Raw genomic sequence first — 72,089 nt, 5'->3', positions numbered from 1 at the left:
TTTGACCAAGATGGGATGTTTTTCTTTGGAATCCCGGGACGTTAGCGGTATGAGGGTACCCAGGTGGAAGGATCAGAAGGAGGAAGTCTGGCTACTTGCAGCACTACCAGAGGTGCCACCCTGGGTTTTTGATATTTGTCTCTTTTGTCCACACTATGATGCTCAGTAGACACAATTTGGGAGGTAGTGCTAACTTTTGCCACTAACTGTATCCTGCAGCCCCGCTGATGGCTGCGCAATACTGCAGGTCATGTCCAGTCGATAAGATGAGTATCAGTAACTAACCTGAGGCTCTGCTGCGGCTGCCAGCTGTCCTTCCAAAACTGAATCAATCGCACAGGGAGTTCCTTTGTGGAGATGAACAGTTCTGTATGTGTGTGGTGGTGGTTATAGGACTCTTTACGCGTGAACATTTGCATAGGGCTAACACACACACACACACACACACACACACACACACACACACTGGTGATGCCTGAATAATGTCTATAGATTGTACCAATGGTTTTGATGTTGTACTAAAGTTTTGTAAAATGCTACCACTGGGGGAAGCCTGGTAGAAGGTACACAGGACCTCTCTGTACTAATTTTGGAACTTTCTGTGAATCTATAATTATTTAAAATTAAAATAATTTTTTAAAATAAATTTATTTATTTATTTGTTTATTTTTTGGCTGTGTTGGGTCTTCGTTGCTGCAGACTTTCTCTGGTTGCGGTGAGCGGGGTCCACTGTGCGTTGTGGTACGCAGGTTTTTCATTGTGGTGGCTTCTCTTGTTGCGGAGCATGGACTCTAGGCTCATGGGCTTTAGTAGTTGTGGCTCGTGGGTTCTAGTATGCAGGCTCAGTAGTTGTGGCGCACGGGTTTAGTTGCTCCACGGCACGTGGGATCTTCCAGGACCAGGGCTCGAAACCGTGTCCCCTGCATTGGCAGGCAGATTCTTAACGACTGCGACATCAGGGAAGCCTCCAAATTAAAAGAATTTTTTAAAAAAATGGGTCAAATTCAAAATGGAGTTATTTCCCTACATGTTCCATTGTTGACGTTTAGGTAGCTGTTAGGAGAATTAACTTAGTTAATACATGTAAAAGCACCTAGAACAATGCCTGGGAGAATAAAAACAAGCCATGTTAATTACTTTTACTACCTACCAATTCACTTAACCTATTTTCTTAGATGTTTCTTTTTAACGACCACCATGGTTGTTCTTTTGAAGTCTTTGGAGGTAAGCCCTATCTCATAACGACTTATTCAGTCCTGCTCTGCCTAAGAGCAGTGTTTCTCAGTCTTTAATCATAAGAAAATCACCTAAGGATCTCATTTAAACATGTAAGTTCTATTGTGGTTGATCAGTTGGTCAATAGATAGAGTTTCTGACCCCAGGAGCTTTAGTTGACAAGAGGTAACATGAGTCTTCTCATGCAGGCCTCTCCACAAATGCTTACACAACCCAGGTAGAGAAGATGTATTTGTGTAGCCCTGTGGAAAGATGGTGGATCCCCAGGTGACTGGTGCAATCCCTGCCTTTCCAAGGGGAAGGAGTACCGGGAAGGTGGGCTCCATTGCTTCACACATGTTATCTCATTAATTCTCATTTACATACTCCATTACTGTGTACTTTCACCCCAATGCTATGCTAGCCTCTGAGAAAACAAAGAAGAATAAGATATGCCCCCTGCCCTCAAGAAACTTCAGAGGAAGGCATATAGTTACAGGTATATAATTATAATAGAGTGTCCTGTGTCCTGGGAGAGAAATGCACAGTATGCCCTGGGAGCCCCAAAAGAGAGGATTTCAGCCAGGGACGGGAAGACTTCCCAGAGAGGGTGACCCTCACACTGAACGTTACAGAAATGGTGGGAATTAGCAAGGCTGGTGGAGGATGGAGGGGGAGGGGAGACTCCTACCAAGCAGAGAAGCACTATGAACAACAGCACAAAGTTCAAGAGATGAGAATTTCTTCATGGAATTATCCAGAGTTAAGTGAGTCCAGAACAGGCCGGCTTGTTGCAGAGTGGCAGGAAATGGTTAATAAGAGTTAGTGGCCAAATTTGTTAGGAAAATTCTGGGTTAAATAAAATTGGACCAACTTTTTTGCTGCAGGACATCTCAGAGCCTTTAGTATGTTTTCCCACATGGGAAGTCTCCCAAAAGGGCTATTATATACAGCATTTCTCATCCTCATGATACAGAAACCCTCTGTTTCAAGACATCTTGTGGGGCATGGATTCTCTTGAACACACTTGGGAAATATTGGGCTACTCGGACAGATTCTGACTAAGGTTGATGTTCACCAGACAATCTAAAGATATTTTTCAGGGAATGCAGAGTGATGGGTAGCCCTGACTTTGTCTAGAGTTTCATGGCTAACTGTTGAATCATGCCATGTTAAACTAAACCAGCTCGCCCGAGTCAGCGTCTGGAAGCACGACTCCAGGGCTTAGCAGTTTGGCATTAGCACAGGGGACTCTGCCTATCTACTGGGTGGGGTTAGTGCTCAGTCTCTTCTTTGTCCACCAACTCACCTTCCCAGATTTTTGCAAAATTGCATCTTGCCCTGGGAAGGAAAATGTTGAAGTGGATAATCTTTGCGGTGATTACTCAAAGAGAATGATGAAAAGCCAAAAATTAATCAAACCTTGAAATATAACCAGGGCTGAGGAATTTGTGAAATTGTATTTTGTTTTCATAATAAGAGCAGGGCTGATGATTTTATTATATATATATTTCAAAATGCTGGAGTGGATAGAAAATAATCTGGAGTCAATTCAAGTCCTGAAAATAAGTATCAGAACAAATCATGAGCTCAGTCCTTCCCTCCTCACCCCACTCTACTCCTATACTCCCCACCCCTACAGTACTCATAAATTCTTTCAACCAAGAAAAATATTTCTCCCATGCCTTAGAGTAGAATTTACTGCCTCTGTTCTCCACCAGTCCTTCCTCAGTTATCAGCTCACTGCATATTTACAGTGGCTTTTTCAAGGTACAACTGCTCTGAGTTCAGCCCTCAGGGCCACCACACCGATGAAATGTGTGCCATTCAGGCTCACTCTTGCTTCACTGGGACCATATATGAACCATCTTTGCCCACATAGACTCCAGGCTTTACACTTTAGGGTTTTCATTCCTTCAAACAAATGATCGATACTGGTGGATTCTAACTAAAGAGAAGGCAGTACCTACCTAGAATACGAAAAAAGGCAGGATACTCATCTGAAAACACAGAACATGTTTTGAGGGATAATCTCAGGTGGCAGATTTAAAGAATTGTTAGATGAGAATTAGAAAAGCATGTTTACCAACAAGATGAGTAAAGCAAGGAAGAGCCACCCCTAAAACTGATCTGGCTGAGAGTAGATTGTACCCTCAGATTTCCTTAGCCTGACAATTAAAATAATTTCTGCCCTCTACTCCCTCATAAATTGGGCATTCAGTTGATATGTTGAATACTGACCATCTTTGAAGAATTTGGGGTGTGGGAAAAATAATGGGACACCAGGATGTGATCCTAAAGTTCAGGTCTAAAAACCTTTTCCATGGTCAAGAGAGCAGAAGTGTCCAGGGCCTCGACACCAAGCATCCTCTCTTGATGATCTGAGAGGAGTCCCTACACTGTAGTCCCTACCCTTCATCTCCTTCAGTCAGTACAGCTAAATAGGCACAATCTGAATTATCTTGAGGGCCACTAGACAGAACCAGACAAGGTTATCTTTCTGTGCTCTGAAAACCCTAGCCTTTCCTTTCACAATTTCAGAATAAGTTTCATGGCAGTGGCAGGAGAAAAAGGACACATATATATACTGCTGCTAAGCCTGTTCTTTTCATAGGCTGTAGCACATCTGCTCACTGTAAATCTGCAGAAACCTAAAACCTGAAATGTTGATGGAAACAGATATGTTTTATTCCATGTACTAAAAGAAAAATTAATGAGGCAAATATTGTTTCTATAGCCAACGCAGGATGGAGAATGTGACAAGATCCATCTATATCATTGCAATTGTGAGGCAAGAAATGAGACAGGAGAACAAAGACATCTAATTTTAAATTCCTTTGAGAGGAAAATGGCAGTTCTATTTAGGAAGCAGCTCTTCTGAGGGCTGTGGGAAAGGATTCCAGAAATAAATACGATTGCTCCATGGATGAATGTGAGTATAGGTGCTCACCTGAGGTCCAGCCCCTCCCCAGGGTCTGTCCCTAAGTCCTGGATCAGTCAGCAGTGACACAAGGCACCAGGGAGAGGGTTGGGCCAGGAGACCTGCAGCAAAGTTGTCAGGTTTGTTAGTTTGTAGCCAGGGCAGGAAAAAGTTGGGCTGATGTCCAGATAGGAGCTTGGTAGGATTCAAGTTCCTCTCTTTGCCTGGGATGGCAGTGAACTACAGCCTGGGAATCAGAAGGTTACACAATAGTGTGAAGCTGTGGAGTTTCCTCACACCATGGAAACTTGGCCTTTGACCTCTGACATACAGACTAAGCCCAGAGATTTGTGACAGGAGAGAGGAAAAACTGAATGGCCTGCAAACCATGGGGTCACAGCAGAAAAGGTAAGACAGTGCAGGTCTTTGTGGACGAAGCACTCAGGGGCTTGACTCCAGGTCAGAGGAGCAAGATCAAAATGCAGCTGAGCAGCCAGGACAGGGCTTCCATTCCTGCCTACCTAAGCCCACTGCGGTGTTTGTGTGGCTCACAGAGAACACTGGAACTGGGAGGAAATGGCAGTGGGGGCAACAGTGCTTGGCTGTGGATGTGAGCAGGGAGGGCTGGGCTCGGGTGACTGCACAGTGCCTGTTGGGCCACCAGGGGGATGCTGAGGGTGACGGTGTGGGCACTGGAGACAAATTTAACAGGCTTCAGTATTTTGCATGAGAACACCATGGGCGGGAAGGGGGTCATTTGGTGGAGTTTTTCCTTCATTTATTAACCACGCGCTGTGTCACGGGCGCTGCAAACCCAGACCATAGACTCTCTGGAGTGTGCTTCTCTGCCCTCCCCAGCAAGGACTGCCCCTGTCCCCAGAGACACCCTGGGGGTTGGAAACTCTCCCCCAACACTTTCAAACAACAGAGGGGGCTATGGGGCTTTGTCTGAGGACTGGAATACTCCCACCAAGCAAGCCAGAGGCTCTTCTCCTGCAGCGAGGGAACATCTGTCCCCCTGCGACAAAGGCCAGAACTGAACCGATTAATTTACTAATCCTTTAAAATCAGCTCCAGCTGTCAGAGTGAGAAACCAAAAAATAACAAATTGTTTCTTTTTTTTAAATTTTTAATGGAAACATGAAGAGAAAAAATAAATGCCCTGAGCACACTACATTTGATCTTCATCTTACTGGGGGCCCTTCACTTCTTGTATAAACTTCCTCAAATGCTTTGGTACACTTTTGAATTCCACCTGCTCTAAACCTGGGGATCACCTAACTGGCTCATCACTCCTCTGAACACCCACTGGGAGATGACCCAGCGGGTTTAAAAATCCTCCCTGTGCCCAAGTCAAAGCCTACATCTGGTTAGAGACTTGTCGATGACACCGTGAGCCCCTGTGATATCCACATGCCAATGGCTGCAGTGCCAGGCTCTGCAGGATGTGCTGGGTTATTACAGCGTTTTCCCCAAGAATAGCCTAATTAAGTAAGAAAGAACCAAATCTATAAAATGCAAAATAGTTCAGTGCAAAATTGCTGCCACCACAGGGAGCTGGAGAGAGTACAACTCCAGGGACAATTTTATAGGGTCTCCTGGCATTGTGGAGATTATTAAAATCATAGATCATAGAGCTGGGGTCTGGAGGGAATTTCAGCCATCCTGCCATTATTCTCCCTACCCCCCTAAGTAAGAACGTCACTTTAATCTTTCTGTAAAAGACAAAATGGTAAGAGAAGAGGTTGCACGGTCCACATGACACAGCCATTCTGTGCTCTTCCATACCGTTCCTATCCACAGGCCCCCAGGCTTCCAAGTGAGTTTATTTGATGGTTTTTCTGTTCTCACTGAGAGTTCCTGTGCTTTATCAAAACCCTCTGCATATCAGAAAAGCTGCATTAAGTCTTATGCCTCATTCTTCCCTTTTCCACCACCTCTCTCCCCTTCTGGAGGAAAGACAATTCCATTCCCTACACGACTTTCCCAAGACTCCCAGTCTGCTAATATTGCATCACTCCCACCCTGAGCTCAGAATCAGACAGCAGAGGTTAAAACCTGCCTCCACCCTCTACTCGCTCTCTCACCTTGAGCAAATTCCCACTGATCCCTCATCAGTGTGCTTTCAGGGCCTGGGAAGAGCAGTCTCACTCTCATAACAGAGGGAGAGTTGTCCTGAGAATCATGAAGTCTGTGTTCTAGATTAACAGGCTTTGTAGGCTTGGGAAAATCTCTAAATTCTGCTAACATTCACCTTCCTCCCTTTTAAGTTGAAATAAATTATACCCATTTCACAGGGTGGTTCGGAGGGTTAAAAATGTTGATGGAAATGCTTCGCTTCTGTAAAGCACTAAAGTCATGCAAGGCATTAGCTTTGTTGTCATTCTACCCTATTGTTGAGGGTAGATTGTCCCTGTACTAGGCAATGCCCACACATAACTTCCTTCTCTAAGGACTGCTCTCCTTCACAAGGTGGGCCTGTGGAATAATATTTCTCTTGCACAATCCTTCCCTTCTAGTCAAAAATTATCAGAAAGGTGCAGCTACCTCATCTAAACAGGTGAATCGTGTTCACTCTCCAGAGTTTAGAGTTAGGATTCAGAGACCCTGGTTAATATCTGGCTCTCACTTGAATTGAAGATATATACATTTGAAAGATGAGGAGTAATTCTATTTGGTCTGTACACAAAGAAGCAGAAAGAGAGAAAAGTACGAAACAGCCACTGGCATTCACCTCTTTCCCCATCCAATGGGCTGTAGAACTAGGAATGCTGCAGCAGGAGATTGACAAGTGGGTCCTTCCTGTGCCACAATGGGTCAAATGCAAGCACAAAACCCCTTGCCTGACACTCACATCTAGGCTTTGGTGTTCTCCTGACACAAAAATAATTTCAAAAATAATTTCACAGAATGTCAGCATCAGACAAGGCCACTCTGTGACCAGGATGGATCAAGACAAAACAAGACTGCTCCCTAAACATGTCTGAACACAGCTAAAACATGAACATTGTCCAGCCAACAGAAATGACCAAATATCCCCCCATCCTGGCCAACGTGGGTGACTGCTGCTTCCTCACCAACCACAGTCTCAGCCAGGGTCTTGTCTTCCTCTCTTTTAAGATAAGATAATCCCATGTATTTCAAGCAGCCTTTAAAATTGTGACAACCTCTCCCCACAGGTGACTCTGGGCACTTTCTAGAATGCCACTGCAAAGGATTTGAATGGTTCAGAGGGAGACAAAAGAGTCCATTCATTTGCCTTGATGCTTCTAAGTGAACCAACAAGGGGAGCCCTGATGCCCTGTTTCTCATCACAAGAGAACAGGGTTTCATTTCTCATATTTAAGAAGGCCCAAATACCAGGAAAGAAACAACATTCTTCTCACTGTTATAATATATTCTTTTTTGTATCTCCATAAAAAAAGGTTGTGTATAAAAATCAATATTGAACTCTTTTCTGCATATCCAAACTTCCCTTGGCAAAAGAAAGAAAAATCAATATTAAAACAAAGGTAAAATTCAACAGTTGATGTCTTTGAATTTTTCAAATTCGGAAGAATTATCTAGATTCAGAAACTTCTTATTTGAAATCTCACTTCTGTTCAAGTTGTCATTAATCAATTTTGATGATAATAAATGCTTTTTATTTTAGATGAAAGCAAAACTTCTCTGATCCCTCGAGCAAAATAGTGAAACACTCATTTTCAGATTATGGGACATTGATATTTTTACTGAAAAAGAAAAGGTTGCAATTTAAGAAGCAGAAGTTGTTCCTTGCAGGTTGCCTCTTCTCTGTTGGATTCCTAGGGATGGAGCTTCCAACTACAACCAAAAACCATATTTCTTTATGTTTTACTTTTTGGGCTTTTGAGTAAGATTTCTTTGTTTAAAAGGTCCTTTCTTGTCAGTAACAATGAGCATACCCAGTCCTTGGATCTCAGATTTTAAATATCATTTTCCACTAACAGGAATCAGAGCTCATTAAAAAAAAAAAGACTGATTCAAGGGCTGGGGACGTGAAAGCACAAGCTGACCTGGGAGTGTGTGAAATCTACTTGTACCAGAGAGCAAAAAAGTGCTCACAGAGTAATGGGTTCATGCCAAAGAGATACAGAAACCAGCTTGAAGGGACTCATATTGGCCAAATCAAAGTCTTTTTAAAAATCCATGTGTCCGTAGTAATATTCAAAACAAAGGAAAAGAGAGAAAGAGGGTCATGGGATGGGAAGAAAGCCCTCCTTTACAGAAGAATGCCAGTTAAGAAAAGTGGAATGAATGATAGTTAGAAAATTACTATTTTACAACACTCAATATGATTATTGTTTCAGGCAAAGAACATGGACATTAAAATCATGGCATAGAAGATTGTTGGACAGCAGAATATTTGGCCATTAACAAAGTATCAACCCAATTTCAATTACTAATTACAAAAAGGAAAATAGGCCTTTACAATGGAATGATCTGGTAGCCACTACCTTAACCAAGGGAACAAGCATGGCATACTTTACAGTAGGCAGCCTGGCAGCACGTGCCCACTGATGGTAGCCACTGATGGTATGCAATGAGGAATATAAAACAGCACCTATGAGGCATTCTTGTCAAAAATGGTTGTTCTGAATCTAATCAAGCCTCCAGAAAATGTTCTCATTATAGGAAACATAGGAGATACAAGAAAAGGTTAAATGACACATAGGAAGCATTCAGAAAAGTCCAGAGCATGGGACATTCTGTAAGAAAACTGTGCTGACTCTTCAAACACTCAATGTCAATAAAAAATTAAAAAATTTTAGATTAAAAGAGACTAGAAACTCATAAAGGCCAAACACAGTTTATGAACTTTGATTGAATCCTGGTTCGAAAATAAACAGCTATAAAACATATTTTTGGACAACTGGGAAAATATGAATAATACTGGATATTAGAAAATTATTGTTAATTTCCTTAGGTATGATAATGGCGTTATGATTTTTGAGGAAAATGTTCTTATTCTTAGGAAATAAATGGCCAAGTATTTAGGCGTGAAGTGTCATGCTTTTTGTAATTTACTTTTAAAATGGTTCATCAAGAGAGGAAGAGGAGAAGGAAGGAGATTGAGAGAGAGGAAGCAACAACTTGGGCGAAATTTTAAGAATTGTTGAATATAAGTGTAGGGCCTGTGAGATTTTATTGTATTGTTCTTTCAACTTTTCTATTGCTGCCAGTTGCATTCTCCAGGAAGCTGACTGAGGTGGTGATTAGCATGCAGGAAGCTTCTTGGGGAATGCTCTCAGGATCAATCCTGCGAGGGAGGGGCAAGGAGCAGGACAGAGCAGAGGAAGATGTTGGACTGTGTTGCACATGCAAGGACTCAGCTGAGCTGATCCTCTGGGAGTTTGGAGCTGTAATGGCCCTTGCCAGGGGTCCCTGTTAGAGTGAAGGGGCAGGGCCATATTCCCTTTGCTCCCAACCCTGGGTGTCAAACAGTCATTGGGTGTGGGCTGCCTTGCGAAGGGGGCCTGGCCTTGGCCAAGGTAGTGGTGACAACACCTGGCAGCTGGGAGAATAAACCTTTTAGCTCTGAATGGGGGATCTGGGTGATGCAGCACTACACTCATAAACTTGAGATTTTTGTATTAAAAACTTGGGGCTGGAAGATGTAAAAAAGAGGTTGCCTGGCCCTAAAAACATTTGATAACTACCAGCCTACACTCATTTCATCCTCATAAAACACTTTAAGTAAAACAATTTATATCTTCATTTTAGAGATGAGGAGATTGGGGCAGAGTTAAGGCAAGTAACCCACCCAAGGTAAGTGGTAGGGCTGGAATTCAGAGCCAGGCTGTCTGACAACAGAAGTGTTGCTTTCAACCACTGAACTACACAGCCCTCTACACCGCTTTCTTCAGGGTCCCCCTATTCCTGCCTGATCTACCTGTCTAATTGCTCCCGGCACATGAGAAGGAGTGGTTCTCATCCAGTGCTCCATTTACAGTGATTTCACATCTTCCCCCACAGAAATAATTTTCTTCCCCATTCCAAGCCTGTTCCACCTCATTTAATGAGGAAGGAACCAAACTGGGCTATTTTAGCCACCATGTGTCCTTCATTTCAGAAAGGCCCTTTGCTTAGACCAAGGAGGGAAGGAGTGAGTGGCCAAAAGATGTGTTTTTAAACACTGAGTGTCTCTGACACATAACAGGACTTGAGACATATTTATCAGACGACTGAATACATGAAGCTTTACTTGGATGCAGTTGAGACTCTTGTATTGTAAAGGAGCCCTACAGTGAAAGGTTTTGCTGGTCTCTGCTGGACATCAATGCTCTCACCTTATGGTTCTATGACAGCTCAGTCTTGTGTGTGTGTGCATTTGTGTGTGTGTTCTCTATGTGAAGTGAGAAGTAGAAGGCTCTCTCCCTCTGTTACAAAAAATTAAGTGGGCTCCAAAGCATGGTCACTTGAGCCTTGATGTGTTATGAATTTAGTAGGGCAGCTTGTTCTGTCCACACACATCTTTTTCTCTCTGTGTGCCCACGTCTCCAAAATAACCAGACTGGGACACATTCCCAGGCAGCCGCCTGGAACCACCATTCAGTCCCCTCTGACCTTTAGGGTTATCACAGAGTCTGGTTGGTCATGCCCGGCTCTTTTCCTTCTGGTGACCCCTCTCTCCAGGATCCTATTATTGCTCTGAAATTTAACTTCACAGAAAATCCACCATGTGTGTGGTTTTCCAGACAATCTGTGTCTGAACCCCAGTTGTAGATATACTTGAGGTTTTTATTTTTATTTCTCCCCCAAAGGACTCTATTTCTCATAAGTATTAGTGCATGCAGCAGGGGTGAAGAAAAGGGCATCATCCTCACATACGTTGTGTGTGTATGTATATGTGTATATGTATGCATATTCATACACCTTTACACATACACATATATATGTCATTCCAGGCATATAAAATGATATGGGTAGCTCTTATGCCACCTTTATGAAGTCTGCCAATTACCCAGGCAGACTGAACAGCTCTTCCTTATAGGTTCCCTCGGAGCATAGTTACATTTCTACCATAACTCAAAATTTTAGTGCAATTTATCTGTATTTAGTCTGAGAGCTTTTACAGGCAAGCAGCCTGATGGCATCTTACTCTTTGTATTTCCAGTGTCTGGTACATATTAGGTATACAAAGCTGTTGTGTGCATTAATAAAGAAATCAATGTCAGTCAATCAACTGTATTATGAAGGATGGCTCAACCCAGCAGGACATATGAGTGTGGTAAAGGTCTCTTATGTATTCCTACCTCCTACCCAGAAAAGCCTAGCCTGTATTTGTCCTTCCCGAAGTCTTTTTGTACTTTTTAAGATGGAAATTCTTAAAATTAAAAAAAAAGTCTCTCATCTGTACTACACAGAGACCAGTGGTGCTAAGAACTTCCTAATTGTTTCATGTGAATCAGCAATTTTATTCATGGCCTAATTTTTTATTCTTTTTTCATGGCCTAATTTTTAAAAATTGCTTTCTTTTATTATCCTTTAGATGTATCTGTGTGTATCTTTTTATACAATACTTCTAGTTTGTAAGCTCTTCAGAGAAAGAACTGGTCAATCTTTATAACATATTTGTATAATTCCACCATATGGCCATATTCAATCAACACTAAATTATAAGTGCCTGTAGCTGTCAGCTTAGAAAACTGCTTAGGGAACAGCCATTAGCCAATGATCAGCCACATGACATTATCTATGGCTGTGTCTCTGAACACCCTGCCTTGAAATTATTTGGTGGTGTTGGTCTTTGTAGAAGTAAAAGAGCTCAGTGGTTGGTTCTAAAGTTGTTTCATCTGATAGCTTTTAATTTCAGCAATATGCACAAGGATTTTTGTTACACATACAGCCCTTTCCCCCTACCCCCCTCCTCCAGGGCTCTGTCACCTTCCCCTAGTATCTTTCTTTCTGGCTGGGGTGCCGTGGTCTCTTGTGGGCTTCTCTCTGTACCTTGCTCCATCGTGGAGCAGGGAGAAGAAGGTGGGGCAGCTTCAACCTTAGAGAAGATGGGGATCAAAGGAAGCTTACTCCTAAATAGTGATTGGAGGAAGAGCTAGGGCCACGGGGAGGAGATCAATAAATGGCACTAATACTGTTGAGGGCTTATCATGTGCCAGGTATGATGTCAGGCATTACATACTTTGTTTCATTGAATCCCCTGAATAACCTTAATATTGCCTTCAGCTTCCAGAAAAGAAGATCATGTTTCAATTTCCAGGGTCCCACAACTAGGTCACGGCAGAACCCAAGCCAGTCATCTCTAATGCTAAGTCCATACTTTTTCCATGATACCAGGCTGGGAGCCCTGATTCTTCTGATGGCCTAGTTCCCACTAGAGGTGCTTCCTCAAATAGGTTCACTAAATGGAACATTGTGAGATTTTTACTTTTTCAACCTCATTTATTGCAAACAGATAATCACTAATCTTCTCCTAACATTCTGTATTAATAAATAACACAATCTATATCTCTTTCTACACTGGAAGGAAGCAGGTTATCACATCTTCCAGTAAGATAGCTTTGACAGCATTCTTTTAGCTTCAATTTGGTGGGGAGGAATATTTACCCTTAATACCATTCCTGGCCCAAGTCTCAGTTAGGCATCACTTGTTTGCAAGTTAAAAAAAAAAAATCACTATCACTCAAACTTGCTCAGACAGAAGGAACTTATTAGAAGAAAGCAGAGGTGTCTTATGGAACCCAAGGGCAGAAAGTGCAATCAGTCCTCATAAGGGATGGGAGCCAGGAACTGAAGAGTCAGTGGGAAGTAAAGAAGGACTCTGTTCTCTCTCTCTCTCTTCCCCTCACTCTATTGACACATCTGCTTCATCTTTGCCCCCTCCGTGCATTTGACCTTCTCTGTTTTGGCAAGTACTTGGCTCATATATGACCCCCTATCTCAGCTGTACATCACTTCTCAGTTTAAGCATCTCACCATGTCTCTAGGTCCCAGTTCTAAATTCTCAGAGAACAGAATCTCACTGGCCCAGCTTGAATCACATGTTCACTACAATTCAATCAGTGGTGACCATTGAGACAAGTGACTTGCCTCATTGATCTCTGCTTTCTGAGAAAGAGGTATGGGCAGAGGCCGAACAGGGTGTGGGAAATAGGAAGTCATCACTGAAAGAGGAAAGGATTGAATCTCTGGTGTAGCATGAAATACAGCAAGTGAGTACCATCGTCAGTGATAACTGAAGAGCCCAGAAACCAGAGGGGAAAAAGAAGAGAATTAGCTGTGCTAAAAACAAAGCTGCTAACAATGGAAGGACTACGGACAGAAATGATTGGGCCCAAAGTTATGTTTCTTGTGTCTTTGACTCTTTGATGCCATCTCTTCCTGTCAAAATTCAACATTGTATAAATAACAAAATCCTGGAAACAACCTGAATGTCTATCACTCTGGCAATGGTAGGTGAAATTCTGGAACAGTGATTCTACAGAACACTGTGCATCTATTAAAATGGAATGAATTGGATCATTATGCATTAGCTGAGAAAATATTCAGGATTTTATTAAATTAAAAATGTTGCAAATAATATATCTATGTATTATTCTGTTTTGTAAAAAAAATAATAATAAAAAGCAAGGTTTTAGACAGCTGTCTATCTACGTTTAGATATGTGTAGGTAAGTAAGGGTATACCCAACTGTTAACATTGATTACACTGATTACTTTGGGAGCAGAGGAAGTGGGATTTGGGAGGGGAAAGTGTAGACAGTATTTTCTTTACATACCTCTGAATGACTTAACTTCTTAGAAAACCCACACATTTTTGTAATTTTTTAGGTTTGCAAATAGAAAGATTTAAAAAATTCTACATTTTAAAGGCCATCTCAAACTCTACCATTTCTTGCCTTTCCTGATCTCCACATACAGAAAGACTCCCTCTGCAAACTCCCATAGTACATCTACCTCTCTTATGATTCTGACGTTCTCCCTGGGATGACAGACGTTGACCATTTTTCCCATCCTTACCTTTACAACTCCATAAAGGAGTCAATTTGGGACCCTCTCTCCAACCCCTACAGCATCTAAAATGGTGCCATATGCAGAAGAGGCATCTGTTAAATCTTTATTGAATGGGACTAACTCAGTACTCAGCAATTCTTCCAATATGTCCTGTATGTTGTCAAGAAGGTTGATCCTCTCTAGGAATTTGCCTTGGCTTGTACATGCAGCAATCTTTAATGATTTTATTCTTCTAATACAATGGCGTATTATTTTCTAGCTATTTCAAGGTAATTTATATTTTGGTTCATAATTTGAGGGGAAATAAAATAAATAACTCTTTAAATATTATGAGCTGATAACTTAGTGAACTCCAAGCAGCCGTATGTCTTTAAAATTAATTTGGGGCCCCCAGTTGACCTTGGCAGGCACAGTCCAGCAAGCCCAGAGCTTGAAAAACCAGAGTAGTGATTAACCCTGTCAGAGATGAAATGGCTGATGTCAAACTCTTCCAAATTACACCCGTGCTTGACCTGCTATTCTCCTTCTGAATGCGCCTCTATTACTGGGAAACCATCATTCAAGGGGCATAAACTTAAACATTTAATAAATCTGTGATCAGAATCCAGGAGCATAATTAAACCCTTGATGAAAGTAAAAGAGAATGGGAGCAGAACCAAGGTAGGACACAGAGAACAAAGGGAAGGGCAAGGTGGGGAAGATGTTTGTGTCTTAAGTCTGTGGTCAGAAATTCTGAGCCTCTCAGTTGTCCTTTAGAATGTGATTTCACTTGGATCTGGTGACAGCAAATTTACAAGGAACTAAAGACCAATCTCCATGGACATTTAAGAAGGTTCCAACGAGTTAAACACTTTCAATATGCTGGCAATTGAAGCTGACCTTGAACTCGCCCACTGCCATAGAGAAAGAATAATTTGTCTCAGTGCAATATAGACCTAATAAATAAAACACCATACCTCTAAAATTTACTAGAATAGAAAAGACTTGGGAGACTGGGAATTGGATAATGTATACAAATCAGGATGAATAGCTGGTTAACACAGTGAGGGGCAGCAAAATATGAGAAAATGATGGAACAGGAGTCAAGAGACCTGTTTCTTGTTCTGTCTCTGCCACTAAAATCCCCATGTAACCTTGAACATATCGTTTCACCTCTTGAAAATCTCAGGTTCCTCATTTTAAAAATCATGGGAATGCCATTTTTTTCTCAAGCTACAGTGTGCAAAAGAATCACCTGGGGATCTTGTTAAAATGCAGATTCTGATTTAGTAGATCTGGAATAAAGCTGGAGATTTTGCATCTCACAAGTGCCTGAGCGATCCACATACCACACTTTGAAAAGCAAGGAATTAGATGATCTCCAAAATTCCCTTCCAGCTCTAAACTTCCAATTCCTAAATCAGAATCTCTACTTTCTCATATAAAATCCTCTGAGTCCCCCATAACCCCTACCTCTCTGGCCTAGGCTGGCTTCTGATTTACGAGAGTCAGTAGGTCTTCCTTCCCAGTTTAACAATGGAGTAATCCCTGTGATCACTTGGGATTCTCATCCTATATCAAGTGAAGGAGAATGGAAATTGAACAACCTGTCCTTCCCCACCTTCTAAGCTTAGAGGTGAACATGTAAGCCCTTTTCCCTTTAAGAGATTTCACTGCTCATCACTTGGAAAACAGATAAGGGGAAGTTACAAAAGCTTCAGCAAACTTGTTAATATTCTAGATATTTTCTTCCAGTGCTTTTTCATATATATATATATATATATATATATATATATACACACACACACACACACACAGAGATACATATTTTATCAAAATGAGCATTGCAGTGAATATATAGCTTTGTGCTCAATACAAAATTATATTTGTTCATTTCATACAAATTCTTTGAAATTGTGATTTTAATGACTTCATAATACTCCATCATAGAATGTCCATTATCTATATAGCTATTGTTGGACATTTAAAATGTTGCAACTGTAAACAATACTAGGATAAACATCCTTATTGTTTTCATGGCTACTATTTGTTAAGCATTTACTATATGCCAGATGCTATGCTAAATGCTTTATACGCATCAACTCATTTAATCCTCACACTCACATTTCAAGCTGAGTGTTATTATGATTTCCATTCTATTGAGAGGGAAACTGAGAAAGAAAAGTCGAATGACTTATTTAGGATCACACACCTGGTCAACAATAAAGGTGGAGCCACACTTGGGTCTGTCTGACTCCAAAACCAAGCTCATCATCACTGTGTGACAACATCTCCTTGTACATAAATCCCCAGGTGTCCTTCTAATTATTTCATTAGGATAACTTTTTTGTTTGTGTGTTCATGTAAAAATTTTTATTTAGTTATAAAAGTAATGCAGGTTATTGAAACAATTCAAATAATACATGAAAGTAAAACAAAATCTTTATTCTTTTCCCTCCCTTCTACGATTTTTTGAGGTATATTTCCTTTCCATGTGTTTTCTATGCTAAAATAGCATACAGAAAGGCAGGAGGAATCATGTGTTTTTCACCATTATATATCTCCAGTGCCTAGCACGAAGCCAGCTAGGCCTTAAAAATCAGTTGTTGAAAAATAAATAAATAGGTGAATATGGTTTTATTTTAATAAAATGGAGTCTTAACCATACATGCTTCTCTGAACTTGTTATTTATTTTCCCTTAATAAATCTCAAGCAACTTTCCAGATGAAAACATACAGGTCTAATTATTTTTTAAATAACTGTATAGATGTCCATTCTAGGTGCAATTGGCAATAAGTGTCTTCTTATATACTTTATCTATTAAAATTCTGTCATTCATTTGAAGTATAAATATACAATTATTGTTGCAATAATAAATTACTGCAAAAATTTTTAAAAATATAAAATAACTGTGTAAATTCCATAATATTTATATACCATAATTTATTAAGCCATTTCCCACAAACAAACGTGTATGTTTATAGATTTGGGGAGTTGTTATTGATACTGGGCCAATTCACAAACAAGCAGTAAGTAAATGGCTACTTTTACTTACTACTTGTTTGTAAACTGGAGTGGCCATATCCCCACAAGTTCACCACCTGATCAAACTTTTACACTTTTACCAATCTGGTGGGTAAAAATATCTTGGTATTTTGATTTACGTTTTCTTTATTCCTCATGAAGTTGAATGCCTTTTTAAATTTCTTCCTTTCTTTTTTTTTTTTTTTTTTTTTTTCTGTGAATTGCAGGAAACTTGCTCTAAGCAAAGTTTCTGGGTTAAAAGATGTGAACATCTTACAGGTGCTGGACACTTAGCCAAATCGCCTTCCAGAAGTGATGGAACAACTTACCCTCCTTCAAGCAGCACATAAAACCTCCTGTCTCACCAAACTAGGTATTGTAATTCTGAAAGGAAAGGAAAGGAATTTGCCAACCTAAGAGCCTCTGTTGATTTCCTTGGCATTTCTCACCTTTCCTTCAGAAAGCCAGGTGGCTTTTCTTCCCCTTCAGAAGCTCCTGGTGAGGAGCTCCATCCCTTCAGGGAAAGCCAAGTTGGAGGGAAGGGCCTCCAGCACACAGAATTTGAAAGGGTAGCCAGGAGCTACAGTGGGAGGTTAAAGGCATTTCTAAGAACACAGTGGAACAGAAGAATGAGCTCTAGTCTGTGTCCAGGAGAACTTCAAGAGCTAGTTCAAAGGGTGAGGGCAAGTTTACACTGGTGTTTGCAGCAGGCCATGCCAGGATGCTGCGGAGGTGCAGGGAAGGAGGGATGGATGCTGCTTTATGGAATGACCTTGATTTCCCCTGCTACGTTCTAGGAGGAGTTGGTCACAAAGGGGCATAATCCAATTGAATAGAATTTAATTCAAATGAACAAATACTGCTGAACATTTGCTGTAAGCAAAGCCCTGACCTAGGGAAAAGATTCCTGCTCTGTGAACTGTGCCATTCAATGGAGTCTATATAGGTGCTATTCCTAAAAATCCTAAAGCAGAGTAAGGTGTGAACTGTTTGAGAGGCAGTTCAAGCTCTGGTGAGTTGAAACAGAGAGAGTTTACATCCAGGTAATAGGGTCAAGGAAGGCTTTCTGGACAGAGGTCAGGAGTTCAGAGAGGGGCCTCAGTCCTAAAGAAGGTATTGTGCTCTCCCACACACGTCCCCATGCAAAGCTACAGGCAGCAATCTGGAAGCCCTCACCAACCTACATGAGGCCCTCAGAGATCTCACGGGTGAGTGCTCTTTTATGGTGCTCATGAGAAGCTGACCACCATGGCCGGAAGCTTCTTACATAAATAACGATGGTGAAATATTTTTAAAAATTCTTTTGCTGGAAAACAATTAACTAACATCTTGATTCTAAACTGATGCTGGTAATAATAATTGGGAAATATATTCATTAAAAAGAGCTTATACTTCCTTCCTTTTAAAATGTCCCACCCAACTTGGCTACATAAAGTCCCACCTTTATCAAAATGTCCTGTCCACCTTTTTGGGTGGCCTGAATCAGGCAAACATGGCCTTTACAATCTTCTTGCTTGTCCTTCGCAGCTCTGGCTCTGGAATGCTACCCCTCCCCTCCTATGCATCTATCTGCTATCCTCCTGCACCGGGAGACAGGCTTCTCTCTGGTCTCTGTTACTCTCCTTTCTACCCCTTCATCCTTCATTAGGCTCGCTCAGTGCTGCTAGGTCTAGGAGGTCCTGAGGAGGCTCTTCCTGACTTGTTCTGGATGACCACCATCTGGACGGGATCTTTTTCTTATCTCTAGGGAGAATGCCCTACCAGCATGTCTCCTGAAGAAAAGTCCAAGCCCAACCATCATAGGCCTCCCCACCTCCATAGAGGAAGTGCTCTCTTGTTATCCCTGCCTACCTCCACCATCTTGGCTTCCTGTCCCAGGACTGACCTTGACCTCATCCAAGAAAACATGTCAGCTGTGATGCTCCTTCCCCTCAGGGAAAACTCTACCCCCAATCACAGGGGTGTGGTCTTATTTCCTGGTGTCCATCAAGACAAATTAAATAAGAACACAGCAGTTCAGCCTCAGTACATCCAGGTTAATCAGTCTAAAGAAAGAGCAAGGGTTTGTCTTCAAACAGGACACCATACTATAGGAGCTAAAATGTGCAATAATGTGATTTTTATAAACATTATTTTGAATCCTGCTAACAGGACTGCAAGGTAGGTAGCATTAACCTCATTTTACATATGAGGAAAATGAGGTCCAAAAAGGTGAAGTAACAAGCCCTAGTTTCCTCAGCTGCAAAGTGGAGTCAGAATTTGAACTCAACTCTTTCTACTTCTAAAGCCTCTGTTCTTTTCACATGGCTAAGGGCAATGCCAGATGTGATTCAAAATAGTCATTGTCTCTCTCTACTAGTTATCTGCCAGATGCTCCGCTGTGTGAGTCCTTTTGCTGTGGATTCTACATTAACACCTCTCTCTTAGCAATATCTATCTTCCCTCCCTAACTTGAATTCTCAGAGTCAGAATTCTCCTTCTCTTCTCTCCACCCCCACCTTTGCTCCCTCTTAATCCTCCTTCTCTCTCCTCTACCTTGTGCTCCTTCATCTCCTAAATTTAGAACAATGGTTGTGTTTTCCTCACCAATTGCAAACCTTACTTATGAGAAGTGGCTGGCAGTATGATTAAGGGGTGAGTCCCTTGTCTTTTCCTAAAGGCACTTTTGCTTTCCAAGGAGACCAGTGTGGCTGTCACTGATCCCAGATTTCTGGCACAGCTTAATTTCTTTTAAAAATGTCAGAGTTCAAGGGCTGTATCCATATAAATCCTGAAACTGTGAGCACAAGTTACAGGTCCTTGGGGAAGAAAAGTTGCCTAATTGGGTGGCCAGCTTCCAAAATTCCTCCTGGTAATCCTTCCTCATGACTGTTTCTCTTTTACAAAATAGTTTCCAGAAGAGTTTGGAAATGGCCTTCTGAGGTGTCAGAGAACAGCTATCATGAAACACACTCCACTAGCAAAATTATCTGAAACAAATTATTTCTGGAAGCATTGAGTGTAGGGCTTGTATCCAAATGTTGAGAATGTGCTTACTAATGGTGGCCCTGTATAGCAGTGCAGGAGAATAATAGGTTTATGCATCTATTAGAGGTGTTTTTGTTTTTGTTTTTTTTAAAAATCAGCTAAAGGACTACTTGTACAAGCAAAGAACTGAAATAAATAGTCTGAATAATGCAGGCAAAAAACCTACTATGGAAATAGAAAAGGAACACCACAGCCTCCACTAGACCAACTCTCAGTATAGATCAAATTCCAATACGACAGTTCAGATCTCCCCTATCCCGTTAAACTGAGCAAATCACTTAACACTTCTGTGTCCTCCATAACTCTTCCCTTTACTCCTCCTATATAGACACCATTTATAACTCAGTGGTTCAAAGAGTGCTTGATAAATTTCCTGAATAAAAAGCCCCCATTTCCTCCTAGGGTTTGCAAGTCCCAGTGCTTCTTTCTTTGACATCCTGGGAAGAGATGGAAGAGAGAGGGTTTCCATCTTGCTTTCAAGTGTATTCACACTGATTTTGGCCCATTGTTGACTTGGCTTCTTTTACTTCAAGTGTGGCCTTGAAAGTTGTAGAAATGAGGAAGCAAGGAATGTCATACTCAGATAAAGTAAGGGAGTTCAGTGGTTTGTAGAAATTATTACCATTGTTCTCTGAGTATTAGCTCTGGATCAGTGTGTGACTTTGGGTTTTATACACAAATATTTCTATATTCCTTGGCCATAAAGAAACTGTAATCCATTTGCCCAGATACCCTCCAGTCTTCCTTCTGGATTTTTATATCTGCAGAGAGCAGTGTTAGTTGCAACAATGTATGCCTTAGGAGAAAAAAAAAAAAAAAAGCCTGGATTATAAAACATTCCCACCATAAAGGCAAGTAGAACTAAACCTAATTGAAGTTGGTAGAAATGAAAATCTACCTCTAAAAACTCACCCCTAATTAATTAGAGAGATCAACAAGGTTGCCAGATATAAGATCAACACACAAAAAATCAATAGCATTTCTCTATAGCAGCAAACTGACTCAAAATACAATCAGAAATCAAATAAGAGTTATAAAATATATAGTACTTAGCAAAGAATGTCTAAAACTATATTTGTTAAAGGATTGAAAAAATTCTGATTAAAAGGAGAGATATTTCATTCTCTTGGACAGGATAACTTAGTTTTGTAAAAAGTGGTCAATTCTTGCCAAAATTAATCTATAAATTTGATACAAATTTAACGCAATACCTATTAAAATTCCAGCTAGATTGTTTCTGATGAATGTAATAAAGTTATTTTCCAATGCATGTGGAGTGATGTCAGAGATGACAGATTAGGAGGTCCCAACATTTGTCCTCCCTACAAAAACAATGTAACAACTATCCACCAATGAAAATTGCTCTGGGAGGGCTCCAGATTACAATTGAGAAGCTGCAGCAACACAATGGAGTTCAAAAATTGAAGATGACCACATAGAAAAGTGTTGAAAGCATTTTACCTGTTTCATTTCATCCCCCAACCTGGCACAGCTCTGCAAAAGAGGAATCCCCTCAAGAATCCCCTACCACTTTGAGGGAAAAGGAGAGAAGGAGGACATCAGCAGCCCTTGGCATCACCAGGCACACCTCTGATGAGGTGTCTGATGCTGAGTCCAGCTAACAGAGCTGCTCCGAGCTCATGCCTCTGCACCTCCTGGAGTAGGAGCCCCACCACCACTCACACACATGCAGCAAGGATGCCCACTCTCATCCCTTCAATTCAACATAGTACTGCAAGTCCTAGCCAGAGCAATTAGACAAGAAAAATAGATAAAAGGCATCCAGGTTGGAAAGGAAGAGGTAAAATTATCTCTATTTGAAGATGGCATGCTATTATATATAAAGTCCCCTAAAGACTCCACCAAAGAAACTATTAGAACTAGTAAATAAATTTAGTAAAGTTTCAGGATATAAAATCAACATACAGAAGTTAGTTGCATATCTATATATGAACGATGAACTGTTTGAAAAGGAAATTAAGAAAATTCCATTCACAACAGCACTAGAAAGAATAAAATAAGTAGGAATAAATTTAATCAAAGAGGTGAAAGACTTTTACAATGAAAATTATAAAACATTGGTGAAGGAAATTAAAGAAGACAAAGATAAATGGAAAAACATTTTGTGTCCATGGACTGGAAGAATTAATATTGTGAAAATGTCCATACTACCCAAAGTGATCTACAGATACAATGCAATCCTTATCAAATTTCCAATGATATTTTTTTTCAGAAATAGGGGAAAATATCCTAAAATTTATATGGAACCACAAAATACCCCAAATAGTCAAAGTAATCTTGATCGAAAAGAGCAAAGCTGGAGGCATCACAGTTCCTGATTTCAAATTTTCAAAGCTATAGTAATCAAAACAATATGGTACTGACATAAAAACAGACATATAGACCAACAGAGAACCCAGAAATAAATCCACAAATCTACAGTTAACTGATCTTTGACAAGGGTGCCAAAAACGCACAATGGGGAAATGATAGTCTCTTCAGTATATGGTGCTGGGGAAAATGGCAGTCCACATGCAGAAGAATGAAATTGGACCCTTATCTCAACTGTACACAAAAAACAACACAAAATTAATTAAAGATTTAAATGTAAGACCTGAAATCATAAAACTCCCAAAAGAAAATATAGGGAAACAGCTTCTTGACATTGGTCTGGCCAATAAATTTTAAAGTTTAAATTTTAAATATAACACTTAAAGAACAGGCAGCAGAAGTAAAATAAACAAGGGAGATTGCCTCAAATTAAAAGGCTTCTGTATAGCAAAAGGAACAGCAAAAAGAAAAGACAACCTATGGAATAGGAGAACATATTTTCAAACCATATATCTAATTACAGGTTAATATCCAAAATATATAAGGGACTCTTACAACTTAATAGCAAGAAAACAAATAACCCAATTCAAAAATGAGGAAAAGACTTGAATACATATTTATTAAAGCAAGACATACAGATGGCCAACAGGTATATGAAAAAGTGCTCAATATCACTAATCATCAGGGAAAAGTAAATCAAAACCTCAATGAGCTATCACCTCACTCCTGTTAGAATGGCTGTTATCAAATAAACCAAAGATAAGTGCTGTCAAGGATGTGGAGAAAAGGAAACCTTTGTACACTGTTAGAAGGGATGTAAACTGGTGCTGTCACTATGGAAGAGAGTATGAAGTTTCCTCCAAAAATTAAAAACAGAACCACCTTTATGATCCAGCAATCCCACTTCTGGGTATATATTTAAAGGAAATGAAATCAGTATCTCAAAGAGATAGCTACACTTCCATGTTCACTGCACCATTATTCATAATAGCAGAGATGGGAACTACCTTAACATCTATATGTCTATAGATGGGTGAATGGGTAAAGAAAATGTGATATATATATATATATATATATATATATATATATATATATATCCATCTCTTATTCAGCCATTGAAAAGAAGGAAATTCTGCCATTTTCAACATCATGGATGAACCCGGAGGACATTATGCTAAGTGAAATAAGCCACAGAAAGACAAACACAGCCTCATCTCATTTATATGTGAAATCTAAAATAGTCAAACTCAAATAGCAGAGAGTGGAATGGTGGTTACCAGGGTCTGGGGGAAGGGGGAATAGGAAGATGTTGGCCAAGAGGTATAAAGTTTCAATTACACAAGATGAATAAATTCTGGAGATCTAATGTACAGCAGTATGAATATAGTTATCAATATTGTATACTTGAAATTTCTAAGAGGGTACATCTTATGTGTTTTCACCGCACACAGAAAAATGAAAATGGTAAATATGCGAGGTAATGGATATGTTAATTAGCTTGATTGTGGCAATTATTACACAATTTATATGTATATCAAAACATCAAGTTGTACAACATAAATATATATAATTTTTATTTGTCAGTAATACCTCGGTAAAGATGGGGGGGAATGCACATGGAAGAATATATTCTTCCATAAATAAAAAAGTCAACTTAGATAAGAAATAGGATCAAAGAGAAGAAAAAGAGCTTGTCCTGTTAGCTGTGATCATACTACAAGCCCCAGTAACAGAAATAGTATGTACTGGTACAAAAACAAACAAATAGACAAATAAAGTGCTGAGTGGACTCATGAATTTGTGGGAACCTAATGAAATGATAAAGATGGTACACAAAAAAACAGATCTAACAGAAACCAATTAGGAGATGGTGATGGGAATTAGGAGGTGGTCAGTAGATAAAAACCAGTTAGGAGGTGGTCAGTGGATAAAGACCAAAGGGAAAAGGAAAAACTGAATATTATCACATTTGTGCATTTGGCCCCATATCAAATGAGGCGATTATTATTTTTAGAAAGAATGTGACGATTCTTTGAAGAGGAGAAAATGTTGAGCTGTCCTTGGTGTGTTTGTAATGGGGGGAAGCACTGTGTGGTACCACTGGCTGCTTAGGAGTGTGGATAGAGAAGAAAACACAGGTATGACCACCACATACTGCCATCCCAGTCATCTGGCTTGGTTACAAGTTAACAGAGTCTGTGTGGATCCCCCCTCCAAGGTGGGGACTTCCCAGAACAGAAAGAGTGAATTCCAAGGACAGGAGGAGGGCTGAAAGTTGGAAAGAAAGCTGGACCCTGGCTTTATAGGCATATGCTAGGTGAGTGGGTGGAGCTGGCCTAAAGGCATTGAGTGCTATGGATCCTCCCAGTTCCAACTTGGTGTTAGGCATTGCTTTTGAGATGAGCCATTTTAGCTGAATTGATTAATCAGTGTGTTTCAAATAAATGAGTGTGGGCCATCTTTGTCCTTGAGTTGACCAAACTCCCAGATGTTTTGGCCCGACCTCTGATGCCATGAATCACATTGCATAGACCCAGTCCATTCTGGCACGAAGAAAGAGGCCTTGAGCCCACCTGCCAGCAGAAGGTGTTCTCCCCAGAAGACTACTGTAACTCTGTCCCCAGTCAGGTAAAGGGCTCAGACTCCCTACTGAGGCAGACACAGCACCACTGCTTCCAATTCTTAGGACTGCCAACTTCTGTGGCACTGAAGTGTTGTTAGATTAAACATTCCTTGCAATAAGTGTGTCATCAGTTGTGAGTATTCTGGGGATAAGATACTTTTTTTTGTTAGTTGCTTTTTTTTTTTAAGGAATTTTTTTTTTTTTTTTTGGAAAGGAAAGCTTGCTTTATTTTGGATGCCGGCAACCGGGGTGCGGGTGGGGGCGGCGGACACCTGTCCAAAGGCCAACTCCTCCCCCGTCTCCCTCCTGTGACAGTCAAGGGATAAGAGCTTTTATAGGTGAAGGGAGGGGGCTACATGCAGAAACAGCACAGTCAGCTCTGACAGTCATCTTGAAATTGGTCATCAGTGGTCTGACCAGCATCATCTTGGTTGTTATAAGTACAGTTAATCTTCAGTTCCAGGGTTGGTTTATTTCCATTTCTTCTTTCTTTTCTTTTTTGAATTTTATTTTATTTATTTTTTTTAAGGAATGTATTTTTGGAACAAAATTTTCACTCATCAGGAAGGTAGTTTTTTCCTTTTCTTTTTTTGAGCTTAAATGGACTAATTTTCTTTACTTTATCAGTTTGCCAACAGAGGCCAAGGATAAGTCTTCCCAAAGTGACTGCTCTTAAAGTATTATGTTTCACATGACCCCCAAATCTCTTGGCCCTTCTGGAGGCAGTGTGATGTAATAAAAAACACATGGGCTTTGGAATCAGACGGGCTTTCAGTCCTGCCTGCCTCTGACTCTCTCCGGCTGTGATCTAGAGGGAATCATTTGACTTCTCTGTTCCTCAGTTTCCTCTTTTAAAAACTGTAGGAATAATATCTACCCCATGGTATTGTTATGAGGATTAAATGACATGAGGAAGATAAAAGTGCTTAGAGCCTGGTGTATATTAAGTGCTCAAAGATAGTTCTTGGGGTTTGTTTGTTTGTTTATTCTGTGTTATGTGGCACTGAGTAAGAGGTCAAAGTTAAATCCACTTCCATTAAGAGCCAATCAGGAGAAATTGGGCCAAATGGCCAAATCTGGAAAATTCCCCTTTATATAAAAAGCAAATATTTGCAATACAAGAATTTTTTGCTTGTGTTATAGGCTTGTCTGGCTTGGTTTATGTTTCTAAGTGAGACATGAAACTTCAGTGGGCACACTGAGTCTTGCTACCCAAACGAGATGGCCAGGTCACTCCTTGACCCTTGTACATGTGCTGGCAGGTGTATGGTTCTGGGGCTCTACTTCCGTGAGCCCTCACATCAGAGACTGGCAGGAGAATGCATGGGCTTCCCCAGCTGGAAGTTCCCCTACAGCAGCAATGGAAGCACTTAGCACCTTACTCCACTGCCCACATTTAGCAAGGAGTGACTTCACTGCCCAAAAAGGCCTGGAAAACATGTTTCCTCCCCTGACCCCCAGATACATTCTTTCCAGAAAATCAAGAGAGCTAAACTGTTCCTATTTTACTTTTTTGGATATATGAGGTTCAGACTATCTCTACTGGTTCTAAAAATATACTTTCAGTTCATTTTGATCATCTAAAAGTACTTTCAAGTGCATCTCTCTGCTGTGGGCTAGTAAATTGGTTCAAGCCAATTAGCAAGCCTCAGAACAAGCCTTAAATAGTTGTAGCAGATCTATTTACAATAACCTGGAGATGGAAACAACCTAAGTGCCCATCATCGGATGAATGGATAAAGAAGATGTGGCACATATATACAATGGAATATTACTCAGCCTTAAAAAGAAACGAAATTGAGCTATTTGTAATGAGATGGATAGAACTAGAGTCTGTCATACAGAGTGAAGTAAGTCAGAATGAAAAAGACAAATGCCGTATGCTAACACATATATATGGAATTTAAGAAAAAAAAATGTCATGAAGAACCTAGGGGTAAGACAGGAATAAAGACGCAGACCTACTGGAGAATGGACTTGAGGATGTGGGGAGGGGGAAGGGTGAGCTTTGACAGGGCGAGAGAGAGTCATGGACATATAAACACTAACAAATGTAGTAAGGTAGATAGCTAGTGGGAAGCAGCCGCATGGCACAGGGATATTAGCTCGGTGCTTTGTGACAGCCTGGAGGGGTGGGATAGGGAGAGTGGGAGGGAGGGAGATGCAAGAGGGAAGACATATGGGAACATATGTATATGTATAACTGATTCACTTTGTTATAAAGCAGAAACTAACACACCATTGTAAAGCAATTATACCCCAATAAAGATGTTAAAAAAAAAAATAGTTGTAGCAGATACTGGTCAGGGTTACCATGGCTTAGTTGGGCTGCAGAGATCTGACACATGCAGAGAGAGCCTTTGTGTCATAGTCACTTTTGACTGATTCTGCCAGGCCCCTCGAAGGGGTTTTGGCCAGCCAGACATAGCTCATGGTGGATAATTTTGTAAGTTGAGATCTTTCTTGATTCCATGCCCTAGATGGTGGGCCTTGCCCTCTATGTTAAAAGTCCTTGCCTTGTTTCCAGAACTCATTTTGCTCTCTCTCATCTCTGAGCCTTTATACATGTTCTCCCTTCTTCCTGAAATACTTTCCCCAAAGTCTCTCCTCCACATCCCTTCTCTTTGTCACCTAGTAAAATCCCATTTTTCCCTGAATGCTTAGCTTGGATGTCACATCATCTAGGAAGCCTTCCTTCTACCCTCCACCAGCAGGTCCTCTGGTTCCAGCACACCCTGACCTTCCTCTGGGTGCTCACCATGGTATGCAGTAACCACATGCTCCCGTTACTCCTTAGGGCTAAGGAGAAACTAGCCTTGAAGTCTGGGCAGTCAGAGCCATCTCCTCATGGTTCCCTGAATGCTCAGCACTTTCTCAGAGCCCAACTGATACAAGTGCATTGACATGGACCAAGTTTTGTTCACTCTGAGTACAGGTGTTCCCAGCTAATTTTCCATCTCTTCCAACCCAAAAGTTGGGCCCTTGAAAATGGATTAAAATCTTAAAATAGGGGAAGGACCAAAGGAAAAATAAAACAAAGGATACTATAGAAAGAGTTTCAGTCTACTCCACTTCTTAGTAGCTTTAGATATACAATTTATTATCCCCGGGCTACAGGAGCCTTGTTTGTTAAATGGGAATAATAATGCCTTAAAATTTCAAAGGTATGAAACTCTTTTGAGCTCCCTTAAGATAGGGGTTTGATTCCATGAAGACGTATTATGATCAGTAGGAAGGAGGCGGAATAGTTGGGAACAACCCCAACCTGGCTCTTTTGTGTCCTAGTATTTCTGATGCCTTGTAAGCATGTGAAGGATAGCAAGCAGGTAACAGTTTTAAATCAGTTCACATCTTTTTGGACTTGGACATCTCTCCTTATTGACAAGTATTTGGGGACTAGGGGAAAACTTTGTCCTGGGATTAAAAAGGCAAAAGGCATCTCAGATCCCAAGTAGTTTCTGGCATGTGATACTTTGATGATTTTAAGGTTAACAGATTAGAGAGGATTGCAATCCTCATGAATTATGTAAATTTTGAAATTAAAGGGAAAGTTCTCTAAGCAAAATGTGTTTTGCTTTGGTTTAATTAAAATTGTGCAAAGAGGCCTACCAAATGGTGATTCCGAAAGCACAGCCATTTCCCTTTGTCCCTATTTAAACTTCTCTGTCTTTTAAAAATTTCTTGGAAAGAGCATAAAGTTTGGAATGACAAAATCCTAGATATAAATGATCTAGCAAAAAATAAGCTATTGATCAAGTTACTTAACTATTGTAAACCTGGGTGTGGTCATTTTCAAAAAAACAATGATAGGCCAAAGACTTTGACAACTCACCAAAGAAGATATAGCGATGGCAAATAAGCATATGAAAAGATGTTCAATATCATATGTCATTGGGAAAATGCAAATTAAAACAACAATGAGACACCACTACACACCTATTAGAATTGCCAAAATCCAAAACACTTGACAACACCAAATGCTGACAAGGATGTGGAGCAACAGGAACTCTCAATTGCTAGTAGGAATGCAAAATGGTATAGCCACTTTGAAAGGCAGTTTGGCAATTTCTTGCAAAACTGAAGATATTCTTATCATATGATCCAGCAAACACACTCTTTGGTATTTACCCAAAGGAGTTAAAAACTTAAGTTCACACAAAAACCTGCACACAAACGTTTATAGATTTATTTATAATTGTCAAAACTTGGTCCTTCAGTAGGTGAATAGTTAAACTGTGGTACATCCACACAATGGAATATTACTCAGAGCTAAAAAGAAATGACCTATCAAGTCATGAAAAGACATGAGGGAACCTTAAGGGCACATGAAAGAGGCCAACCTGAAAAGGCTAAATACTGTATGATTCCAACTATATAGCATTCTGGAAAAGGCATAACTATGGAGACAGTAAAATGCATAGTGGTTACCAGACGTTGTGGGACGATGGAAGAAGGGATGAATAAGCAGAGCACAGAGGATTTTAGGGCAGTGAAGATACTCTGTATGATACCATAACAATAGATATATGTCATTATACCTTTGCCAAAACCCATAGAATGTGCAACATTGAGAGTGAACTGTAATGTAAACTATGGACTTTGGGTGAACATGATGTGTAACAAGATTGTAACACACGTACCACTCTAACGGAAGATATTGATAATGAGGGAAGCTACATATGGATGGGGGCAGGGAGTATATGGGGAAGCTTTGTACCTTCCCATCAATTTGCTGTGAACTTCAAATTGCTCTAAAAGAATTAAGTCTTTTAAAAAAAGACAATGACAAGGTTTACCTGCTAGGGTTATTGTGAAAATTAAATCAGTTAATATTGACACGGTACCTTAGCACAGCACCTGGAGTATATAGTAGCAGATTGGTATTATAGCATTTCTGCTAAGAAGCATTTCTTTTGTAACACAAAAAACAAACAAACAAAATGAAACAATTGATTTTTTCAAACACATACTAAATTTCAAATCAGACCGTGTTCTAGGAGCACAGGCTTCTTCGTAAACTTCTTATCCCTGCTTAAGTTCTTAATATTTTTATTGGAGTTTGCTTTAGGAAATATCAGTGACCAATAAACATGGACTAATTTGTTCATAAGAAAGCAAATAATAGCAACCAAATAGTTAAATGTAAAACATCTTGGAAAAACATGGTGGTGGTGGTGTGGTGGTAGCAGTGGTGGTGAGGACAATTCACAAAACCAAAGGAAAGCAAGAGAACCAAATCTTAACAAGGACAAAGAGCAAATCAGCTCTAACACTGTGAGCAGCAGGAACTACATGTCATTGGGAAGGAGCTTGTAGCTGATCATCCGAAAAGCTTAAAAACAAACGCTGTAGCTGAGTGTTTGCACTGTTTAGTATCACATATTAGTATTCTGATTGAATTACTTCGAGGAAGTGATTATCCTCCCATTGGATGGGAACAGCTTTGAGTAATGATTTTCACATTTTATTTCAAAAACATGATAGTCCAAAAATTGGGGGATGAAAACTGTTAGAGGAAATGCCTGTTCATAAAAGTTTAATAATCTGCACTTGGGGCTCACTTGGCTACTTTTGAGTGATTAAGAATAATGAAGTCTAAATGTTATTTGAAAATGATCACTTTTCCTAGTTACTGGCTTGGAAGATGGATTTGTTTTACTTTAAATATTATTGATTATAAACTTGTCATGGAATTTCCTAGAGGCAAAAATACTAGATGGTATTTTTAAAATTGATTCTGAATAGATGAAGGATATAATCAAATCAGCAATTTAGGGGAAAAAATCAATAAATACCAAAAATGTAGAGAGCCAATTATGTATAGTGTCACTTAGACTGCAGCCTTTGATTTCTGTCCTGTGTTATGCTTGTTAGCACCTGTCTCTGAGATATGCCGGGTGCCTGGGTGTTCTGACACTCAGACACTGTAATAGTTTCCAAGGAGATGTGATAACAAGCTCTGTCAAAGTCACATGGGAGTCAGGCTTCTTAGTAAGCAATGCTGAATCACCTCCTCTATAAGCTGTGCTGTTGCCTTAGTTTTGGGGGGAAAGGCTTGTTATAACAAACTGAATTCATTAAAAAATCGAAAAAGCTTGGTGTCTGGGCTATATTTGATTGAAGGCCTTTCACAAGATGAGGGCAGTCAGCATGTCAGAAGCCAGGCCCCTCTGTACCATCAGTGTCTTCCCACCCATTGGGAGTGTTAGTACCAAAGGCAATGTTCCCTAAGTAGAGTTGTCTTTGCCACAGCTTCAGATCTTCTGAGCCCCTCTTCTTCTTCCAGCCCTGATGTGGCAACCACTTTGTGCAGGCTTCAACCAGCTTTGTGTAGGCTCCAGCTGGCAGCACCCTTGGGCCCTCCCAACTTTGCTACCTTCCCCAGAGATTCTCTGGAAGTATGGAGAGACAGGGGATAGAAGCTAATGGACATTTGCTACTCCCTTCCATTTCTTGGGTGATTGTAGTTTCCTCAGAATGTCCCATGGCATGGAGCATAATGGTGACTGATTCAATGTCCATCTTTCTATTGACTTTTCTCCTTCCCTGTTTTGCTCCTTTGTCTCTCCTCCTGCTCCCTGGTATCCCTTCCTAAGTCAACTACCTGCACATATGCATCTGTCAGGCTTTGTTTTGGAGAGAACCCAGGCTAAGACAATCCCCAGAATTGTCATCTAAAATAAGTCTACCCATCTTTCTCAGGTCCCTAAACATGGTCAGATTTTTTTCCTCATTAGGGCTTTAAAGTTCAGGGAAAGGTTAGAATCATTTTGTTTTCTCACAGATATTCAAACATTTGCATTTACACACAAAATAATACCACTTTCCTATAAATGGCACTTTTTGCTTTCGGAGCTTATCTTATTAAGCATTTAAAGTTGAGTTCTTATTGTTCTGTAATTTTAATACAACCTTCCACTACAATCTTTGGCCCATGTGGCAGATGTCTTGGACAGTTAAGTTGGCTCATGAAACTTATGAATAAGATGGTAAAGCTAAAGTAAGTCAACAGTAACTAGCTTCTCATTACTAGGACATTGGGATCTCATGATTTAGAAGACCAAGCAGGGAGGAAGCCGTGGTTTGTGGGCCAGGATGAGGAAGAGGATCTTGTTAAAGAGATCAGGGCCCCATTTATTAGCAGATTTCACTGTTGGTACATTTTGTCTAAGACTTGCTGTCATTTACATTGCAAGGTACTAGCATTGCAAGGTACTAACTGATATACCTACTAAGTGAGTGGCACTGTGCTAGGTCCTATAGGGCAGGGGTCCCCAACCCCCAGCCCCCAACCAGGCTGCACAGCAGGAGGTGAGCGGTGGGCAAGCAAACGAAGCTTCATCTGTGTTTACAGCCGCTCCCCATCACTCGCATAACTGCCTGAGCTCTGTCTCCTACCAGATCAGCGGCAGCATTAGATTCTCATAGGAGCATGAACCCTACTGTGAACTGCACCTGCAAAGGATCTAGGTTGCATGCTCCTTATGAGAGTCTAATGCCTGATGATCTGAGGTGGAGCTGAGGTGGTGATGTTAGCACTGGGGAGCGGCTGCAAATACAGATTATCATTAGCAGAGAGATTTGACTGCACAGAGATCATAATAAATCAATTGCTTGCAAACTCATTTCAAAATCCTATCAGTGAGTGGCAAGTGAAAACAAGCTTAGGGCTCCCACTGATTCTGAATTATGGTGAGTTGTATAATTATTTCATTATATTTTACAATGTAATCATAGTAGAAATAAAGTGCACAATAAATGTAAGGCACTTGAATCATCCCGAAACCGTCCCCCACCCCCCACCCCCGGTCCGTGGAAAAATTGTCTTCCATGAAACCAGTGCCTGGTGCCAAAAAGGTTGGGGACAGCTGCTATAGGGGTAGAAACATAATGAAGGTTCTCAGAGAACTTGTGATTGAGTTGAGAAAAAGTAATTAGGAAACAAGTTTTGATAATAAACAGAATCAAATCCTACACTACTTGGTAGAGAGAATGAATTCTCTATGAATTAATAATAAGGATACAATGAGTGAGGGTAGAATTTTGCCCAGGAAAAATTTGCAGAATTATGCATTGTCAGAAAATGGCTAAGTTTTCCTGGCAGAAGGGTAAAGGAGGTTATTCTAGGCAGTGAGAAAAGCATGAACAATGATATGAAAAATCATCCATTTGGCCATTTACACTCACTTTGTGCTAAGCGCCCTACCTGGTTCTGGGAATATAATGATAAATGAGACACACTCAGTCCCCACACCCTGGAGCTTGAAGCCTTATGGGATTCATGAATAAGCTTGATCTTCAAAATGAGCGAAAGTATCATGTGGCTCTGAGGAGTCCCTTGAAAGATAGAATAAAAGGGATGTTGATAATTTTATGAGAAAAAAAATTTATAAATTTGTATTTCTTAGATATAAAATGTGTCAAAAGAGGATAAAAGTTACCTTTTATCACTAGCTTATATTTCAAACTCTGTAGTATACATTTCTTTCTCTGAAGAACTAAGAAGTTTAATTAGCAGACAGCTGTCTCTTTGATCAATATTCTTTATTTTTTTCTTTCCAGAAAAATAAATGAGGACAACATTATATTTTGATATTCAAGGTTTCTCATTTATTGCTTTCCTCATCAGGGCTTCAACAGATGCATATTTCTAGCTATTAATAAAAGCCCTTTTCAGTAAAAGCCTGGCTTTAGGTTTTAGATAAGTAGCAGTTTAGGAGATTCTCAAGTAAATTTATGCTCAAATTCTCTCAGATTACTATAATTTTTCAACATGTCTTTTCAAATTGGAGATAAAGTAAAGCAATCAGATATAAAGTGATGAAGATTACTTATAGATATCATAGATTTTTAATTTTTTTCTTTTTATGTATTGAACCAGACTTTGAACAAATACTGGAGACCTAATGGGGTATCATTGGAAATAGCATCCAAAAGCAACCTCTTCTCAGTGGAAGACTTAGTGGGAAATCCATCCTGCCTCCTAAAATGCCTGCATTGTTATTGCTCCATATTATATATTTTATATATTTCAAAGATAGGAGAGAAGCACAGAACTGACCTGGTAGTTGTTTTGTTGTGATGAATACTGTTTCTTTTTGAAGAACAGAGAGAAGTAATTCGTGTGGCTTGTGGCTTCCTGACTTCTGATTACAAAATGGAGAGCGCCATCTGTGTGGGAAAGGAAATTGATTTAAAAGCAGTCAGTGGCCATATCTAACATAAGTTGGATGAATAAAATGAAAAGAGGCTCTGACAAGGTCAAAGTACATTTTTAAAAAATTGACGGGATGAAGGTCTTGGAGAAACTTCACTTTGATCTGCTCAGTACAGGAACTGTCACCTCAGTCTTTGTCCTTTCATCAATTAGCCTCATTCTCTGGTTCAAACTGGTCATAAAAAGGAGTGAGAATTGTCTCTGAGTTCAGTTTAACCTTTACCGAGGGTCTGCTATATTCCAGGCACTCTGCAATTAAAAAAGACATAAATGCATCGATTTATTCATTTGAAAGTGTTTGTTGAGCATAGCTAAGTGGCTGGTCCCTGGAGATGCAGTCATGAAAAAGACAAAGTCCCTTTGGAGCTGAGATTAGTCAGGGGACCCAACTACAAAAGTTTACAGACATGTACATGATAGAGTTTCAGGCATGGTCCTGATTCTTGAGAATCTGATCAGCTAATGGGGGAAGTCAATACATATAGGAAGAGGAAAAACCAGCCTGAAATAGCGTGTGCCAGAAGGCCAAAAGTCTGTGGTCAGGTGCTATTTCAAATTCACCTTAGCTTACAATTTTATCTCTTTTGGTTTTTGGACTATCTACTTGCAATCCAGTGACATCCTGTATATCCTTTCATTGTAAAGGCATTTTACAAGAGGTCTCCTTTTGTGATTTGATTATTATTATATAGTCCAAGTCAAGATTCTTACAATTTCTATACTTTGGTGCTGAGCATTGGTTAGAAATATAGTGAACCAAACAAAGTCTTGGTATGAAGATGTCAAAAGAGCCTCAATTCCTCTAGAGATTTTTCCAGTACTAATAGGTTGATGGCATCTATTCCAAGATGCTAGAAACTCACAAATGCAAAGATAAGATCACCTGATAAGACCTCTGAGTCCACGCATATCAGAATGAGGGCCACACTTGCAAACTTGCTCTTTCCATCTCCCCAAATAAAGCTATCCTTGCCCCTAGGCAACCAACTCTGACTATACTCCCTCCTCTTCTTTTCTGGCAGGGAGTGGGGAAAGAGGTACGGTGAAACAGGCAAGAGAGTCCACTTTGTTATACCTATATCAAAGCTGACTCCTTTGATCTGAGCCAAAGACCTCCCATTGACTCCGTCCACACGTCCATGTGCACCCTGAATTCTGTAAAGCTTCCTCCTAGTCTGCAGGTCAGCTGGGCTCCACCCTACTTCACAAAAAAAAAAACAAAAAGGAAAGAAAAAAACGGAAAATTGGGGGAGAGGAGAAGCTACGTTTGAAAGAAAATCTGCAAAATATCTACTAATACAATCCTAAAAGCATGTCTTCTCTAATAAGTCAGTATATAAAAGAGATGGTTTGGTTTACTCTGTCTCTTTTTCTTTCTCTTGTACTCTCTCCCCATGATTTTCTGAATGAATGCTCAATTACTTTATTAATTGTGGCACCAGCATGTTTTTTATCATTTTAAAATCAACTCTCCTGAGAGAACTGCACACTCAGCTCAACTGAGAGAGCTAACATGCTGTGTGTCACCAAAGAGAGGGAAGACTTTACACACACTAATAAGCTTAACCTCAGTGAGCAGAAGCCTGGCCCGGGCTGGTGGTCCAGCACTAACTTACTCTCACAGCCCATCCCTCGCCCAGTGAAGTGGCCACATGGAGTGTGGTGGCATGTATAAGAGATGTTTGGCTTCTTTTGTTAATGTGAAAATTGTTTATTTTTAGGAAAATAGTAAAATATTTTGCAAGATGCTATTTTGAAAAAGAAAACAGATCCTTTTTAAAGTGAGCAATTATGGACTGGTAACAAAATCAAACATAGAGTTTCCATCTAGATCACAAGGTGCTTTGACAGAGATGCAGCTGGAGCAGGTCTTGTCTCTTCTAAGGGTTGCTGGACAAATCCAAAGTCTGTGTTTGGGTTACCGAGGATAAGTACACAAGAAGAAAGAAGTAGCCTATTTAAGAAAGAAAGTACGAAGCTGGTCTCGTGTACTGATTAATGGCAATTTGAAACACTGCAAACTTTTTGGACTTTTTAATTTATTCGTTTGGCATTTATTTTTGATACCTATTCTGTGCTAGGGAGTATGCTGGCAAATACAGTGATGGAAAAAAACATGCTCTGTCCCCCCTTATCTTTCAATACAGAAACTAAGCTTAATTAAGACATCTTCTGCCTAGTTACAGCATTAGAAAATATGTCATCAGGCCATCTGCAAAAAGCTGTGCTGAGGACGGCAGGCAGTATACAGCCCTCTCTCCCTCCAAAGCTACAACCCCTCTGCTTGCACTTGTCTTAAAGTAGGGAGGCACAGGCAGGTGTAGTGGTGGATAAGTAAGGTTGATCCTCATCCTAATAATTATGCCTGAACTTTAAATGGTGGAAAAGCTGCTGGGATATATGAACTCACCGAGAAATTCATTATAGATACTAACTGGCAATAGCGTTGAGGGATTGAGCACTGCTGATGCTATGTTGATACCATCTCCATGGCCCATGTCATAAAAGTTAACAAAACTTTACAATGTATAATTTCCTTTCTTAAATGTTACCTATGATACTGAAAAATCACAAATGCCTGAGAAGTTGGTATCACAATCCGTTTCCTAAATGAGGAGAATGGACCTTGTTCCAATAAGGCCACTTGTTAATGGAAGAGCTAGACCAAGACTTCGGTGATACCCTTGGGTTCTGTCCACTATAGCATGTGACCCTTTGAGTATTAGTAAATTACTTGCAAATGCAACTGTTTACCTACCTAGGTATCTCCATGGTGCCTGAGCAGTAAGAACATTTTACTGATAGCCTGAGAATCTCTTGAGAAAGTTTGTAATGAAGATGTGAGAACAATTCTGCTAAGGTGGAAATTAGATTTCAACAGTGATATTCAAGATTACCATATCATTCACTACTGCAAAGTGATAAAGCATAAAATGAAGTGGCAGGGAAATTATTTTCAAACCTTGCCATTTGCTTAAGCTACAGGAATATTTGCTGATAGTAAATTTAACATATTAAACATAGGATTCATTTTTCCCTTTGAAATGAAAGCTTCTTTTTGAGGACAAAATGCTGAGATTTGTGGCTGAAAATAAATGGATTTTCTCATAGTTGTAACTCTTTGGTTACGTCAGCTAGGAGCTGGGGAGGTCCCAAGGTGAATGAAATGTAATTTGCAGAAGCATCAACCGTGACATTTCCCATAATTCCCAATGTGATGCTGCCATTCCCCCCTTATTTATGCAGCACCCCTGTGTGTGCAGCCCTCTACTTGTGCTTTAAATACATTCATTCTCTCATATAAGCCATACAATAATCCTGCCAGAGGGGTTAGGTCACATGCCTGTGGCCGCAGAGCTAGTAAGTGGGAGAGTGAGGATTGACACCAGGCACCATGTGTCAACAAATCCTTTAATACCAGCATTTTTAAAACTTTATCCTTTAGAGGTGTCCTGGGGCACTGGAGGGTCTAGTAGGGACAGGGTCAAAGCTTTTCATCTCTGTTTCTTACAGATCATTCCCTGTCTTTATTTCTTTTATATAGGATGGGTTTCCTCAGGTTTAGAGCTCACAAAATTTACAGCACAACTCAGATACACCAAGAAAATGCAGTTTCTTTGTTTGGTCTATAGCTAATCATGTCACCATTAACAGGCCTCATCTGATGGCAAGGAAAAGAAAGTTAACTAAGTGTCAAGAGGGTTTTAATCTTAGTTCAATCTAAACAGTTGAGTGCTTTTTCTAAAGGTGCAGTGTTTCAGAGAGCCACCTTGCCCCCCAACCCCTTTCCATCCTCAGAAGGCTTCTGGGTTCCAGGCAGGGGTGTGACTTTCCTGTCCACATCCAGTACCATGCTCCTGGCTGCCTGGGTACAAAGCACCCAGATGCTCTCCAATACTGAAGAAGCTTGGGGTCTATTCTTTTAGTTACAGCACGTTCCTGGCAAAGCTCACTAGCTGAAATGGCCTCCTTCTCATGTTACAGCTCTTCTGAGGTCTGGCTGTGATTCTCATTTGTTACTAGGCCAAGCAGCAAGCTCTGCAGTCTTTATTAACTAGGAGGCACCTCATGCCCAGGAAGAGGACCCCCTCTGGCTAAACAGGCTGCTTCTACCAAGTTAGGAAGTAAGAATTTCTCTGCTGATCTTAACAAATCTATTCTCAGAAAAGTTGTGAACTGAAGATCTAATTATGCATAAAATAGGAATGACTGCTTATTCTCACTCAACGGACAAGTGTTTTAACTGTATTCATAGTTGACATGAAAAAAAAATTGCAGCATGTTAGTACTGGAAAGTGCCTTAAAGGCCATCCACACTCTTCCTTCCCTTCTCACAGGGTAAAGAACCTGAGGCCCAGAGATGAAATGGTTGGCTAAGCCCCCCGCTCCACCTGCCCATTGATTATAAACCCACATCAGTCAGAATGGCTGCATCCTGTCCCCCATACCTGGGCATGAACATTATATGCACATCACACTTTGACAAATTTAACCTGTCAGAGAAAACAGCTGCAATTGTTTTGGCATATACCATTTTTCTGTGAAATCCTTTGAGCCCAAGATCAACTACATTTCTCTTTAAATGATGTGTCCTTAAGTTTCTTAACTATTTGGAGGGAGTCTGAGAGACCAAGGTTGGGAAGGAAGCGGATGTGCACAAACCAATTCAGAGATTTTTTTCAGTTCTTTATCTCTACTCACTATAGCTTCAAAATAATGCCACCTTTGGGGAGCACAATGAAAGATTTTCAGCAGAAAATGTATTCAGTAATGAGAAACATAAAAAAAAAAACACTCCATGAATACTAATGTGTTGCCTAAATATTGTATCTTTGATTTTCCACTCAGTGAATTATCCAAAATAGAACGTAAAAGTAATTATTTTGGGAATGAGATACCATGCCTAAGGGTGAGGAGGATAGAGGGGCTTTAAAAATGACATGAAATGGCTATAAAAAATAGGGAAATGTTCTAGAAAAAGTGCTTTTTCCCCTGCAGTGCAGACGATTGCTCCTAGGTTCCTATGGAACAGAGCCTGAGGCAAATTTGATGAGCTGCCACTTTGTGCAGGAGAGTAACCCACCTGTGGGTGAACAGTAGAGGGAGATGGATCCCAGTGGGGCGAGTGAGGGCACTTTGGGAAGCTTGTGTGTTATTCTTTTATTCTCCAGATGCACATACTTGCCTGGCTCTCACAACCATATGATTCTTCAATGACTTGTGTTGGTTCCAAGGCCACAAAGTCAGAGGTCTCTAATTCCATGCTGTCACTCATCAGAAACCACCCCTCCAGGCATCAGCAACCCCTCCTTTTCCTGGGTTGGGTCACCTGCCTTACCAGGCAGCCCAGGGAAAGCTCTAGCAGCAGCGACCTATTCCAGTGATATTCAGATGGTCCCTGACTTATGATGATTTAACCTACAACTTTTCATCTTGGTGACGGTGGGAAAGCGATACGCATTCAATAGAAACCATACTTTGCATTTTCTTCTTTTCCCGGGGCTAGCAATATGCAGTAGGATCCTTTCTCATGATGCTGGGCAGCGGCCTTGAGCCACAGATCCTAGTCAGCCACACAATCAGGAGGGGAAACAACTGATACACTTACAACTATTCTGTTTTTCACTTTCAGTACAATATTCAACAAATTGCATGAGATATTTAATGCTTTATTATAAAATAGGTTTATGTTAGATGATTTTGCCCAACCGTAGGCTAATGTAAGTGCTCTCAGCATGTTTGAGGTAGGCGAGCCTAAGCTATGGTGTTTGGTAGCTTAAGTGTATTAAATGCAGTTCTGACTTATGATATTTTCAGCAATGGGTTTAGCAGGAAATAACACATTGAGGAAGATCTGTAGAGGTGTGAGGGTCCCTCACTCGAGACTAATATGGGGTGAATTATGTTGCTCTCAAATGTTGAAGTCCTACCCCCAATACCTCAGAACCTGAATGCAAAGAATGTTGTTGTGGATGTGACTAGTTAAGATAAGGTCATACCAGAGCAGGGTGGGTCCCTAATCCAATATGACTGGTGCCCTTATAAAAAGGGGAAATTTGGACACAGACGTGCAAAGGTGGAAGACCATATGAAGAGACACAATGAGAACACCACCTACAAGCCAAGGAACAAACGTCCGAGGCTCATGGAAGCTAGGGAAGAAGCATGGAACAGATTTTTCCTCACAGCCCTCAGGAGGAATCAACCTTGCTGGCATTTCGATCTCAGACTTCCAGCCCCCAGAATTGTGAGACAATATACTTCTGTTGTGTAAGCCACCCAGTCTGTGGTACTTTGTTACTTTGATAGGAAATTGATACAGGGAACTTCTTTCCGCCTCCTACCACTCATCATTCCTCCCCTAGCCTTCCTCTAATCTTCCCTTTAAAAATTTGACTGTCCTCCATCGAGCTTCATTTGTGCTGTACCAAGGCCTTCCCCCTCTCCCAGGGGTATCTGCTTTGAAATCTACGTGATTGTGGAACATAACGTTTTGTTCCTGTTTGGGGAAGCAGTAAATCACAGAAGTCAAAAGCATAGGTTTGGCAGTCAGAAAGAACAGTGTTTAACCTCTCACTCACTGTACAACTTTGAGAAAGTTAAAGAACCAAGAACTTCTGGTCTGTTAAATGGGGGGCTAATGTTCCTCACTTTGTAGGATTAAGTGAGATTGTAAAAGTAAAGCACTTAGGACAATTCCTTACATCTAAGCACCTCAATTCATTAAAGCTATTAATAATAGTAGCTATTAGGGGAGCTTCAGGCATCAAGGAGCAGGAGTAGGGGAGTGTTCATGGAGCCTTTTCAGTTTTCTGAAATTAGACTAGACAGTTGCCTACTCAGTTACATAACACTGGAATCACATGCATAGTCCCCATTAAGCCAAATAGCCACATGACCGCTATATGTCTCAGAGAGTCTAAGAAAATTTAAGATTTTAACTTTGAAATGAAAGGGTTTGATAAACCACAAGATATAAGTGATACTCAAGAATGAGGTAATGTCCCCTGCATCTTCCAGAAGGAAGGAGAAGTCAACAAATATAGGTCAAGTACTTAGAGTCCCTGACACCCAACACTGAGATCAGAAGACACCACCTCCTTTCTAGTTACCTAGGCAACTAAACCAGTGTCTTAGTCTCTCTGAGCTTCAGATTCCTTACCTGTAAGTTGTCATGAAGGATGGCATGGTTTTTCACATATATTTTCCTGCCCCTCTCTGGAAATGTTTATAACTCCCCACCCCAACAAATTCAAACTTATTCCCATGACTTGCTTTGACCAACAAAGGGGAGTGGTCATGACAGCTATGCTCTCAGACCTTTCCTCACCTTTATTATCATGAAAACAGGTGTTGTGATGGAGTCTCTGTTGGACTAGTCCTGAGTGTCTATGATAACCAATTCGTCTTTGTGGTCTGGGATGGGTATAGACCATAAGCAATAAACTAATGTAGCTGCATCAAGACACTGAGGATTGGGCTTGTTGGCTTCCACAGCATAACCTAGCTCCCAGGACTGATGCAGGTGGGAAGTCAGACATCTGCAGCAAGGGCTTTGATGAGGAGCTTTGCAAGTACTAAGTGCCCTGCAGTTACAGGACAATACTTGAGGAAAAAGGAGCTTTAATTTCTATGACTTACTCCCTACTCCCACCAAAAAATTAAGTGTGATTAATAACTGAATACTAGTGGAGGGGAAAAAACCCCACTGATCAGCCAAACTTCTTTCTCTCAGAGCAGATAGAGGAAAGAAGTAGAGATAAAGCAGAATTATTCACAGCTTATTTAAAATGAAGCACCTCAGAAGCTTGCTTAAATTGTGCTGTCCTCCCACCCGCTGTCTTAAGCCTATACCTTTTGATTTTGCTTTTTATGCATGTTTGAAAAGTCTAAAGCGGCTCTTGAAAATCATACTTCTCTTTATATTTGAAAGGAAACCCACCAAATATGCACATGAAGTCATAATGTTCTAGGCCAAAAAGGAAAAAAGAGAAGGAAGGAAGGAAGGAAGGAAAGGAGGGAGGGAAGGAAGGAGGGAGGGGGGAGGGAGAAAAATTTTAAAACACAGGAATCAGTTACAGATCTTCTTAACTTACAGTGGGGTTACTTCTTGATAAACCCATCATAAATTGAAAATATCGTAAGTCAAAAATGCATTTACTACATCTAATCCACTGAGTATCATAGCTTGGCCTAGCCTACCTTAAACGTGCTGAGAGCACTTACATTAGCCTACAGTTAAATATCTCGTGTAATTTATTGAATATTGTACTGAAAGTGAAAAAACAGAATGGTTGTAGGGATCCAGAATGACTGTAGGTGTATTGGTTGCTTCCCGTGGTGATCACGTGGCTGACTGGGAGCTGTGGCTCACTGCTGCTGCTCCCAGCATAAGAGAGGATCACACCACATACCACTAGTCCAGGAAAATTACAAAATTCAAAATTCGAAGCATGGTTTCTACTGAATGTTTATCACTTTCACACCATCATAAAGTGGAAAAATCGTGAGTTGAACCATGGTAAGTCAGAGACCACCATCTGTATTTAGAAGGTACTCATTTGTTCACCTCAAAGCTCATTATATGTACCATTTATTGTATAAAAAGAGTAACATGGGTTTTTTTATCCATGTGGTCAATTCAGCAATGATCCTAGAGGAAACTTTCATTTTTTTGTCCTCTACGTAGAAAGGGTCAGCATGGGCCATTAAAGGAAAAAACATATATAAGTCCAAAACACAGCTGACCTAGTACTTCACTTTTATTTTTATATTTTAATAAGTGAATGCACAATATTCTGGTAATTCACTTCAACTAGACTAATGAAATAACACAGAAGAGTTCACCCAGAAGTATCTCACTTCCTCATCCTACACATTACTTAGTTCTTCCCTGATCCTCTCCAGAGGAACAGTATTAACTCACAGATCTTTTTTTTCTCAAAGTCTCTGAAAGGACAGAATTTCCTTTTATCTTTTGAAAAATGCCTTCTATTTGACTTGTACCTTGCTAAGAACAAGGTACCATTTGTTCTAAAATAGAGGTGACCTCAAGTCTCCTTTCCTTCTAATTTCTGCTAAGTTATAGTTTGAAATTAAAAGGAAATAAATGGTAATAATGTTAACCAAGAAGGCTGCTATTACAGGGAAACTGAGCAGGAGAGGCCTGGGGTGAAAATGTTGAAGGAATCGTAGCTCAGAGGTGGTCTGTTTTAGGACATCAGTCAGTCCTGGCCAGAGCATTTGGAAATGTGCCGCCCTCTGAGCGAATATGCAGGGACTTTTGGGGAAGTGAGGGACATTATTTTGATTTGAGTTCCTGGGCCACTGTCATTTGTATCAAATTACTTCTTTTGAGGGGCTACCCTTCCTGACCCAGACATGAAAGATGTCTCTTCCTTACTTAAATCTGAATGCAAAATTGAGAATTGAAAAAAAAAAAAGATGAGAATTGGCCTACATCTTACAAGTGGGAAAAGAACACTTGGACACAAGTAAACAACTAACAGGGAGTTTCTCCTTTTGGAAATCCTGAATAAAAAGCAAGGATAACACTTCTTTCAAGCAGCCTCCAGAAAGTACACCTGAAGAACTTGAATAAGAAGGCAAAAAAAAAAAAAAAAAAAAAGTGCCATCTCAAGAGAATAAGACAAGCCACAGACTGGGAGAAAATATTTGCAAAAGACAAATCTGACAAAAGACTGTTACCCAAAATATACAAAGAACACAAAAGATGAAATAAAAACATGAACAAACCAATTAAAAAATAGGCAAAAGATCTAAACACACACCTTACCAAAGAAGATATAAACATGGCAAACAAGCATATGAAAATATGCTCAATAACATGTGTCACCAGAGGAATGCAAATTAAAACAACAATGAGATACCCCTACACAGCGGTTAGAATAACCAAATTCAAAACACTGACAGCATCAAATGCTGATGAGGATGCGAAGCAACAGGAACTCATTAATTGCTATAGGAATGCAAAATGGTACACCCACTTTGAAAATTTGGTAGTGGCTTACAAAACTAAATATACTCTTACCATATGATCCAGCAATCATGCTCCTTGGTATTTACCCAAAGGAGTTAAAAACTTACGTCCACACAAAAACTTGAACACCAAAGTTTATAGCAGTTTTATTCATAATTGCCAAAAGTTGGAAGCACCCAAAATGACCATCAGCAGATGAATGGACAAACTGTGGTGTATCCACACAATGGAATATTTCTCAGAGCTAAAAAAAGATGAGCTATCAAGCCATGAAAAGACATGCAGGAAACTTAAGTGCATATGACTAAGTCAAAGAGACCAATCTGAAAAGACTACATACTGTATGATTCTAACTATACATCATTCTGCAAAAGGCAAAATTATGGAGACAGTAAATAGCTTAGTGGTTACCAGAGATTAGGGAGAAGGGAGAAATAAATAGGCAAAACACAGAGAATTTTTAGGGCAGGAAAATTCTTCTGTATGATACTACAAAGGAAGATACATGTTAATATACATTTGTCAAGACTTATAGAATATACAACACCAAGGGTGCACCATAATGTAGGACTTTGGGTGATGATGATGTGTCAATGCAGGTCCATCAATCGTAACAAATGCATCACTCTAGTGGAAGGTGTTATATGCATGTGTGGGAGCAGGGGGTATGTGGAAACTTTCTCTTCTTTCTGCTCAATTGTGTTATGAATATAGAATTGCTCTCAAAAATAAAGTCTATTTTATTTCTTTATTTATTTAATTTTTTATCTTTTTGGCTGCGTTGGGTCTTCATTGCTGCGTGTGGGCTTTTCTCTCATTGTGGCGAGCAGGGGCTACTCTCCGTTGCACTGTACGGGCTTCTTATTGTGGTGGCTTCTCTTGTTGCGGAGCACAGGCTCTAGGGTGCAGCCTTCAGTAGTTGTGGCGCACGGGCTTAGTTGCTCCATGGCATGCGGGATCTTCCCGGACTAGTGCTCGAACCCGTGTCCCCTGCATTGGCAGGTGGATTCTTAACCACTGTGCCACCAGGGAAGCCCAATAAAGTCTATTTTAAAAATGCAGTCTTGGATAATGAGTTGCCTCTGAGCAATCACTGCATCCAAGAACTAGATTCCCCAAATTTCAAATATTCTTTCCTATTATCTCCATAAACCTTTGAAACATACTAGAAGCTCCACCCCCACGAATTCTTCTTTACTTTTTAAAGAAATATTTAAGTGTCTATTGTGGACTAATCATGGTGTGATGCTCCAATAATATGGTGTTTCATTGACACATTATATTTTTTTTACTTTGTAAGATCTAAAATCCATATTTTTCTTAAAATACATGGCCATTTTACATATCAGTGATTTTTCTTTTTTAGTAATACATAAAATAATAATGCATCTTATAGCAAGCATCTTAGATTTTACAAAATATGGTAAAAATGACAAACAAAAAAAATATGTGAAGTTTCAGCCCAGTAAGGGACATAAATTTAAATGAATAACCATGCAAATAAAGTTAAAATTATAATTGTGATTAGTGCTTTGAAAGGATGGTACATGGTCTCATGAAAGATATCTGGGGAGAGAGGAAAGGCTTCCTGGAGGAAGAGGCAATGGCCTGAGAATGAAGAACTGCAGGAATAGTAAGAGTTAGCTAGATAAAGAAGCGTATGAATAGTGCAGGCAGAGGGTACTAGATATACAAAGCCCCTAGAGCAGGAGAAAGTTTGGGGCATGGAAAGATCAGTGTGAATACAAGGGACAGTGTGATGTGAGGTGAGCCTGGGAAGGTGGGCAGGTTCCTTTGAGGCACCCAAATGAAAATGTCAAACAGTAGATTCTATGGGTCAGGGACCCAAAGAAGGTTTCTGGGACGGAAATAAATATTGTTGAGTCATCTGAATCAAGGTCATTATTAAAGCCATGGCGGGTGGGGATGAAATAAACCAAGAGATGTGATTCTCAACTCAGGCTTCACTTTAGAATCCTCTGGGAGTCTTTAAAAATTCCTAATAGCCAGGCTGTCCCCAAACTTAATTAAATAAAAATATTAGGGGGTGGACCCTGCAATCAATATTTTTAAGGCTCGCCATGTGTTTCCCCAGAGGCAGCCACATTTAAGAGCCACTGGCCTAGACAGAAAACACAGAGCAGAAAATGAGGAAGTGCTAGAATGAAGAGTTGAGAATTTTGGTACTTCATGGCCTGGTGGAGGAGGAGGAAGCTGCAAAGGAGACAAAGAAGGAGTGACCAGGAGATCCATGGAAAATCAGGAAAACGTTGAGTTGCAAAAGTGAAGAGGAAAGGGAAGGGGTTGTCAGCAGTGCTGAATGATGCTGAGAGGTAATAGGTAAGGACTGAAAACATCCATTGGGGATAATCACAGAGAGGTCAATAGCGACCTTTATGGGAGCTGTTTGTTGATGTGATGGAGTCAGAAGCCAGATTATGCTGAGGACAGAGGTGGAGTGAGAACACCAAGTACTGAAGACTCTTTTCAGAAATTTGGCTGCAAAATTAAAGTACATTAGGGAGATCATAGGGTAGAGAAAGTTTTATTTTGTTTTTGTAAATGGGAACTATCTGAGCATGTTTAAAAGTTAAAAGAGAACAACAATTTAATATACGTTATAATAATATGCATTTCTTGAGAAGCTGGGGGAAATGAAAACCATAGGTGAAGGAACTGGATTTTGATAGGAAGAGGGGATGACTCCTCTATTGTAACAGGTGAGAATGCAGGTGATATAGGTAGACACATAGATACATTTTCCTCTACAATGGTAGGAAGAGAAAGTTCTTGTGCAAGTTTCATCTTGCATACGAAAGCAGCTCAAAAATTCCTGATTAACCCATGTCCCTAGTTTGGCCTCAGAAGTAACATTTCTCATAAGGATAATCTTATTCATAGGCTATTGTCCATGTGTGCTAAACATGTTATTGGCTGGTATTTCCTTCCAAAGTCCCTGCTCTTATAAATGCCATTAAGTCATTAATGCAAGTTAGCAAGAGGTGGTATTCCCTAGCTGACTAATTAGGGATCGTATCCCTGATGTCAAAACTCATATACCTATCAACAAAGGTTTGCCTTGTGCCCACACTGTGCTAAGCATGGCACTGAGAATAGAAAACAGAAAAGTGAACAAGATAGAGAATTTGAAATTCCTTTTCATCCTGCCCTTGTTCCAAGAGACTCATCACCTAGATAGAAGACTGATGACTAGTAAATAACTTATAATGATTAAAACGTCAAATCACCATGCATACTCTAAACCCTTTAACTTCGTTTTTTCCCCCCAAGGATACCATTGCAATACAAGTTGGCTTTGTAATTGTATCTTTAAGATACAGCAGTTTTGAGGACAAGATACTACTAAGGAAAGTGTTACTCAAGTGCCAAAACCTTTATTATCAATGACCGCTGTAAAGGAGGACAGTAGTTTTAAACTCCTCTGAAAAATTAGGTAAAAATTACTTATTCATGGAATTAGAAAAATCTCCTGGTTGGGAGGACCCTTAAAGGTCATATTTTCCAGTATCCTATCTAAAGATTGAGTCTCCTTTGGCTTGAACAGAAGATGGTTGGAGGTAGATGGTAGAGGGCTGGGGGTTAGGGACCAGGGCAAGGGGCTGGGGCCAGGGAAGGGACCTCAGGGAGGAAGGTTAGATAGAGCATACTCTTAGTGCACAGACCACGTGTGCGCACACACACACACAAAGAGGGTTTTATTCTATTCTTTTTTTCTTCTTCAGCTCAATTGAGACTGGAGTCAATAGAAAATGAGTAAAAGGCAGAAAAATAAATGCATTTCCTGTATTGTACTAAGAGCTCTGTATACAATAATCACTTAATATTAATAAGTAAGTGAAATGTCAACCTGAATGGCCTTCCCTGCCAACTGATTAGCTAAGTGAACAAATAGCGTGTAAAGATGATATAAATGAACTTCTTCATACCTTCTTCCCTTAGTGACCAGGACTGTTTACAAAATTGTACTTGATCCTCTGCATCGTGGATTGTGCTAGAAGAATCAAAGATGAATATGGAAGCTCATGGTCTACTAAAAGTGCAGAGAGCAAATATTTACATCACTGTGATAAGTGCTATCCTAGATATGTATGATTATGCTCCCCTGATGGGGTAGGATGGGAGTCGCCTGCCTGGTGTGGGTAACCACAGGGCCCAGGCTAGCTTTGGGAGCATAGCTGAAGTGTTAGGACCAGGAGGAAGAGCAAATATTAGTTGAGGTGGAGGCCCAAGTTTAGGAAGGCAGAAAAGTGAGTCTGTACTCATGATGACAAGAAGGAGAGTATGAAATAGATGTCAGTAACTGGAGTATAGGCCAAAGTCCCAAACACTCAGGGAAATGAGACCTGGGAACTACAGTTAAATAGAGAAGCACTGGAACCAGGGGCTTTTGACCAGTCTTGGCTTCCTGGCCCTTCCTTTATACTCTTGAATAGTCAGAGGAGAAAAGAGTATTCAGAAGTTGAAGCAAATGAGGGATTCAGATAAAACTTCCTGGTGGACTTAGATGAAGAAGTTTTTAAATTACAGAAGGACCATGGCTGTGCTCTTCAGGAAGATGGACTTAGTCATGGCTACCACTGCAGAAGCCTGAGATACTTTGTAGTTTACTCTGTGTGGAGAGACGTTTTAATGACCTTTGGCTGTGTATCTAGGACTCAGTTATGCACGAAGTTGCATGTATTCACCACACACTATTGGCTATTAATACTCCTGGTGATTGATATGCATAATGAAGTTATGCCAATCTACAACCTTGAGACTGATAGATGGAAGGAAAATTCATTTGACAGATCAGATAATTTTTAGCAGGATGAAAGATATGCTCTGGTTCCACCTTCTTTCTAACTTGTCCATTAAAATTTGATTTTTGGGGGGGCGGAGAGCTGGATGCACATACACCTTTAACAAGAAACGGAAAGTTATCAGTTCTCGCAGATGCTGATGAAATGGGTTTGTCATCATGAACTACCAGTTGTGTTCATAGACATCTGAACTAATCTCTGATTGTCACCATTAAGAGAGGCTTTAGATCAAACCAAAGTTATCATTTTAGGAAGATGCCTACAGAACACATAACTTGTATTTAGATGGGCGTTTCATTTACTTTGTCTTGAAGAGTATCCCAGGAAGCTAAATTTATCAAATCTACTCTTTTTACGGGTGTTTTTCTCTAGGCTCCAATAACCATAGCCTTGCTTTATGATAAAGAATTGAAGAGTCTTATCTTTTAATTTTTCTATGAATTGCAGCAGAACAAAATGGCTTTCTGAATGAAATCCTGACCCTGGTTTCATGTACTTTCTCAACTCTCTTCAATCATAACTGGAAATGGCCTTCCATTCTGCCAGATGTTTTATTAGGATGCCTCCATTTTCACAAGAGGAGGCTGATCCTCTTTCATGCCTAGCACCTGAGAACAGGCCCACCCCAGAAACTTATCAGGAGAGCTCATTTTGAAATTGCTGTAAGGAAACATTTCAAAAGCTCATGTAAGAAAGATAATTCTTCTGAAGAATTAATCTAGCAACCCCCTCTCTCTAGGTTCTGTGAAATTTTATCTTAACTTAAACCAAACAAACCACTAGCGTATACTTTGGTGTGGAGCCAGCAGAACTGGTATAAGAAGTAGCCTCAAGAAAGAATGTGCTGTGTTTAATATGAAGGTGATATTGATGAGTATTTGATATTCATTACACAGTATCTTCTGCAGGAAAATCCACCAAAGATTTCTCTCCCTCAGAACAGGGATGTATGTGTGTGTGTGTGCCTCCCCAAAATTTTTAATTGGGGAGTATAATATATTGAAAAGTGCATAAAATAGTACAGTTTTACAAATACATAGCCTTGTGAAGCTCCATCCAGGTCAAGCACCCCCCAACTCCTTCCTCCCTTCTTGGTCCTCTCCCTGCCCCCTGGATAGTAACTGTTATCTTTACTCTTATCGTAATTGTTTCCTTGTTTTCCTTTATAGTTTTAAACATGCCTATGCATTTCTCAGCAATATAGTTCTTAATCTCTATCTGTGTGTGTGTGTGTGTGTGTGTGTGTATATATACGTAGAATCACAATATATGTTCTTTTGTGTCTGTACATTTTGTTCATTATGTAATATTCATTCATGTTCCTGAATATAGCTGTAGTTTTTTCATTTTCATTGCTGTATATTATATTCATGTGTCAAAGTAGCACAATTTATTTATCCTTTCTATGAGTCGTAGGTATGTAATTTCCTTTTAGGAGTTACTGAGAACAACAATGCTTTTAACATTCTAATAATGCATATAAAATACTTTCTCTAGAATATACACTTTAGAATATAAGTTCTGGGTTAAAAATAAACAAATATTTACCTATACACATTATATATGTATATTTACATTCATTTTTCTGTGTATATGTTTGTGTATGTGTGTGTGTGTATATATATGTATATTTCTAAAGGACTAGTATTCAGAATATTCAGAATAGCCTTCTACTTGCTTCTCTTGATCAAAGGATTGGTTTTACTCCATTGGTGCTGTTACTGTTGCAAAAAAGTCATGTTTCTCTCTTTGCATTGGTCACTAGAAAATATAAAACCACATTTATTGCCAACTGTGCTCTGCAGAACTCTGGGGGATTTGGGAGGTGGGGGGTCTCTAGAGCTGATATAGGAAGAAGGTAGGAATAAGTGTGCACCCCTCTCACCTTGCTCATCTACGCTTTTAGTGTTATGAAATATTATGGGCATATAAACATGTGTAGAGGATAATATCAAAATTGTTTTTATCCATTGCACATATTGGTTTTCTGAATACATTTTTATTTTAAGAAAAAAATTCATAGATTATTTTTAAAAATGGAAACCTTGGATGTATCTCACAGAGAGAAAATGTACAGAGCTGGAATTGGAGACCTGACTTTTTTGACTGGGGCTTGGTGTGAGTTACTTCGTCTCTCTGACCCTGCTCACTCCTTAGTGTAGTGAGGGTCAGATGACTAGATGATGTGGTTATTCAAAGATATCCAATGAAGAGGCTTTAGTAAAATACTGAAGAGACTTCACAAAACCACAGAGGCAACTATCAGAGAGTCCTATGACCTAGACTCTGGGGTCTGCACCAATGTAGATATTAATGTATAGAAATTAATCTATTCACATTGTTTAGGATTCTTGACATCAATATTTGACCCAGAGATTTTTGTTCTAATGTTTTGAAACCTCTTGGTCTATGACATAGATGCATTTTTTTCTGCTTAAATCCATGTTGTTCAAGTAAACTTTAATGTAGTACTTAAGAGTATGGACTTTGAAATCAAATAGACAGAGTTCAAGTTCAAGCTGGGAAACCCTGTGCAAGTTACTTAACCTCTCTAAGGCTCAAGTTCCCTATTTATGAAAGAGGTTAATAGTAACACCTACCACATTTGATGGTTATAAGGACTAAAGGAGATAATGAAGGCAAAATGTTCAGCACCCAATAAACGTTGGCTTCTGTCAGATTATTCTGATTCACAGTCTATGCTTCTCCATTGATCCTATCATCACTTTGTATGACATTAATATCTATGCTGCCATCCAACACCCTGACTTCCTAGGTTTTCAATCTCTTCCTTCCAGCGATATTCGTCTCCTCTCCACTTCAGCTAAATGGCTACTCTCTGGACCTTGTTATCAACAGGAACTGTATCACCTCTGAAATATCCTAATTGAGAATCACAATTTTCCCACCATTAAGAAAACCAGCTTTACTAGTTAGGAAACACTAGCTGCTGTAACAGATAAAACACAAATTGTCAGTGTTTTATCACAATGTAAATTTATTTCTTACTCTCTTAGAGTCCAAGGTGGGTGCTCCTGATTAATGGGCAGATCTCATTCAAGCAGCAATTTAAGGATGCAGGTTCCTTCCATCCTGTGTCTTCACCATCTTCAACAGGTGATGTACAGGCTGACAAAAGGGAAAAGGCATAGCAGATGGCATGTGGAAATTTTTGTGGATCCGGCCTAGAATTAGAGTACAACATTTCCATCCATAGTCCACTGACCAGAACTCAGACACATGCTCGCAAGAAAGACAGGAAAAAATAATGTACCTTTGTTCTAGAAGGAAAAAGTAATGTGTTTGGTAAAAAGCTAGCCAGTCTCTGCCATTCTATTATCTCATCTAATCTTCAATTTTCAGCCTCATCGAGATATATGTTTTCATTCTTCTACTTCCTCCTGACAGTCCTCTCCCTGTTCCTCTCCTCCTAGTCTAGCCTATTCCCCATAAACAAAGACTTGAACTCTTAATGCCATTAACTGCCTTATCCCCTTGTCACTTTTTTATACATAGATTCATCTCAACCACAGATAAATCTAACTACTCTCCTTCTCACCTCCTATAACTAGGTTGCTGGCTACTACTAGGAAAGCAAACACACACAAAACATTCCAACATCAACCAGGCTCCCAGTGTTGGTACATTATTTCTAACAATTCTAATATTCTACATATTTCTAATCAGCTCTCTTCCTCTTTTCCCACAGTGTCTACATCAGTCTCTAGTCTCTCTACTGCTTGCTATATTTCTTCCTACTTAAGTGTCAGTATAAAGTTCACTTCAAACATCACAGGAAAAATAGAAGCCAGCATCCTTGGCCTACAGAAAACAGTCTGTCGGTCGCTTGTTTTAAAAGATGCAAGTGCCCCCCTAATCAATGTAGAATGCCTTGGTGAAGGGAGTGTTTTCTGGTCATCTCAGGGGACATGTAGTTAGGGTGTGGGTTTGTAAGCCTTTTTGGATAAATCCATTCTAACCTTGCTGTGTCCTCAGTCTTTGAATTCCTTCTTCCCCATATAACAAGGAACTTCTGGCAACTTATTTTCATGTAGCATGGCCTATTGTTGTGTCTAGGTTTTATGCCACTATGCAAATAGGTAGAATACATTGAGCCAACATATTGAATTCAGACTCTCTGGTTGGCTCATGCATATTAACAAATTCAATCTCATTTAGAATTATGTTCCTCTTTCCTTGATCTTGTTCAGAATTCATTCCCATTGATCTTTACTAGACTTTGCTGAGATAATTAGCAAGTTCCTACAATTCCATTTGGTGTGGAAATAATCTCCCCCTGGGTTTAACTTTGTAATTGGCTCATTGATACACTCTGGGATATGTCCCTAGATATAGAACCTCGCAGTGGGTGGAGACATTGGTATGATTGGGAAAGAGGAGAGTTGGCTCCTTGCTAGGTCATTGCAAAGCCTGTTGTAGGGAAAAAACCAGCTTCATCAGAGACAGAGAAAGGGCTGCTTTGCAGAACAAGGAAGGGTCAGGGGAAATTGAGGGCTTAGAGGACTCTACATCATCTATGATAGTTAACTTTATGTGTCAACTTGACTGGGCCACAGGGTGCCGAGTTATTTGGTCAGACATTATTCTGTAGTGTGTCTGTGAGTGTTTCTGGATGACATTAACATTTTAATTGGGAGACTGAGTAAAGCAGATTGCCCTCCCTAATGTGGGTGGGCCTCACCAATCTGTTGAAGACCTGAATAGAATAAAAAGGCTCAGTATGGGAGAATTCATTCTCTCTGCCTGTATTTGAGCTGGGACATTTGTCTTCTCCTGCCTTAGACTAGAACTTAGGCTGGAACCATTGGCTCTCCTGGACCTCCAGCTTGTTGATTGCAGATCTTAGGACTTCTCAGCCTCCATAATCATGTAAGCCGATTCCTTATAATAAATCAATCTTTTGCTCTCTCTTTCTCTGCCTCTGTTTCTTTCTATCTATATATCTATACTTCTATGGAGAACCCAGACTAATGCATCATCCAACTCTTCCCACAGGTCTCTCTTTTGCTGAGAGCTCACCTCTTGCTGATGCATGCCCTCACTTTCACATGAGACCCAGTATAACAGTGATATCAGTGACCTTGTAATTCAGCAACCTGCAGGATCAAACTTGGTGTTTGGTTTTAGTCTTTCAACCATAAATAATTAGACTTAAATAATTCATGATTTTTGGCCAGCACCTGAATTAGAAATTTGAACTTGACATTCTCCCTCTTAAAGTTGTCCAGCTCAAACAGAAACAATAATCCTGGCCTATAGAACATGATTTCTTTTGAGCTTTCTATAAAGTTGTATGCTAGCTGTCACTTGGTTGTCCTAAACCTTGTCTTCAATGAGCACTCCCTTTCAGGTGGCCACAGCTGATAATTTAATTAACTCTTTTGCCACTCTGTGCCATGATCCACTCAAGTCCCACCATCTAACACACCTAGTACACTGCCTTTGGCCCTAGTAACATATCCCACATCCCCCTTTTCTCTGTTGTTATGTACAACCTGTCTTGGTGCCAATTTCTGTATAAATCCAGCTCCTTTGGCTGCAAATGAAAGAAAACTCTCACTTTCTTAGCTTTAAAAATCAAGAAATCCAAGGTAGTATGGCTTCAGGGTTGGGTATTTCAGGGGCTTGATTGCAACCTTACAGATCCAAGTTTGTTTCATCTTTCCATTCTGCTATTCTCAGCATATCAGCTCTGTCCTTGGGCCACTTCTCTTGGTGGTCACAAGATGGCTGCTGCAGTTCCAGAGAGCATGTGTAGACATTACAAAGTCTAACAGAAGAACAAGGAAAACTTTCCCAGGAGTACCCCCACCCCTTATCTCATTAGCCAGGACTGGGTTATATATCATACATAAATCAATCACTGACAGGAAGAGTGGAACACCAAAATCAGCTTTCCCAACTCAGGAGTTATCCTTGAGCTGGATAAAGGACACCCTTCCCTGGGCACATGGCTGCCCTGAGGAAGGTGGATATCAAGACAAAATCAGGGCTCTGCCTGCAAAGAAGAAACAGGGACCACAGCCTGAATAGGTAATCAATAGTGTCTGCCCCGATAATAATGATTATAGATGACAATTAGAGAATGGTCCACACCTGCTTCTTTATTCTTGCCACCCAGTCTCCACCCTGATGGGAGATGAGATTTTGATTCAGGAAAGTGCTCAATAGTGGGGTAGAGAGATGGATCAGAGAGCACAAAGCATTCATCACCTCCCACAACAAATAACAACCCAATCTCCAGAGTAAGCAGAGAAGGAGAATTCCCCTGTGAGGAAGGAATTCTAGGTCCCAGTGCTGCTCTGGGGAATGCTCTCAAGCTAGCCTAGAGTCCCAGTGGTCCAGACCCAAGAGAATAAGGAGTAGAGGAGACCCCTACTCTAGCTTACAAGAGTATGCCATGTTTCCAAAGGAAACACAGTATACCTTCATATTAAACCACAAAAGACTGACATACATAGCAGAGAATTCCTCTTAACTAGAAGAAGAGATGGGGAAGGGCTGGAAGGAATGAGAGCCTATTTCTCTTTGCAAACATCCTTCACATTTCTTCTTGATCTGGTGAGATTTTCACCCACAGGGTGCCTTTGATGTTTGTTAACCTGATCTCACCAGGATATATCTGGAAGTAAAGGAGAAGATTATCAAGTGGAGGTAGAAGTCTAACAAATAATATAACTGGCCCTGAAGGCAGAATGTAAGGGTCCTAGATGTTTGTAGACCATACGGACAACTCACATCCTCATGAAGGAGCTACTGTGAGTCTTCTGTTCTGTGTGGCTGTCAGGGCACAGGGATGGTTTGGCCATGCAACCTCCCCTGGGCCCGCATGTCTGCCACCTTCCCTGTGCACAGCGATGCAGGGCTGAGCCTGCTCTGCTCTGGACCACGCAGGTACTCATGCTGGATAATGCTGGGAACAGTGGGTCAGTCCCTGGAGGCCTCGGCAGGGAGGGTGGCATTTGCTACTTTGCCTCACATCCTCGTGAACTCACCTCCACCCCAGCCCTAACTTCACACTCTCATCTGGACACTCAACATCCCTCTCTCTCTGGAGTGTTCTTAGCTGAGCTGTTTTGCATTCATTACTTCTTTTGATTTCCGATCCTCACAGCAGTTCTGAGAGGCGGCCAGGGCAGTGGACAATGATTCATTTTGTTCAGGTGGGAAGGCGCAGCTCAGGGAGGTTCATTCTGTTCCCCAAGGTCACAGTCAACACGTAGAGAACACACAAAATCACCTCTCCTTCTAGCATTCCAGAACTCTGCCAGACTTTGGATTCTGGGTGAGTGACAACCTCTGAATAAGGTTGCCACAATTGTATAACATAACTATTTAGTGCTAGAAAGTGTTTTAAAGATTATCTGTCCTATTTTTAATAGTAAAGAGATGGAGGCATTGAGGAAGAATTTAGCAGATTGGCAGTCACAGGACCAGGCCTATAAGCCAGGGCCCTGGATGCCCCTTCTGCTCTTCACTCTCTCCCCTCATGTTGCTTCCACCTGAGAGCCCTTCATTTCTGAACGCGTCCTCGTTTACCTGGGGAAAGTAATTACATTTATGAGAGCAACTCCTGATTTTGAAGCCCTTCAATTTAAAGCCATGGGGAGGAAATAATTAAATTGAATCACAGTCACAGCATTTAAAATGCTGATATACACCAGGACCTTTTCTTCTTTTTTCCAGTGTGTTTATGAACAGAATTAATCATGAACACTTCCACCTCAGCGACCCACTGAGCTGGAGTTGGAATGAAACATTTTGTGCAGCGAGAAATCCACTCAAATATACAAATTGAGACTAACAGACTAAAAATATTTCATCTAAAGTCGTAGGATATTTGCTTCACGAAGATCACAGATTCTATCATTCTGTAGGTTCTTGGGGGTACTCGGCCTGGTTACCCAGACAGGAGAAACAGCATCTGAAGCAGAGTTTATGAAAATGAGCCAGTTCTACACTTGGGGGGGTTAGAAATGTTTGTGAGACGTCACTGTTCACTAGCCAGATGGAGCTTTTTGACCTTGTTTTCTATTTTCAAATGTCTGACCCTCTCCCTTCTGTGGGAGAGGGACCATAAGGACCCATAAGCATCTGTGGTTGCCTTGGAGAATAAGCATGTTGCTTTTGGATATCTGACCTACAGGAAAGATATTGGACTGAGGAACTTATTTTGCTGGCCAGGTTTAATCCAATGGCAACCTACTCCTCAGATACCTTCTCTGGTGATGCCTCTTTGACTGACAATCACAGGATATCCAAAAGGCTTCAGAATCTACTTATAGACTGTAAATGGCCACAGAAGGGTGGAAGCAGAGAGAATAGAAATACAGCTTTATACATCATGTCATTGAATTCTTCCAACAGTCCTGGGGAGTAGGTAATGTCATCTCCATTTTACAAATGAGGAAACTGTGACTTAGAGACATTAAGTGGTTTGCAAAGGTTCAAAAAGCTAAATAAAGGGGGGCAGAAGCAGGTTCAAATTCCAAGCTCTTTCCACAATGTGAGACCATCTAATATCCTTATTCGCTGTTTGAAAGTATGATGATCTACCCTTTTCTGGATGGTGACTGTTGCATTCTGAGGATCAACTGAGGGTGCAAGAGAACTCAAGACCCAGTGGGCTTAAAAGACACAGCTGGACTCTGTCCCAGAATCTAAGATCTCAGCCAAACCTGGGGGCAACTACACCATGGGCACATGCATTTGAAGACTGGACAAGGGCCCAGCTCTCAGACTTAGTCCTGCAGTTCTTCTCCTTGGATCTAAGAATCACCTCCAAGCACCTACCCTCAATGCTAATGACCAGATGATTTCTGTTCTGCCAAAATTTTCTATGTATCCCCTCCTTTGTGTCCAAGTGCTCCTCACCTCCTGCTGAGAATGCCCCGCCTCCAGCTTTCTCCATGTGTCGTCTGCTCCTTTTCAAGTCTCAGCTCCAGTGGCCCTTTCTTGGGAAGCATTTCCCTTATTGCCTCAGGCCTCAGGATGACTCTCTTCTCAGTACATTGCTAGATGCCTTCCTGTACCACCTTAATCCTCATACTCACCTTGACAGCATCTAAACAAGATTGAGGAACAGATTTGGATCCTGACATGGCTTTACTTCCTACAATTGCAACCCCTGCCCACCTCTCCAGCCTCATCCCTTACCAGGCTCCAAACATTCTGGCCTTCTCCCAGTCCTTTGAATACACCAAGCTCACTTCTGTGTTAGAGACTGGGAACTTCTGTTCCCTCAGCCTAGATCCTTCCACTACATTCCCCCCATCTTCCCATGCTAGATCCTTTCTTGTCATTAACATCTCTGCTCAAATTCCCCCTCCAGGAAGACCTCTCTGACCACACTAAGTAGTTCTCTTACCCAAACTTCCACTATCACTCTCTAACCAAGATGCCTGTTCTATTTGCTTCACGGTACCTGTCACCACTTGACATTACCTTGCTCGTGGATTTGGTTGTTTGCTTATCATCCGAAAGCCCCCATTGGATGTGAGTTCCAGGGTCACAGGGCCTTATGTACTTGTTCCTCACTGGCACCTTAGTGCCAAGGACAGTGGCTGACTCCATCATTTTTTTAATGGACATGAAAGAAGGAAACATATGTTCCATATGTTTTATCTTGTTTAATTCTCATAACAGCACTAAGAAATAGGTATGATAAGCCCCAGAAAGAAATTGCAGAAAGAAATTGCTAACACTTATTGAGTACTCTTCAAGCACTTTGTTCTTAAATGGAAATGAACAATAAATGAAGGGGGGAAAAAATGGCACAGGATCACATAATAAGTTGCAGAGGCAAGATTTCAACTCAAATAAGTCTGACTCCAGAGCCTGTGCTCTTTACTAACACACAAAGGCCACAGATTCAGAGAGGTTCAGTCCCTTATATCATAAAGGGTTCAGAGACTTGATTTTTGAGTATTGGACTCCAGCCTTTTGCTGCCCTTGCTTTTCCTTCTACCCCACTCCAAGTCCTAGTGGTAGGAACTGGTAGGAACTGGGTTCCAGAGGAGGGAGGGCAGTTTGTTAAGAAAGGAGGGTCCAGGATGAAACTTCCCCTACTTCCTCATGCACTGGATGGCTTCCCATTGCCCCTCCAAATCCACTCTCCACCCTTCTCTGTGCCCCGGAAGAGTAACCGGCAAGGATCACACCAAAGAGCACCCTTGCACTCTGGCTTCCCGCTGAATTCAGCCATCAGAGAACATTGGTCAGAGAGTGGACACTGGCAGGGAAGTTATTTAATCCCTCATCTCCTCCTCGCTGGGAGGGCCCAGGTCATGTCTCCTGCCGGGCAGCCCTCTCTGCCTCTCCTTGAGGCTCCTGGCCGTTCAGTGTGGGGTTCATGACAACACCTCTTTGTGACTAGCCTTAGGCCACTGCACAGTCCACTCTCTCTGGTGGTTTCCCCACACCCCGAATAGCCTCTAAATATGTGTCCCTCAAGAGACAGGTGTATTCTGGGCACAGACAGGCCCAGTCATATTTATTTGTTTGCAAAGCGGAATATAGCTCTCTAGAGTTTCCTTTGTGACAAGTAATTTCTCCATTAGGAGGCTGGCCTTTCATAAACTCTAGTTTTTGAGGATAGGCCCTTTGCCTGCTATGAACTTCATTTTCAACAGATGTTTTTGTTACTCCTGCAAATTTTATGGTGAATATATATATATGAATATATATATAATCTTTATGGGAACTACTATTTACTAGTATGTGCTACAGTTGAATTGTCAAAATAATTTTAATTCAGTGTCAACTTCATTTTGGGTACAAATTCATTTTAATTAAAATTTAGGAAACCAGGGTAAGAAACACTCCTAATACAAATCTGTGCTCATTTTTGTATGTCACTTTCCAGTCTTTGTAAACACAGTCATTCTTATTTTTACATGGTATACATGTAATTTTGTATTTTGCATTTTCCCTAATGTTATGTCATAATCATGTCTCCATAATTATCATTTATAATGATGACATAATATTTCATGGGAGAGACACACCATAATTTGCACAACCATTTCCATTTCCTGAATGGCATGGTAGAAAACATGCTGGTTTGGAGTCAGACAACCAGACCTGAATCACTAGCTATAAGACTTTCCTGGAGTCACTCAACTGCACCTCAGCTTCTCATCTCTTAAATGGGGATTATAACACGTGCTGTTTCCATGTCATAGAGGGGCTGTGAAGACTGACTGGGATGAAGGCTATGGAAATGTTGCTGATTGCTGTAATCCCATGCCCCTCAGTCACTAGATTACATCACCCCATTTAACTTCCTTCACAGTGCTTATCTCTACCTGAAATTATGTAGTATTAATAATGTCTTCCTGCTTCTCTCCTCCAATTAGACTGTAAGGGCTAGAGCAGCTGAACTTTGCCTGTCTTATTCATCCCCAAATCTCTAGAACCTTCAGTCTCCAGAACCTGGCACATACTAGCTTTGAGAAATACTTGTTCATGAATTAAGGGACTTAATTGTGTTTTGATTAAAGAATGCGGGAAAGTACTTGTGGTACAAAGACTCCATTTCTTTAGTCTACTGCAACAGTCATGTAATTTCTACCACTCTGGGAAAATATAGTGAATAAGCATGTAGTGAACCATGGAAATGGTCTATGGGCATTTCCAAAAGCTTTCATTCCTACTAAGCCAGTTGGTGCTGTTCTGAGAACCAACTGTGCTTCTTTTTTTTTTTTTAATTGAAGTACAATTGACATAAAATATCATATTGGTTTCAGGGGCACTTCATAGTGATTCAGTATTTATATTATATATTTTGAAATGGTCACAATAGGTCTGGTTACCATCTGTCACCATCAGAGTTATTAAAATATTATTAACTATTTCCATATGCTGTAACTTACACCCCATGACCTATTTATTTTATTACTCTCTGTGTGTGTATAAATTTTCATTATCAATTCATCTATTGATGGACATGTAGACTACTTCCATATCTTAGCTATTGTAAATAATGTTTCCATGAACATAGGCATGCATATTCCTTTCAAATTAGTGTTTTCATTCTCTTTGGATAGTCAGAAGTTGAATTGCTGGACTGTATGGTAGTCCTGTTTTTAATTTTTTAAGGAAACCCCATACTGTTTTCCATAGTGGCTGCACCGATTTATATTCCCACCAACAGTGTCCTAGGGTTCCCTTTTCTCCACATCCTCACCAACACTTATCTGTTGTCTTTTTGATAACTGCCATTCTGACAGGTGTGAGGTGATATCTCATTGTGGTTGTGGTTTGCATTTTCCTGATTTTTAGTGATGTTGAGCAACTTTTCATGTGCCTGTTGGCCAACTGTACATCTTATTTGGAAAAATGTCTATTCAGGTCCTCTGCCCATCTTTTAATCAAATTGTCTGGTTGGTTTTATTTATATTAATAATCTAAGATCTTTATATATTTTAGATATTAATCCCTTATCAGATATATGATTTGCAAATATCTTTTCTCATTCAATAGGTTACCTTTTTTTTTTTGATTGTTTCCTTCACTGTGCAAAAGTTTTTTAGTTCAACGTAGTCCCACTTGTTTATTTTTGCTTTTGTTACCCTTGCCTGAGGAGACAGATCCAAACAAGCAACACTTAGACTGATGTCAGAGAGCTTACTACTTATATTTTCTTCCAGGAGTTTTATGGTTTCATGTCTTACATTCAATCTTTAATCCATTTTGAATTTATTTTTGTATATGGTGTAAGATAGTAGTACAGTTTCATTCTTTTGCATGTATCTGTCCAGTTTTCCAAACACCATTTATCAAAGAGACTACCTTTCTTTATTGTATATCCTTGCCTCCTTATTCATAATTTAATTGACCATATATCCATGGTTTATTTCTGGGCTGTCTATTTGTTCCATTTATCTATGTGTCTGCTTTTGTGCCAGTACTATACAGTTTTGATTACTATAGTTTTGTAGTATAGTTTGAAATTAGGGCATGTGATACATCCATCTTTGTTCTTTCTCAAGATTGTCTTAGCTACAAGTGTTTTGTAGGGTCTATTGTGGTTCCACACAAATTTTAGGATTATCAATTTTAGTTCTGTGAAAAATGCCATTGATGTTTTGATAGGGATTACAATGAATCCTTAGATTGCTTTGGAAAATATGGACATTTTAACAATATTAATTCTTCTATTCTATAAGCACAGTATATCTTTCCAATTATTTGTGTCATCTTCAGTTTATTTCATCAATAGCTTATGGTTTTCAGAGTACAGGTCTTTCACCTTCTTGGTTAAAAATTTATTCCTAGGTATTTTATTCTTTTTGATGTGATTGTAAATAGGATTGTTTGCTCAATTTCTCTTTCTGATAGCTTGTTGTTAGTGTACAGAAATACCATTTCTGTATATTAATTTTGTATCCTGCAACTTTATTGAATTCACTTATTCTAATCATTTTTGGTGGTCCTTAGGGATGTTTTATATATATATATATATATATATAATATTATCTGAAAATAGTGATGACCTTACTTCTTCTTTTTCAATGTGAATGCCTTTTATTTCTTTTTCTTGCCATTTTTCTATAGCTAGGACTTCCAACACTGTGTTGAGTAAAAGTGGTGAGAGTGGGCATCCTTGTCTTGTTCCTGATGTTAGAAGAAAAGCTTTCAGCTTTTCACAACTGAGTATGATGTTAGCTGTGTGTTTGTCATATATGGTTTTTAATATATTTCTGCCAAAAACTACACTGATAGTCTTAAGGGGGTTTTGCTTACATGTAACTAGTTATTTCTCCCTTGCTGCTCCCAAACTTTGAGAGTTTTTATTATAAATGGATGTCAAATTGTGTCAGATGATTTTTCTGCATTTAGTGAGATGATCATACTATTATCCTTTTTTTGTTAATGTGGAGTGTCACATTGATTTTGCAGATGTTGAATTGTTCTTGCATCCCTGAATAAATCCACCTTATCATGTTGTATGCCCCTTTTAATATACTGTTGAATTAGGTTTGTTAATGTTTTGTCAATGATATTTGCATCTATGTTTTTCAGAGATATTGGTCTGTTATTCCCTCTTTTCTTGTGGTATCTTTGTCTGGGTTTGGTATCAGGATAATGCTGGCCTGGTAAAATGAGTTTGGAAGAATTTCATTCTCAATTTTTTTTGGAAGAATTTCAGTAGGATAGGTATTAACTCTTCCTTAAGTGTTTGGTAAAATTCAACTGTGATGCCATTTAGTCCCTTTTTGCTGGGAGATTTTGAAATTATAATTGATTCAAATTCATTGCTAGTAATCAGTCTGTTCAGATTTTCTATTTCTTTATGATTCAGTCTTGGAAGGTTGTATGTTTCTAGGAATTTATCCATTTCTGCTAAGTTGTCAAATTTGTTGCCATATAATTGTTTATAGTGATCTCTCGTGATTCTTTGTATTTCTTTGGTGTTGGTTGTAATTTCTGCTCCTTCATTTCTGTTTATTTATTTGGCCCCTCTCTTTTTTTTTCTTTTTCTTCATGAGTCTGGCTAGAGGTTTATCAATTTTGTTAATCTTTTCAAAGAACTAGTTCTTAGTTTCATTGATTTTTTTCTTTCTTTTTTTATCTCTTTCATTTCTGAACTTCATTATTTCTAATTCTGATTTTATTATTTTCTTCTTTCTACAAGCTTTGGATTTTGTTTGTTGTTTATTTAGTTCCTTTTGATGTAAAGTTAGATTGTTGAGATTTTTCTTGTTTCCTGAGGTAGGCCAGTATCACTATGAACTTTCCTCTCAGAACTGCTTTTGCTGGGTCCCATTCATTTTGAATTATTGTGTTTCCATTTTCATTTGTCTCAAGGTATTTTTAGATTTCCTCTTTGATTTCTTTGTTGACCCATTGATTGTTTAGTAGCATACAGTTTAGTCTCCACATGTTTGTGTTTTTTCCAGTTTTTTTCTTGTAATTAATTTCTAGTTTCATACCATTGTGATCAGAAGAGATGCTTGATATGATTTCAATATTATTAAATTTATTCAAATTATTGAGACTTGTTTTGTGGTCTAACAGGTGACTTATGCTGGAGAATTATCCATGTGCATTTGAAAAGAATTCTCTGCTGTTTTGGGATGGAATATTCTATATATATCTATGAAGTCTCTCCAGTCTAATGTGTCATTTAAAACCAATGATTTCTTACTGATTTTCTCTTTTACTTTTAACATCTTTATAGAAATATAATTGCTTTAAAATGATGTATTAGTTCTGCTTTATAACAAAGTGAATCAGTTATACATATATATATCTTCCCATATCTCTTCCCTCTTGCATCTATCACCCTCCCACCATCCATATCCCACCCCTCTAGGTTGTCACAAACCACCTAGCTAATCTCGCTGTGCTATGTTGCTACTTCCCACTAACTATCTATTTTACATTTCGTAGTGTATATATGTCCATGACACTTTCATATGTTGTCACAGCTTACCCTTACCCCTCCCCATATCTTCAAGCCCATGCTCTAGTAGGTCTGTGTCTTTACTCCCATCTTACCCCTAGGTTCTTCATGACCTTTCTTTATTTTTCTTAGATTCCATATATATGTGTTAGCATACGGTATTTCTTTTTCTCTGTCTGACTTACTTCACTCTGTATGACAGACTCTAGGTCCATCAACCTCACTACAAATAACTCAATTTCTTTTCTTTTTATGGCTGAGTAATATTCCATTGTATATATGTGCCACATCTTCTTTATCCATTCATCTCTCGATGGACACTTAGGTTGATTCCATGTCCTGGCTATTGTAAATAGAGCTGCAATGAACATTTTGGTACATGACTCTTTTTGAGTTATGGTTTTCTCAGGGTATATGCCCAGTAGAGGGATTGCTGGGTCTTATGGTAGTTCTACATTTATTTTTATAAGGAACCTCCATACTGTTCTCCAGAGTGGCTGTATCAATTTACATTCCCACTCACAGGGCAAGATGGTTCCCTTTTCTCCACACCCTCTCCAGCATTTATTTTTTCTAGACATTTTGATGATGGCCATTTTGACCAGTGTGAGATGATATCTCATTGTAGTTTTGATTTGCATTCCTCTAATGATTAATGATGTTGAGCTTTCTTTCATGTGCTTGTTGGCAATCTGTATACCTTCTTTGGAGAAATGTCTGTTTAGGTCTTCTGCCCATTTTTGGATTGGGTATTTTGTTTTTCTGTTATTGAGCTGCATGACCTGCTTGTAAATTTTGGGGATAAATCCCTTGTCAGTTGCTTCATTTGCAAATATTTTCTCCCATTCTGAGGGATGTCTTTTGGTCTTGTTTATGGTTTCCTTTGCTGTGCAAAAGATTTTAAGATACATTAGGTCCCAGTTGTTTATTTTTGTTTTTATTTCCATTTCTCTAGGAGGTGGGTCAAAAAGGATCTTGCTGTGATTTATGTCATAGAGTGTTCTTCCGATGTTTTCCTCTAAGAGTTTGACAGTGTCTGGCCTTATTTTTAGGTCTTTAATCTATTTTGAGTTTATTTTTGTGTATGATGTTAGGGAGTGTTCTAATTTCATACTTTTACACAAAACTGTCCAGTTTTCCCAGCACCACTTATTGAAGAGGCTGTCTTTTCTCCACTGTATATTCTTGCCTCCTTTATCAAAGATAAGGTGACCACATGTGCATAGGTTTATCTCTGGGCTTTCTATTCTGTTCCATTGATCTATATTTCTGTGTTTCTGTCAGTACCATACTGTCTTGATTACTGTAGCTTTGTAGTATAATCTGAAGTCAGGGAGCCAGATTTCTCCAGCTCCATTTTTCATTCTCAAGGTTGCCTTGGCTATGTGGGTTCTTTTGTGTATCCATACAAATTGTGAAATTTTTTCTTCTAGCTCTGTGAAAAATGCCAGTGGTAGTTTGATAGGGATTGCATTGAATCTGTAGATTGTGTGGGTAGTAGAGATATTTTCACAATGTTGATTCTTCCAATCCAAGAACATGGTATATCTCTCCTCTATTTGTATCATCTTTAATTCCTTTCATCAGTGTCTTATAATTTTCTGCATACAGGTCTTTAGTCTCCTTAGGTAGGTTTATGCCTAGATATTTTATTCTTTTTGTTGCAAGGGTAAGTGGGAGTGTTTTCTTGATTTCACTTTCAGATTTTTCATCATTAGTGTATAAGAATGCCAGAGATTTCTGTGCATTAATTTTGTATCCTGCTACTTTACCAAATTTATTGATTAGCTCTAGTAGTTTTCTGGTAGCATTTTTAGGATTCTCTATGTATAGTATCATGTCATCTGCAAACAGTGACAGCTTTACTTCTTCTTTTCCAATTTGTATTCCTTTTATTTCTTTTTCTTCTCTAATTGCTGTGGCTGAAACTTCCAAAACTATGTTGAGTAAGAGTGTTGACAGTGGGTAACCTTGTCTTGTTCCTGATCTTATTGGAAATGGTTTCAGTTTTTCACCATTGAGGACGATGTTGGCTGTGGGTTTGTCATACATGGCCTTTATTATGTTGAGAAAAGTTCCCTCTATGCCTACTTTCTGCAGGGTTTTTAATAAATAAGTGTTGAATTTTGTCAAAAGCTTTCCCTGCATCTATTTAGATGATCATATGGTTTTTCTCCTTCAATTAGTTAATGTGGTGTATCACGTTGATTGAGTTGCGTATATTGAAGAATCCTTGCGTTCCTGGAATAAACCCCACTTGATCATGGTGTATGATCCTTTTAATGTGCTGTTGGATTCTGTTTGCTGGTATTTTGTTGAGGATTTTTGCATCTATGTTCATCAGTGATATTGGCCTGTAGTTTCCTTTCTTTGTGACATCTTTGTCTGGTTTTGGTATCAGGGTGATGGTGGCCTCATAGAATGAGTTTGGGAGTGTTCCTCCCTCTGCTATATTTTTGAAGAGTTTGAGAAGGATAGGTGTTAGCTCTTCTCTAAATGTTTGATAGAATTCACCTGTGAAGCCATCCAGTCCTGGGCTTTTGTTTGTTGGAAGATTTTAAATCACAGTTTCAATTTCAGTGCTTGTGATTGGTCTGTTCATATTTTCTATTTCTCCCTGGTTCAGTCTCAGTAGTTGTGCATTTCTAGGAATTTGTCCATTTCTTCCAGGTTGTCCATTTTATTGTCATAGAGTTGCTTGTGGTAATCTCTCATAATCCTTTTTATTTCTGCAGTGTCAGTTGTTACTTCTCCTTTTTCATTTCTAATTCTATTGATTTGAGTCTTCTCCCTTTTTTTTCTGAGGAGCCTGGCCAATGGTTTATCTAATGGAAATAGAATAGAGAAAATGCAAGAAATATTTAGCAAGGACCTAGAAGAAGTAAAGAGGAAACAAGCAATGATGAACAACACAATAAATGAAATTAAAAATACTCAGAAGGGATCAATAGCAGAATAATTTATCAATTATTTTATAATCAATTTTGTTTATCTTCTCAAAGAAACAGCTTTTTGTTTTATTGATCTTTGCTATCGGTTCTTCCTTTCTTTTTCATTTATTTCTGACCTGATCTTTATGATTTCTTTCCTTCTGCTAACTTTGGGGTTTTTTGTTCTTCTTTCTCTAATTGTTTTAGGAGCAAGGTTAGGTTGTTTATTTGAGATGTTTCCTGTTTCTTAAGGTAGGATTGTATTGCTATAAAGTTCCCTCTTAGAACTGCTTTTGCTGCATCCCATAGGTTTTGGGTCATCGTGTCTCCATTGTCATTTGTTTCTAGGTATTTTTTGATTTCCTCTTTGATTTCTTCAGTGATCACTTCGTTATTATGTAGTGTATTGTATAGCCTCCATGTGTTTGTATTTTTTACAGATCTTTTCCTGTAATTGATATCTAGTCTCATAGCGTTGTGGTCGGAAAAGATACTTGATACAATTTCAACTTTCTTTAATTTACAAGGCTTGATTTGTGACCCAAGATATGATCTATCCTGGAGAACGTTCTATGAGCACTTGAGAAAAATGTGTATTCTGTTGTTTTTGGATGTAATATCCTATAAATATCAATTAAGCCCATCTTGTTTAATGTATATTTAAAGCTTGTGTTTCCTTATTTATATTTCAGTTTGGATGATCTGTCCATTGATGAAAGTGGGGTGTTAAAGTCCCCTACTATAACTTATGATTGTGTTACTGTTGATTTCCCCTTTTATGGCTGTTAGTATTTACCTTATGTATTGAGGTGCTCCTATCTTGGGTGCATAAATATTTACAATTGTGGTATCTTCTTCTTAGATCGATCCTTTGATCATTATGTAGTGTCCTCTTTGTCTCTTCTAATAGTCTTTGTTTTAAAGTCTATTTTTTCTGATATGAGAATTGCTACTCCAGCTTTCTTTTGATTTCCATTTGCATGGAATATCTTTTTCTATCCCCTCACTTTCAGTCTGTATGTGTCCCTAGGTCTGAAGTGGGTCTCTTGTAGACAGCATATATACGGGTCTTGTTTTTTATTCATTCAGCCAGTCTGTGCCTTTTGGTGGGAGCATTTAATCCATTTACATTTAAGGTAATTATCGATATGTATGTTCCTATTCCCATTTTCTTAATTGTTTTGGGTTTGTTATTGTAGGTCTTTTCCTTTTCTTGTGTTTCTTGCCTAGAGAAGTCCCTTTAGCATTTGTTGTAAAGCTGCTTTTGTGGTGCTGAACTCTCTCAGCTTTTGCTTGTCTCTAAAGTTTTTAATTTCTCCATCAAATCTGAATGAGATCCTTGCTGGGTAGAGTAATCTTGGTTGCAGGTTTTTCTCCTTCATCACTTTAAATATGTCTTGCCAGTCCCTTCTGGCTTGCAGAGTTTCTGCTGAAAGATCAGCTGTTAACCTTATGGGGATTCCTTGTGTGTTATTTGTTGTTTTTCCCTTGCTGATTTTAATATGATTTCTTTGTATTTAATTTTTGATAGTTTGATTAATATGTGTTTTGGCGTGTTTCTCCTTGGATTTATCCTGTATGGGACTCTCTGTGCTTCCTGGACTTGATTAACTATTTCCTTTCCCATATTAGGGAAGTTTTCAACTATAATCTCTTCAAATATTTTCTCAGTCCCTTTCTTTTTCTCTTCTTCTTCTGGAACCCCTATAATTCGAATGTTGGTGCATTTAATGTTGTCCCAGAGGTCTCTGAGACTGTCCTCAATTCTTTTCATTCTTTTTTCTTTATTCTGCTCTGCAGTAGTTATTTCCACTATTTTATCTTCCAGGTCACTTACCCTTTCTTCTACCTCAGTTATTCTGCTATTGATCACTTCAGAGTATTTTTAATTTCATTTATTGTGTTGTTCATCATTGCTTGTTTCCTCTTTACTTCTTCTAGGTCCTTGCTAAATATTTCTTGCATTTTCTCTATTCTATTTCCAGAACCCTAGGACAAATGGTGAAAGCAAAGCTACACAGACAAAATCTCACACAGAAGCATACACATACACACTCACAAAAAGAGGAAAAGGGGAAAAAATAGTATGTCTTGCTCTCAAAGCCCACCTCCTCAATTTGGGATGATTCGTTGTCTATTCATGTATTGCACAGATGCAGGGTACATCAAGTTTATTGTGGAGCTTTAATCCGCTACTCCTGAGACTGCTGGGAGAGATTTCCTTTTCTCTTCTTTGTTCACACTGCTCCCGGGGTTCTGCCTTTGATTTGGACCTGCCTCTGCGTGTAGGTCGTCAGTGGGCATCTGTTCTTTGCTCAGACAGGACGGGGTAAAAGGAGCAGTTGATTCAGGGGCTCTGGCTCAGTCAAGCCATGGGGAAGTAGGTGTACGGGGTACTGGGTGGACCTGCGGCAGCAGAGGCTGGGATGATGTTGCACCAGCCTGTGGCACACTGTGTGTTCTCCTTGTGAAGTTGTCCCTGGATCTCGGGACACTGGCAGTGGCGGGCTGCACAGGCTCCCGGGAGGGGAAGTGTAGAGAGTGACCTGTGCTTGCACACAGGCTTCTTGGTGGTGGCAGCAGCAGCCTTATCGTCTCATGCCCGTCTCTGTGGTCTGCGCTGATAGCCGCAACTCGCGCCTGTCTCTGGAGCTCCTTTAAGCGGCGCTCTTAATCTCCTCTCCTTGGGCACCAGGAAAAAAAGAGGGAAGAAAAAGTCTCTTGCCTCTTTGGCAGCTCCAGAGTTTTTCCCAAACTCCCTCCCGGCTAGCCGTGGTGCACTAACCCCTGCAGGCTGTGTTCACGCTGCCAACCCCAGTCCTCTCCCTGCAATCCGACTGAAGCTGGAGTCTCAGCTCCCAGCCCCCGCCTGCCCCAGCGGGTGAGCAGACAAGCATCTCGGGCTGGTGAGTGCTGGTCATCATTGATCCTCTGTGCGGGAATCTCTTCACTTGCCCTCTGCACCCCTGTTTTGGGCTTTTGAGCTCTGAAGCTTCCCCCCTCCACCACCTGCAGTCTCCACCCGCGAAGAAGCTTCCTAGTGTGTGGAAACCTTTCCTCCTTCACGGCTCCCTCCCACTGGTGCAGGTCCCATCCCTATTATTTTCTCTCTGTTTTTTTCTTTTTTTCTTTTGCCCTACCCAGGTACGTTGGGAGTTTCTTGCCTTTTGGGGGGTCTGTGGTCTTCTACCAGCATTCAGTAAGTGTGCTGTAGGAGTTATTCCACGTGTAGAAGTATTTCTGATGTATCTGTGAGGAGGAAGGTGATCTCCACATCTTACTCTTCCTCCATCTTCTAAAATCTCTCTCTTACTGATTTTCTGTCTAGATGATCTATCCACTGATATAAGTGGAATATTAAAGTCCCCTCCTATTATTGTATTACTGTCAATCTCTCCCTTTGTGTCTGTTAATATTTGCTTTATATTTAGGTGCTCCTATGTTGGGTGCATACTTACAAATGTTGTATTTTCTTTTGGATTGACCTCTTTATCAGTATGTAATGTTCTTCTTTTTTTTTGTCATAGTCTTTTCTTAAAGTCTACTTTATTTGTTATAAGTATTGCTACCCTAGCTTTCTTTTGGTTTCCACTTGCATGGAATATCTTTTTCCATCATTTGACTTTCAGTCTATGTGTGTCTCTAGATCTAAAGTGAGTTTCCTGTAGACAGCATGTAGATGGGTCTTGTTATTTTCATTCAGCCACCCTGTGTATTTTGATTGGAGCATTTAGTGCAGTGACCTTTAAAGTAATTATTGATATGTATGTACTTATTGTATTTTGTTTATTGTTTTTTATTGTTTTTGTAATTTTTCTCTGTTCCTTTCTTCTTATCTTGTTCTTTTCCCTTGTGGTTTGATGATTTTCTTTATGCTTATGTTTGGATTTATTTATTGTGTATCTATTATAGGTTTTTGGTTTGTGGTTACCATGAGGTTCACATATAACTATATACAAATCAGTCTATTTTAAGTTGATAGTCACTTAAGCTTGAATGCATTCTAAAATCACTACATTCCCCCACCCCCACTTTTTATGTTTTTGTTGTCATATTTTACATCCTTTTATTTTGTGTATCTCTCAACTACTTACTGTGGTTATAGCTGATTTTACTACTTTTGTCTTTTAACCTCAATACTAGCTTTATAAGTGGTTGATCCACTACCTTTACTATATATTTCGCTTTACAAGTGATATATTTTCTTTCATATATTATTTTATTTCTAGTTATGGTTTTTTCTTTTTTTGCTTAAAGAAGTCCCTTTAACATATATTTTAAAGTCAGTTGAGTAGTGATGAACTCTTTTAATTTTTGCTTGTCTGGGAAACTCTTTATTCTCCTTCAGTTCTTAATGATAACCTCCAGATAGAGAATTCTTACTTGTAAGTTTTTTCCCTTTCAGCACTTTGAATATATCATGCCATCCCTTCTGGTCTACAAAGTTTCTGCTGAAAAATCTGGTGATAGTCTTATACATAACTAAGTTGTTTTTCTCTTGCTGCTTTTAAAATTTTCTTTTTATCTTTAACTTTCAACATTTTAATTGTAATATGTCTTGGTGTGGATCTCTTTGGATT

Source organism: Delphinapterus leucas, chromosome 7 (assembly GCF_059928025.1).
Source record: "Delphinapterus leucas isolate spDelLeu-1000000601 "Yukka" chromosome 7, BTC_Dleu_Yukka2, whole genome shotgun sequence".
Taxonomy (NCBI): domain Eukaryota; kingdom Metazoa; phylum Chordata; class Mammalia; order Artiodactyla; family Monodontidae; genus Delphinapterus; species Delphinapterus leucas.
Note: the sequence above shows the minus strand (reverse complement) of the source record.